This window comes from Heloderma suspectum, chromosome 12 (genome assembly GCF_057233095.1).
Source record: "Heloderma suspectum isolate Gila_16-S chromosome 12, 16-S_ref, whole genome shotgun sequence".
In the NCBI taxonomy this organism is placed as follows: domain Eukaryota; kingdom Metazoa; phylum Chordata; class Lepidosauria; order Squamata; family Helodermatidae; genus Heloderma; species Heloderma suspectum.
This window is the reverse complement of record NC_139469.1, coordinates 31,905,447-31,977,535: the sequence shown is the minus strand read 5'-3', so window position 1 is coordinate 31,977,535 and position 72,089 is coordinate 31,905,447. Positions and strand designations below refer to the sequence as shown.

The 72,089-nt window shown below is 47.5% G+C and overlaps 1 protein-coding gene across 1 annotated transcript; it reads left to right on the top strand.

The window, feature by feature from the left end:
- Positions 1-42,118: 42,118 nt before the first annotated feature.
- SSTR5 (somatostatin receptor 5) lies at positions 42,119-53,830 on the top strand. Its single transcript, XM_084819224.1, has 2 exons — positions 42,119-42,330; positions 51,074-53,830. Exon 2 carries the CDS (start codon positions 51,136-51,138, stop codon positions 52,246-52,248), a length of 1,113 nt encoding a protein of 370 aa, XP_084675350.1. The 5' UTR covers positions 42,119-42,330; positions 51,074-51,135; the 3' UTR covers positions 52,249-53,830.
- Positions 53,831-72,089: the final 18,259 nt, after the last annotated feature.

Here is a 72,089-nt window from a genome sequence, read left to right as displayed (position 1 = left end):
TGGAGCTTATCAGAGAAAAACTGGATTTCCTGACACTGCTTAAAGTCCAGTTCTTTTCCTCAAGTCAGGTTCTCCCCAGTATAGCTGCTGTGTGCCCCAACCCCCACACTGACCTCGGGCATGCTGGCCCTGCCCAGGGGTGTGCCTTTCACCAGGACCCCCGTCAAGGGGTGTTTCCTGTTTCCCATCCCTGTGTTTTCCCAGTCTACCCAGAATTAACACCCATTGTGTTCAATGAGGCTTGGGGCTCATTGGGAGGTTTTTCTTTCATAGAATAATAGAATAGTAGGGTTGGAAGGGGCCTACAAGGCCATCGAGTCCAACCCCCTCTTTCACCCCTCTGCAATCAAGCACAGCAACGGGCTACAAAGGGGTTTGTTGGGAGGCTTGTCTTACAAATGTGCACAAGGGGAAGTAACTACTTTGCACTTTCCTTACAGAGCCTGGAGTGGCGGAAGCCTCTCGTATTGGTTGAGCAGCCTCTGCCACTCAGATGACATTCATAGAGGACAGGTGAAGTGCCAGATGACTGGAGGAGGGCTAATGTTGTCCCTATCTTCAAAAAGGGTAAAAAGGAGGAACCTGGGGACTACAGACCAGTCAGTCTGACATCAATCCCTGGGAAAATTCTGGAGCAGATGATAAAACAATCCATCTGTGAGCACCTTGAAAACACTGCAGTGATTACTCGAAGCCAACATGGATTTGTCAAGAACAAATCCTGCCAGACGATTCTGATCTCATTTTTTGATCAGGTAACCTCCTTGTGGACTGTGGGAATGCTGTAGACATAATATACCTTGACTTCAGCAAAGCTTTTGACAAAGTGCCCCATGATCTCCTGATGAGCAAACTAGCTCAAAGTGGGCTAGATGAAACAATGATCCGGTGGATCCACAGTTGGCTACAGAATCGGACTCAAAGAGTGCTTATCAATGGGATCTTCTCCAATTGGGGAGAGGTAACGAGCAGGGTACTCCAGGGCTCAGTCCTGGGCCCAGTGCTCTTCAACATTTTGATTAATGACTTGGAGGAGGAGGTGCAGGGAATGCTGATCAGATTTGCAGATGACACAAAATTGGACAGGATAGCGAATACCTTAGAAGACAGAAACAAAATTCAAAGAGATCTGGATAGACTGGAGTGCTGGGCAGAAAACAACAGAATGACATTTCATAGGGATAAATGCAAGTTCTTTGCCTAGGAAAAAGAAACCAAATGCACAGTTACAAGATGGGCTATACATGGCTCAACAACACTACAAGCGAGAAGGATCTTGGAATTGTTGTCAATCACAAGCTGAATATGAGCCAACAATGTGATGTGGCTGCAAAAAAGGCAAATGCTCTTTTGGGCTGCATTAATAGAAGCATAGCTTCCAAATCCCAGGAAGTATTAGTTCCCTTCTTCTCAGCACTGGTTAGGCCTCATCTGGAGTACTGTGTCCAGTTCTGGGCACCACACTTTAAGAAGGATGCAGACAAACTGGAGAGGGTTCAGAGGAGGGCAGCAAAGATGATCAGGGGACTGGAAACAAAGCCCTGTGAAGAGAGACTGAAAGAACTGGGCCTGTTTAGCCTCAGGAAGAGAAGACTGAGGGGAGATATGATAGTGCTCTTCAAGGACTTGAAAGGTTGTCACAGAGAGGAAGGCCAGGATCTCTTCTCGATCATCCCAGAGTGCAGAACACGGAATAATGGGCTCAATTGACAGGAAGCCAGATTGTGGCTGAACATCAGGAAAAATGTCCTGACTGTTAGAGCAAGATGACAATGGAACCAATTGTCTGGGGAGGCGGTGGGCTCTCCCACACTGGAGGCATTGAAGATGAGGCTGGACAGCCACCTGTCAGGGATGCTCTGACTTGGATTCCTGCATTGAGCAGGAGGTTGGACTCGATGGCCTTGTAGGCCCCTTCCAAGCCTACTGTTCTATGATTTCTATGTGATGATGGCCATTAGCACAGAAGTCTTCATTAATGGATTAGACCATTCTTCTGCAACCTGGCGCCCTCCAGATGTTTTGGACTACAACTCCCAGCATTCCTGACCACTGGCCATGCTGGTTGCTAGACATGCAAACAGGTCTGAGATGAGCTCTCTGTCTTGGCTGCTGCTGTCATATGGCCACTGATGGCTCCTTCAAGCAGCGATAGTTCCCAATGCATTCCTAGGAGGATGGGGCACTTGGGAGGGTCTCTCTGAAAGGATGTTGGCTACTCAAACACAATCTATCATAGCAGGGGCCAACAGTTTTGTCCTATGGGCACATCTGGCAATTTGAGAAAACAGTCCTGGGCACCACCACAAAGTGGCTGCCACTGGAGGCATGGCTAGTCACAAAGGGCAAGTATCCTTCCACAAAGGCAGAGTACAAAGCAAAGGTGGGATCTGAGCCCCAACGCACCAAGCAACTCCTTGATTCACTCCAACCCCCACCCCCACCCTCCTGGAAGTAAGTTATGTGAAGCCACCTAGAATGGTGCAATGTACACCCTCGCGAAGCCCTGCCCAGACCAAAAGCGGAGCCCTGCTCCTACAAAAATGCGGCTGAGCCACTCCTCCCTTCTCCTTCCGTTGTCATGGAAACAGGGCCTGTAAGTTGTCTTCATCCTGAACAGGAAGCGGATTTTGAACACATTGGGCCAACGAAATATCTGTGTGCGTGCGCGCATCATTGAGATTTCATCTCTCCCTCTTTTTCCTGTCATTGGTGCTTTTGCTCCTTTTGGTTCCTCCTGAAAGCGTGTGGCCCATGCCTGCCGTAGTCTCAAAAGCTAGAGACGTAGGGATGGGAGAATCAGCAAAGCTCAAACCCATTGACATTCTCTGAGGTCCAGCTTGAAGCTCTGTCTACCTCATTCCCATTCCCAAATGCAAGCTTTTGTTGCTCGGCCAGGACAAGTGTGCACTTAGGTGCACTTCTGTAAAAAGGTGCACCCAGATGTGTATTTTCCCCCACTGACTAACGTGTGAAAATGAGTCTTCCCCTATATATACTAGGGCTGTGCCCCCCCCATATGACTCAGAGGCTGCTTTGGGGCTTCCGAGGCAGGCCCAATTCACTCTGGGCTGATTCGTGGGGGCCACGACCTGCTTTGGCCTCTGGAGCAAGCAGTATTCAGGTGGCCGAATCCCACTTCCCACCCCACCCTGCTGCACCATGCAAGCTCCCAGGTCCTTACCTGGGCCCTCAGGATGCGTGCTGGCAGCTGTCTTCCTGTTCCAGGCAGTCACCATTTGTGCAGGATCTATTCCAGGAAATACAGGGAGTCGCCATTTAAAACAGGAAGATGGCTGCCGGTGCACATCCTGAGGACCCAGGTAAGGAGCTGGGGGATGGGTGGTGGCAGTGGTGGCAGCACAGCTGGGCTTCTGGATCTCTCCGAAGTGCCATGGAAGCACTTCAGAGCGACCCAACCCACTTCGTGCTGCTTCATGCCCCCTCCACCTCACCTTGGAAGAAGCATGAAACGGCCCCAAAATGCCTGCTTCAGCTTTGGAATGTGGTCTTTGGGGCAAAGTGGTGCAGAGCCCTAAGTTATACCCAGCCAACCTTTAAGGTCTTCAGATGAGGCCTTGCTGGTTGTTCCGCGACTAACAGAATGTCGCCACATGACATCTTGGAAGCGGGGCCTTCTCAGTAGTGGCACCTGCCTTCAGGAAAACCCTTCCCCGTGTGGTTTGGCAGGCAGAAAATGCTGTATGTTTTAAACTAGGGCTGTGCACTGCTTCAGCCCGAGGCCTGAACCCTGAGTTGAAGCGGGCCGCTTTGGGCCATTTGAGGCCCGTTCCGAGGCGAAGCAGAAGGGGCACAAAGCAACCCAAAGCAGGTCAGGGGCTCTCTGAAGCACTTGGTGCACTTTGGAGCTTTGGCACCCTGGCCCAGCCACGCCGGCACCTCCAGCTCCATACCTGAGGTGGCTCACAGGAGTTGCTGCCTCCATCACTGCCATCACCACTGCCGCCTCCGTTGCCATCGCTGCCGCCATCACCGCTATCACTGCTGCCGCCGCCGTCATCGCTGCCCGCCACCACCAGCTCCTGAGCCCTGGACGTGCGCTCGCTCCTTCTGGAGGGAGTTACCGTTTTTAAAATGGCAGCCCCCTGCAACAAGAGCCGCCGCGTCCAGGGCTCAGGAGCTGGCGGTGGTGGGCGGCGATGATGGCGGTGGCAGTGAGAGTGGCGACGGTGGCGGCAGCAGAAGAGGAGATGGCAGTGGAGGAGGAGGAGGAAGAGGAAGTGGCGGTGGCTCAGGTAAGGAGCTGGGGGTTTGCGCAGGGGTGTCAGGGGGACCCGAAGCAGGATTCAGATGGCCAAATCCTGGTTCAGGATGAGGGTCAAGTTGGGTCGGGGGCCACGCCTCCCGCTCTGCACTGGATGATCATAAGCCTCCAAGTTCAGAAGCTTTCAGTCCTTGAGGGCAGAAGTAACAGGATCACACCCTGTGAGATGTTATTGTATTAAGCAGGATATAAGTATTATAAATAATGGATAAATGTGTGTGGTGCTTTCCCCGCAAAATGCACAAAATGTGCATGTTTCTAACAAATGAATTTTGTGAACATGGTCACAAACTCAGGAATATGTGGTTCCCTCCTCCCCACCCAAAATGTGCTTGCATTTGCATTCAGGGGCGCCAACGGGGGAAGTTCTGAGGTGAAATGAACGGAGACGAAATTCTCACACATCCCTACAGAGATGTGAATGAAGAAAATGAGTAGTGCTCAGCAGGTGGGCCTTTCAGTGCCTTGCGTGGAATAAATGGCTATACAAAAATAAGAAAAAGAATATCCAAATGTGATTGATTTGCATAATTTATACAGGTGGGGGGAAACAATCTTTTCTTGGGCTGTATTTCATTCATTCATTCATTCATTCATTCATTCATTCTAAACTTTTCTATACTGCCCTCCATTCAGTGGAGGCTGGTGGCTCCAATTTCGGTGGGGCTGTAAATCTATTCTGGGTTTCAGCCAGAACCAGACAGAACTCTAAAGCAGCTGCCCAATGTGCTGAACCTATTGGGGGATAGGGTTCAGCACCTTGGGTAGCTCCTTTAAAGTTCTGGCTGGTTCTGACTGAAAACCCAGAATGGATTTAAAGCCCCACCAAAATCAGAGCCGCCGGCCTCCACTGCCTCCATCAGATGAGATTTCAAGGCTGTGCACAATAAAAATATTAAGTTATTTGGAAGACTGAAACAGTGCAATAAAATTATTATCCATTTTTACAGCATAGAATTTTGATTTTTTTTTTAAAGCACAAGTTCACACAGTCCCAGGCATAGGTGAGAAACAGTGGCCATTGGTGTCCCAGATTTGGCCTGTGTGGTGCTGCCAATTCCTTAATGAGCCTCAATGCCACGATCTCCTGCAGAGGCTGAACATGGGACAGGTGTGGCACAGAGACGTGGCAGCTCACTTGTGCCGTCTTCATCATGTTCGCTCTCCCAGAGAAGAGTGAACTGAACCTCCCGCCCAAACACACTTTTGTCTGACTGTGAAACTGAGGGCAGGCTGGGTGGGATCTGTGGGAAGAAGACGCAGAGGGTCTGTGGGCAGCAAGATCAGAACAGAGCACACCCCTGACGTATATGGATCAGGAGGTATCACCTGACTAACTGTGGCCTATTGCAGCACAGTTCCCTTCTTTGCCCAGAAATGGCTGGGAAGTGTCACACAACCGGGAGCAATGCTTGATAGACCCACCTTGGGCTCAGATTTAGCATGGTCCGGACGGCGAACCAAAGCTGAGAAAGAATGACTTACCTATGGCAGCACAAAGAGCCCATGGTATGATTGCCCTGATTCAAATCCAATTTGAATCTACGCCAAGACATACGGAAACACCCCAGGTACCATGTGAATCTGTGATCTTTTTTTTCTTTCTTGCATTTATATCCCAACTTTCTACCAAGGAGCTCAAAGCAGTGTCCATTGTTCTCCCCCTCCCAGTTTACCCTCACGACAGCCCTGTGAGGTAGCTTTAGGCTGAGAGATAGTGACTGGTCTGAGGTCACCCAGTGAACTTCATTGGCTGGGTGGGGATTTGAATCCAGGTTTCCCTAGTCATATTGGATGTCTTTAAAAGGGGATTGGACAAATTCCTGGAGGAAGAGGCTATCAATGGCTACTAGTCCTGAGGGCTCTGTGCTACCTCCAGTACCAGAGGCAGTGAGCCTATGTGCACCAGTTGCTGTGGAACATGGGCGGGAGGGTGCTGTTGCACTTACGTCCTGCTTGTGGGTTTCCCATGGGCAGCAGGTTGGCCACTGTGTGAACAGAATGCTGGACTAGATGGACCCTTGGTCTGATCCAGCAGGGCTCTTCCTATGGTCTTATGTTCTTATATGTTATCCATTCCCTGGTTCTAATTTTATGGTACATTTATTCCAGAGGTGCAGAACTTTGGCTTAGGTGCATTTTACAATGTAGATGAGGAAGGAAATACGACCGCCTGTCAAGGGCTCCTTGGAGGCCTCTCTCAGTCTAATCCAGTAGCCAAGTCCAGACACAGACAAATGGATTCTTTTCAAAGCTTTATTCCTCTTTTACAACTTAACAACTCTACTGTTAGCAACTAGATATTAGCAGCAGAGTACCTATGCCCTACGTTGGAACAGTTGGTCCCCATTTGAAAGGGAATTACTGGCAGACGCCTGAACTTAAGGACTAGGGAGAGTTCCTCCCCTTTTCCCTTGGATCCTCTGGGCTCAGCCTTTGTTTGCGCGCCAACCGGGCACTACACCTCCTTTCTGCGCCCTCCATTTGGCGCTGCTCTCTGCGTTGGCGTTGCGCATCCATCAAGTCTGCTTCCCACACTCTGTCGCTCCCAGGACCACTATCTAAGCTAGGAATGCCGGTGGGAGGAATCTCCGTCAGCTGTTGGCCCTGGGAAAGAGGAGCGTGCTCCTCTCCCAGGAGCGTCTCCTCTTCCTCAGAATTAGAACTACTCTGGGATTCTATGGGCTCAGTGTCCACCCTGACACCGCCACTGATTTCCCCAAGCACAAATTTACTAATATCATCCAATTAGTTTAAGTATTTCCTAAATTATTTGGGTACTTCCGAAGACCCCTTCATGGATCACTGCCTTGTTGTGGCGAAGGGGCTTGAGTAACTCAGTGAAGCCATAAGCTATGCCGTGCAGGGCCACCCAAGACGGACAGGTCATGGCAGAGAGTTCTGACAAAATGTGGTCCACTGGAGAAGGAAATGGCCACCCACTCCAGTATTCTTGCCAAGAAAACCCCATGGAACGTATCACAAGGCTAAAAGATATGACGCCGGAAGATGAGCCCCTCAGGTCGGAAGGTGTCTAATATGCTACTGGGGAAGAGCAGAGGGTATTTCCAAGTAGCGCCAGAAAGAGTGAAGCGGCTGGGCCAAAGCCGAAAGGACACTCAGCTGTGGATGTGTCTGGTGGTGAAAAGAAAATCCGATGCTGTAAAGAACAATATTGTTTAGGAATCTGGAATGTCAGATCAATGAATCAAGGTAAGCTGGAGGTGGTCAAACATGAGATGGCAAGATTGAACATCGACATCTTGGGAATCAGCAAACTAAAATGGACAGGCATGGGCGAATTTAATTCAGGTGACCATCATATCTACTATTGTGGGCAAGAATCCCTTAGAAGAAATGGAGTAGCACTCATAGTCAACAAAAGGGTGGGAAAAGCAGTACTGGGGTACAATCTTAAAAATGATAGAATGATCTCAGTACGAATCCAAGGCAAACCATTCAACATCACAGTAATTCCAGTCTTTGCCCCAACCACTGAGGCCGAAGAAGCTGAGGTTGATCGGTTCTATGAAGACCTACAACACCTTCTAGAACTAACACCAAAAAAAGATGTCCTCTTCATCATAGGGGATTGGAATGCTAAAGTAGGAAATCAAGAAATCACCGGAATAACAGGCAGGCATGGCCTTGGTGTACAAAATGAAGCAGGACAAAGGCTAATAGAGTTTTGCCAAGAGAACATGCTGATCATAGCAAACACTCTTTTCCAACAGCACAAGAGGCGACTCTACACATGGACGTCACCAGATGGTCAATATCGAAATCAGATTGATTATGTCCTTTGCAGCCAAAGATGGAGAAGCTCCATAAAGTCAGTAAAAACAAGACCTGGAGCTGACTGTGGCTCAGATCACGAGCTGCTTCTTGCAAAATTTTGGCTTAAATTGAAGAACATCGGGAAAACCACTAAACCGTTCAGGTATGACCTAAATCATATCCCTGATGAATATACAGTGGAGGTGAGGAATAGATTTCAGGGATTAGACCTGATAGACACAGTGCCTGAGGAACTATGGACGGAGGTCCGTAACATTGTTCAGGAGGCAGCAACTCAATCCATCCCAAAGAAAAAGAAATGCAAGAAAGCCAAGTGGCTGTGTGATGAGGCTTTACAAGTAGCTCACGAAAGAAGGGAAGCGAAAAGCAAGGGAGAAAGAGGAAGATATATCCAACTGAATGCAGAGTTCCAGAGAATAGCAAGGAGAGACAAGAAGGCCTTCTTAAGTGAACAATGCAAAGAAATCGAGGAAAACAACAGAATGGGAAAGACTAGAGATCTCTTCAAGAAAATTGGAGATCTCAAGGGAACGTTTTGTGCAAAGATGGGCATGATAAAGGACAAAGAAGGCAGGGACCTAACAGAAGCAGATGAGATTAAGAAGAGGTGGCAAGAATACACAGAAGAACTATACAGGAAAGATCTGAATGTCCCTGATAGCCATGATAGTGCGGTCACTGAACTTGAGCCGGACATCCTAGAGAGTGAAGTCAAGTGGGCCTTAGGAAGCATTAGTAACAACAAAGCTAGCGGAGATGACAGTATTCCAGCCGAGCTATTTAAAATCCTAAAAGATGATGCTGTTAAAGTGCTGCATTCAATATGCCAACAAATCTGGAACACTCAACAGTGGCCACAAGACTTGAAAAGGTCAGTTTACATTCCAATTCCAAAGAAGGGCAACGCCAAAGAGTGTGCAAACTACCGCACAATTGCGCTCATTTCACATGCCAGCAAGGTAATGCTCAAAATCCTACAAGCTAGGCTTCAGCAGTATGCGAACCGAGAACTACCGGAAGTACAAGCTGGGTTTCGAAGAGGCAGAGGAACTAGAGATCAAATCGCCAACATTCGCTGCATCATGGAGAAAACAAGAGAATTCCAGAAAAACATCTATTTCTGCTTCATTGACTACGCTAAAGTCTTTGATTGTGTGGATCACAACAAACTGTGGCAAATTCTTAAAGTGATGGGAGTACCAGACCACCTTACCTGTCTCCTGAGAAACCTGTACGAGGGTCAAGAAGCAACAGTAAGAACCAGACATGGAACAACCGATTGGTTCAAAATTGGGAAAGGAGTACGACAAGGCTGCATATTGTCACCCTGCTTATTTAACTTATATGCAGAGTACATCATGAGAAATGCCGGGTTGGATGAATCACAGGTCGGAATTAAGATTGCTGGGAGAATTCTCAACAACCTCCGATATGCAGACGATACCACCCTAATGGCAGAAAGCGAAGAGGATCTCAAGAGCCTCTTGTTGAGGGTGAAAGAGGAGAGTGCAAAAGCTGGTTTGAAACTCAACATTAAAAAAACGAAGATCATGGCATCTGGCCCCATCACTTCCTGGCATATAGAAGGGGAAGAAATGGAAGCAGTGACAGATTTTACTTTCTTGGGCTCCAAGATCACCGCAGACGGTGACTGTAGCCATGAAATTAAAAGACGCTTGCTCCTTGGGAGGAAAGCTATGGCCAACCTAGACAGCATAGTAAGAAGCAGAGACACAAAGGTCCGTCTAATCCAAGCTATGGTTTTCCCAGTAGTAACGTATGGCTGTGAGAGCTGGACTATAAGGAAGGCTGAGCGCCGAAGAATTGATGCTTTCGAACTGTGGTGCTGGAGAAGACTCTTATGAGTCCCCTGGACTGCAAGGAGGTCAAATCAGTCCATCCTAAAGGAAATCAACCCTGAGTGCTCATTGGAAGGACAGATAATGAAGCTGAAGCTCCAATATTTTGGCCACCTAATGCGAAGAGAAAACTCCCTGGAAAAGACCCTGATGCTGGGAAAGACTGAAGGCAAAAGGAGAAGGGGACGGCAGAGGATGAGATGGCTAGATAGCATCACGGATGCAATGAATATGAACTTGAGCACGCTCCGGGAGAGAGCGCAGGACAGGAAGGCCTGGCGTGCTATGGTCCATGGGGTCACGAAGAGTCGGACACGACTGAACGACTGAACAACAACTTCCGAAGACCGTTTTGCGGAACACACAACATGGAAATAGTTTTCACCATGTCGTCTCCTTTTTGCAATCATTTTTCTATTCATGAAAATTATGACCCAATTTCTGGGGGATGTGGATAAGAGGTTCGGTGACTGCTTGTCTCCGCAGCTGCATGGAAGCGATGACTGCAGAAGAACCTCTTGAGAGAGCTTATAAATAAGTTCAGTACCATGGATAGAAGACCCAAAAGCCGGAGGGGCTTGAGATGCAGACAACCAGAGGCTGCAAGCATTCCTAGCATTTCTCCAAACGGAACAGATGGGTAATATCTTCATGAGTACTAGCTAAAATGTCATAAGGTGGTTGCAAGCTTTCAAGTTCCCCCAAATACGTATTCAGGCTATCTGTTTAAAAAAGAAGAGAAAAAGTAGAAAGGGAAATCCTTGTTACATGCACTGGTGAAGAGGCACCACTGCACCAGAGACAGTCATCCCAAGAGATACATATCCATTGCTCTTCATCAGTTTCTTCCTGGGGTTAATAGATTTCTACTTCACAGAGTGTAAACCATTCTTATATAGAGAATGATTCCAGAAGAATAAGCATTTTTGTATAGCGTGGGCTCATGCAGTCAAAGCTCACACCTAGGGATGTATGGACTGTGTCAAATCCACTCCGTCTGTGTTTCATGGATTGTCAGGTGCCTTTTTGTTCCATCGACCCCTCACAGATGGATGAGATTTCTTTTCGTCATGCGGAAAAATACGCAAATCATTACATAAGAGGTTTCGTAACAATTTACACCATTTACTTTAGTACGTAACGTTTAGCACTCCCCGTTCCACTCAACTTTTCCTCAGCAGAAACTTGCATATTTCCCTACAAATAAATATGGATAAATTTCAGGAAAGAAAAAGAAAACATCCGAAAGGCCACGGACTCCATGCAGCCGGGGGGTGGGGCGGTGTCACTCCACAGCGGATTCCGCAGGTCACATTCTTAGAAATCCAAGCTCATTCTAGTCTGTCCTGAATTTCTCCAGCATCCCTGCTCACACCACAGTATGTCTGTCTGTCTGTCAAAGGTGCCACAAGACTCTTGGTCATTTTTTGCTACAGGCTAATGTCGCTACTGCTTCGTATCAGGCATTGTCCTTCAGGGATAACAGCTGCAATCTTATGCCCACTTACTGGGGACTCAGACTTGTAAAAGATTGCACTTTATAAAACTAAAGAATATAGCCATTTCCCTAAGTGTCCAAAGCATTTCACATACTTTATTTCAGCAACCCACACAACAATGTAGGTCTGTATTATTATCCCCACCAAGGCTGAGAGAACAATGCCTTGCTTAGTGAGTTTATTGCAAAGGTGAGCTTTCATCCAAAGGCTAAGTGGTTTACACTCTACATTTGCCACTACATTTTGGCTGCTCCCTATAGGATAGCCTTCTCCAATGTGGTGCCCTCCGATGTTCTGGACTACAAACTCTCATCATCCCTAACCATGCTGGCTGTAGGCACACCATTGACCCTGCCATTAGTGATTCACCCACCAGTAATTCTCATGCTCTCCTCCAATTAGCAGAATTTGTGTTGAAACGAAGATGGATTAATCAAAGTACCAGTAACATCTTCATTCATGAAGCTTCGTTTATTGGCTGTAGCTCATACATACATACATTTCCTTTCAACTTCTCTTCAAAGGAGGAAGAATATTTTCCCATCCTTCCAAGACCCACTTGACTTCTATCCATTCCGTTGTGCTTAAAAAAAAAAAAACGGGGGGAAAAACAGCAACACAGCTACTAGGCATTCAAGATGAGGCTGGACAGCCATCTGTCAGGGATGCTCTGACATGGATTCCTGCATTGAGCAGGGGGTTGGACTCAATGGTCTTAGAGGCACCTTCCAACCCTACCGTTCTATGATCTATGATTTCTATGGTGTCAGTGTTACAACTACCCTTTTATGTTTAAACTGATCTTTAAAGGAGAAAGTGGGGGGCGAAAGAGAGGGGAGAAAGAGATGGGGGAGAAACCAAGAATAGGAGAAAGATAGGAGGGCAAAATTCTCAGTGTGTTAAGCTGGATGTGTTTAGAATCTTTGTTCAGACCAGCCCTATGCAGCTGTTTGCCTACACCTATGTAGACCTAAAGTGGGAAAGGGGATGCACATGTACATTGAGACTGCCAATCAGACCTTTGTGTGTTTAGCATAAAAGCCTGAAGAAGGCTTCCTAAACGTGTTGGGATGAATGCGGTGGAGGCTGGTGGCTCTAATGTCAATGGGGCAGAAAAATCCACTCCAGGTTTTAGTCAGAACCAATCAGAACTCTAAAGGAGCTACCTGTAATGTACACAGATTATGCAAAATGGGCCATAATCTCTGTGGCCTGCAGAAATTTGCCTGTAATTTGTGCAAATTACACAAATGCTGTCATAATTTCCATGATTTGCAGAAATCTGGCCATAATTTGTGCAAATTACTCAAATTTGATCATAGTTTCCATGCTTTGCAGAAATTTAGCTGTAATTTGCACAAATAGCTAAGAAATTTGCACAAATTGCAGAACCTTAAGAAATGTGCAAAATTCCCAGAAAATCCACAAACTGGCCTGACTCATAGCAGATCAGGCACCACAGTGGAAACTGAAACAAGGTTTGTGGGGCTGAGCCTAGGGGAAACTCATCCAACTCCACCCCACCCACCCCTGCGCAAGGGATTTCTCTGACATTCCTATCATGGGCATCTGTTGGAATTTTCCGAGGGGGGGGGGCAAAGCTGCACAGCAGTTTGTGGTTGTAATAAGTGCACTTTGCACGCACCGCTAGACGCCTGTGCACTTTCCTTGTGTGAGCTCTTTGTTCCTTAGCATCACATTCTATGATAATTAGAAGCCTACAGAGAGTAGTAAAGGTTCCTGTGAAGTGAAATGCAGAAGAGCGTTATATTCAAGATGCATCATGAACTCCAACAAAAGCTAATTTGGAATGAGGGATTAAACACACACACACACACACACACCTAGGAACAAAAGAACATCCCAACCCCAACGGCATGAAATAGTAGAGCTGTTTTAAGAATATCATATCATCTATATTATGGCATCACTGCCCTTATCTTAATATTGACAACTTCTCATGACTTGTCCTCCAATGATTTCCTTCATCTTGGAAACATTGGTGAACACTCTCTACAACAGTCTGCCCCAACCTGGTCCCCTCCAGATGCTTTGGACTGCAATCCCCAGCATTCCGGACCATTGGCCATGCTGGCTGGGGCTGATTGGAGTTGAAGTCCAAAACATCTGAAGGGGACCATGTTGGAGACAGCAGCTCTAGAGAGCCACAGTGGTGTTTGTGGGGAGCGTCTTTGGGAATGGGAGGAGAAATGAGTATGCTTGGTCAGGTATCAGGGTTCTAGAGGGGCCTGGGCGGCTGACTTGACTTCTTGCATTGTTATCAGACACTTTTTACATCAGCTAACAATACCACTTTTGCGTGGCTTGAAGTTTGAACCAGACCAGGGGGTTTTTTTGGAATTGCGTATTTTTCCTTGAACTGTACATTTTGGTCGCACATTTTTAAAAGGCCCTGACAGCATCAGAGAACAGGTCTGCCATTTCTGACAGATCTGACGACTAAGCAGTGATAAGGCCTGGGCACCAGGTCTACCAAGATAGGTAGACCTGGCCTCTGAGGAATTTGTATACCAGGTCTATCTCTGTGTTGTTTCTCAGTGGGCAGACTTGGTGTCCAGACAATGTCTTTCCACCCACAGCTGGAACCCTCAGTTCTTTCCATGACTCCCAAAGGCCATTACAGGGTTGAAGGGCATGGTTAATACTGGGGGGGGGGACGGGACACGACCTTCTCAGCTTGCAAGGTGTTGCTCTACAGGCAAGGCACAGTAGATTCAAGTACCTTCCCAAGAGGTTTCTTTATTTCTGCAGTACATGAGAAAACACCATGGAGCTGTGCGGCACATTGTCTCAGCTCTAAGGCTAAGAGAGGTTCCACCAGAGCACCCTGCAAGAGCTCAGAATGGCAGGCTCTCTTCAAGACATATATATCACAACAACCCATTCTAATCCTGAATAAATTGCACTGCTGCTACAGCCAATTTCACAGCCCCGTCTGCATTTCCCTAAAACACCAGCAACACCGGACTACACTGCAGAGTTGTCATACGCTACTCTAACACATACACCCTCTGCAGTGCAAAATAGGAATGAGAACCCTGGGCTACTTTGCAGGACACACCTCCTCAGCCACAGCCCTGCCTCCTGCAATATGGGTATAACAATGATGAACTTATCTGCTCACACTGTCAAGGTATTTTTAAAAATGTTTATGAACTCAGAAAACAAATATTAACAAGACCTGAGTTAGAAAGATCATGAACTCCCGTCTTTGCTGCCACCTTTTGTTTTTTGGTAGACACAGTACTGTCAAACCCAGCTATAGGAAACTCCTGGATTTCTAATATTGTGGGGCTGCTATTACCTCCTAACGGGGAAGACCCCAAAAAGGTTGAACACACCCAGAAGGGTGTGAACACACCCAGATAGTGGCAGTATTTACCAGTGATTTGACTTCATTCATTGTCTCAAAACACTAAAAGCTAGCTTCTCGCAAAACAGATGAACAGTGGCTGCACATCTTGCCTCATATCTCGGGTTCTTCAAGGGCTAGGGATGTGTGTGTGTGTGTGTGTGTGTGTGTGTTTAAATGAAAGCTGGGGATATGGAGACTATGGCTCACCCCCAGGGGGTCAATGTCCCCTCTTTACCCCTTCCTGTGGATGCCCGTGAGCATGGATGAAATTTGGGATGATTATCTTCATAATGGGACAGTCTGCCATCTCTCCCTTTCCCTTCTGTTCTCTTTCAGCCTTTGGGGGAGAAAGCATAGGGTTTTATGGTGATTTCATATACCAACATTTTGCCTCATGTCTTGAGTTCTATGCATGTTTACTGGGGGGTGTTAAACCATAAAAAGCCAGTGTACATAAGGAGTGCATTTTCCCTTGTCATTCTGGGACTGGTAGGGATTGTCCTTACAAGCCACAGCCTCCCCCCCCACACACACACACACTTCCCAGATGGGCGGTGTTCCTGTGTTCTTACCCACCTCACCTCCCTGGGCTGGAAATCAAGTCATTGGTTCACTTTAAATTGAAGTGAGCTCAGCCGGGGCCCTTGCCAGGTGGAACAGCTTGGGAAGTCAGGGAGCAGGGGGTTGGACTTGATGGTCTCGTAGGCCCCTTCCGACCCTATGATTCTAAGTGTGAATAGAATTGATTTCCATAGTCACAGTCAGGGAGAGATGCTTTACAAGGCAGGTGCTCCTGCAGGCTACTAAACCAAAAGCCAAACAGGCCGCCCGCAACACTGCCTGGCCGGGCCCGCCAGAAAGCTGGCCTCACCACCCCTTCCGGGTCCACGTTCTGCCATTTCCATTGCAGCTGCTCTGAGCTGGGCTCAGTGGAATCCCACGCACCCAGCCAGCCAGCCCCGGGTGTAATCTACTGGCCTCCGCTGGGTGGGCCTCGCCCGCCCGTGTTGCGGGGAACTGGAGAGTGGAGATGATGGATCATGAGGGGCTGTTGCCGCGCTCAGAGTAGAGCTTCTTTGGTGTGGAGGTGCCTGGTCATGCTGCTGACTGCCACTACTTCTTTGCCTTATGAGGAGGCGCTCCGTGGTGCCGGTTAAACTGGAAGCCCCCCACCCACCCACCCCTTGTTTAATGTACTGGCCTTCTGTCCTATCCTGAGCCTATGTGGCTGGAAGCTGAAATTAGAGACAGACGGGGCAGGCACTGCAGCTTCTGTTACTGCTCTCAGAATGATGTCATGACTGCAATCTGGGGGGGGGCAGTTGCAGCCCCTCGCCCCTACGAGCGGATGCCCATGATTCCTATGTCAGAGTTACAGCGATGGTGGCATGGGTGAGCAGAACCCGTGCTGTGCCTGCAGTACAAGAACCGCCCTGCTGCCCCCCGCTTGGAGGCCTTGACGCTGAACCTTGACGCTGGGTTCGAGCCATGCAAAGACTGCCACTTTCTGAGAATGCCAGAGGGGAACTTTGGAATGAAGAGGATCTGGCACCATCTCCCTCCAGAATGTTGGCTGGATCGAGTCCTATTCCTTTGTATCAGGACCAGTCTATATAATCAACAGAAGCCAGTGTGGAAACATTTCCTGAATTATACCACTCCCATTTATGAGACAGGAGGACCTTCCCTGCATATCGAAATCTAGGAGAGCATTCAGCATAGCTGTCTCCCTGTCATGCTAGCTTTTTACATGCAGGGAAAACTATCCCCCGCCCCCCTTGAGGGACAAGATTCAGACAGGCAGCCTTTCCGCGCCATCCACTGCTGCTTGAAGTCTGTGAAGAGCTTTGCCAGTCAGTCTCTCTCTTACACACAGGACCCACCCCTCCACATTTTGCAGAGATCATGAAGTCAAGCAAACAATCCAGTGAGAAGAGCTGCATTTGTGACGTTCATAGAAAAATCAATGCTGCCTTCAAATGGGTTGACAACGCTCTGTGGGAAACGCAAGGCCATGAATTGACTGTGATGCATACTGGGTCTCCATCTGAAACCATAAAGCAAGGACTGGCCTGTAATGGTAGGCAGCAGAGAGAGGCCAAAATTTAGGCTTTCTTCACACGGAGCCTTTATCCTGCGATTGAGATTGCTCCCTCATGGAAGTTTGCGAGCTCTTTACATGATGCTGTGAACCTCCAGGATGTCTCCTGCACTAAATGCCCTTTGTTTCGTTTTTAAATAGATCGCAGATAATGAGCTATCAAATTATCCCGCTGTGTTCTGCTTGAGCTCCCTCCGTGAAAAGAGGGAAAGCAGCAAGAAGAGGAGCAGATCAATGAAAGGTAATGGAAGACTCAGATACGGGAGAGAAGGAGGGGGAAAGGGGAGGGGAAAAGGAAGCACGTGAAAAAGGGAGTCGTTGTGACCCTGCATTTAACATGGAAGCAGGAAGCCCCGCCTTAAATGCCGGATTTAAGTTTGATGTAGAGATGCCCCTAGACACTGCAAGAGAGTCTGGGTGTCTGCTCTCCTGTGTTTAGTCCTGATGCCTTGAGACTCCCTCCCAAAGTGCTGGGTTGCAGCCACCTCTTTTTCTATTCCTTCAACTATCTCCTCTAGAGATGCAGCTGAAACACGAAATAAGATTGGTCATAAGTTGAATCTTGTATGATTGTAATTCACAAATGTTTAACTAGGCCTGTTGTGATGCACAGGGCAGAAGTATTATATTACACACACCAAATTACCTAGGGAGGTGGTGGGCTCTCCCACCCTGGAGGCATTCAAGATGAAGCTGGACAGCCACCTGTCAGGGATGCTCTGACTTGGATTCCTGCTCTGAGCAGGGGGTTGGATTCAATGGTCTTATAGGCCCCATCCAACCCTACTATTCTACAATTCTATGCATTCCCCGAGATGCACTTTGCTGTCTTTACATACCCCAAAATTCAAAGATAGTTCAAAATCCCATTATTATAACTGGACTTTTGTCCAAATTTATACCATTGGATTCATAACTCAGCAAGCAAATGAGAAATTATGACGGGGTCAGATTGGCCATCTCTTCTCAACATGGGGCAGGGACCTTTCTCTTTAGTCTTTTATTTTCACATTGTAAAGCAGGGCTGGGCAACTTGGTTCTCCAGATGTTTTGGCCTACAACTCCCATCAGTCTGAGTCAGCATAGCCAAAAGTGAGGGATGATGGTAGTTGTAGGCCAAAAATCTGGAGGGCCACAAGTTGCCCACTCCTGCAAGAAAGAAGCTATGTTGCTATGACTGCTAGTGGCAAGAAACAGGAGAAACTGTTAGAGAATTTCTCTTCCCCATGGAGAAATTTGGTGAAATTGAGCCCCCAGTTTCTCTGCTCAGCACATAGGGTTGAGAATTTCAAGAAACCATTTGCACACAGCTCTACTTTCCATCCAATAATAATACCAGATCAGTGGGCAGTCACTGCCCAGTGACAGTGGGCAGCTTTTCTGGAATGGCAGCTTGTTTGCAATCATCCATCTCAGCCTGCAATGTGGAGCTGCAGGGGATTATGAGCCCGTGAATCCCCTTCAGTGTTGTTGGGCTCTATGGCAGAAGCTCTGGAGTTCATCATGGAGCTAATTGATATGGAGAGGTTTCCCTGAAGGTAGAAATTTTGCATGCTGCTCTTATAGAATAAGGTTTGATCTACTGAAAGCAAAAAAAAGTAACAACAGATTAACACCATCAGTGAAAGCTGTTGATCTTTTTGATTGTTTATGCATCTGGCACTATGTGAATTTTTTTTTTTATTAAATTTTTTGATCGCCCATCTGGCCGGTCACCCAGCCACTCTGGGCGATGTACAGTAATACAATTTTAAAATAATAAAATTCTACTTTAAAACATAATATTTCTAAAAATACCCTAACCCACCCCAAATGCCTGCCTGAACAATCATGTTTTTAATGCACGACGGAAGCTCATTAAAGAGGGGGCATGGTGGAGTTCCCTAGGGAGGGAGTTCCACAGAGTGGGGGCCACCACAGAGAAGGCCCTCTCCCTCGTCCTCACCAGCCTAGCTGTCCTGGCTGATGGGACAGAGAGAAGGCCATCAGAGGCTGATCTTGTTAAGCCGTCTGTCTGGTGTTGCTGGAGGCGCTCCTTGAGATAGGCTGGGCTGGAACCATATAGGGTTATAAAGGTGAAGACCAACACCTTGAATTTGGCCCGGAAAACAACTGGTAACCAGTGCAACTCCTTCAGCACCGGAGTGATGTGATCATGCCAGCGGCTGCCTTTAATCAGGCGAGCCGCCGCGTTCTGCACCAGCTGCAGCTTCCGAACCGTCTTCAAGGGTAACCCCACGTAGAGCGCGTTACAGTAGTATAGGCGAGAGGAAACCAGGGCATGTACTACTGATGGTAGCAGATGGTCGGGAAGGTAGGGGCGCAGCCACTGTATCAGATGGAGTTGGTACAGCGCTGTCCGGCTCACAGCTGACACCTGAGCCTCCATGGACAGCTGGGAGTCCAAAATGACCCCCAGGCTGCGGACCTGGTCTTTCAAGGGTAGCCGTACCCCATTCAACACCAGGTCAACATCCCCCAGCCTCCTCTTGTCTCCCACCAAAAGTACCTCGGTCTTGTCAGGGTTCAGCTTCAGCTTATTCCTCCCCATCCAGCCACTCACCGTCTCCAGACATTTGGGCAGGGATTCTATGGCCAACCCTGGTGAAGATCTGAACGAGAGGTAGAGCTGCGTGTCATCCGCATATTGATGACACCGCACCCCAAACCTCCTGATGATAGCCCCCAGCGGCTTCACATAGATGCTAAATAGCATCGGGGAGAGGATGGAACCCTGTGGCACCCCAAACGTGAGCGGCCATGGCTCCGACACCTCCTCTCCCAGTGCTACCCTCTGGCATCTGCCGGAGAGGAAGGACCGGAACAGGTGGCGACAGTCAGCAGCAGCTGGCTCAGTACCTGGGGGCCTGGTCCTTCAGGGAGTGGCGGCGGCAGCAGAAAGCAGCAGGCAGGCCCTCTTCCCTGGGTGGTGGCTTCTCCTGCAGATCCTGGCTCTGGAAAGGTCCTCAGGTAAGCAAGGAACGCATCCCCATGCCCCATTATCAGTAAGGATGGGAAATAGGGTGGAAACCTTTTCTTTCAGTGATGTCTGGGAGAGAGAAAAGGTCTCATTGTCACAGGAGATATTAAGACATACAATATAGAGTCTTCTTCACTTCCTTTTTCATCATGAGACTATTGAAGGAGCACCTAGTTGCTCTTGCTGAAGGGTACTGCACTAGAAAGAGTTTTCTAGTCCTCTGGGTTGAAAACACCATGCATTTAGAAAACTTGCAGAATACGGAGAAAGGTTCTATTTGAGTCTTCTCCCTAGCATGCTAGTTTTCTGTGTGGGTGAGGGGGTGAGGTGTGTGGTTTTTAATGTGGGAGAACATTCAAATATACATCCAACCCAACTGTGTTTGAAATGGTACATCCTCCACAGGACTGCACCAGTTGGTTCTTCTGAATGTGTACTTTAGCTCCCAGGTACCCTCTTGTGTTTTTTTTTTACTTGGGGGAACTGCCTGTCCTCAAAGGTGAGCTACGTCTACTTCTAGTTTGTTGTAAACCACCCACAGAGCTTTAGCTATTGGGCAGTATAGACATGTAATGAATGAATGAATGAATGAATGAATGAATGAGGGAGGCAGGAGTTCTCTCTGTGCCTTGGTTGGGGGCCCTTCTCAAAATCTTCCATCTAACATTTCATCGGCGATCTGACCCACTTCAGAAGCCAGACTTTGCCAAGGTGCAGACTTTGCTAAACATTTCTCCTTGGCATTCTAAGCACATTATATTTATTAGAAAAGATGCAACATCACCACCCCCCACTCCTCCTTCCAAATTGCATACATATGGATATTAAATTTTATGTGCAAGGAGTTTGTTCATATAGATGTACCCCTTCCCACCTGCAGCCTGAAGTGCAGAAAAGGCTTTACCCCTTGATGGGTAACTGACCACCCCATCCACCAGCCACGGAGCTGCTGCCTTAGCACAGAAATAATCCAGCATATTCCTTTCCCTTTCCCTTTCCCTTTTTCTTTTTTTTTCTTTTTGCTTGTTGTTCTGCATTCAAGCTATATAAGCTGACAGATGCTATAAGCACTCGCTTCGTACCCATTACCCAACTCTTTGATGCATGTCATTTTCTTTAAGTCTCCTGAAGGGTTTGTTAGAAATGTTTTTACAGGATCCAAAGATGGTACGTAGCACCCCCACCAAAAAAAAAACCAAATAAAAAATTAATTGAAGTCCATTAACATGAAAGGGGGGTGGCTGGCGAAAGCGTTCTGCCACTCTTTCAGCATAGGCTGTATGTAATCTTTTGCCTCTGCTGATTTTAAATACAAAAATAAAAACTAGGCCCTCCTCTCTGGAGCTTATTACAAATGGAAATTTTGCTCACTTGGTTACTCTCCTGCCTGTTATGCCAGCAATCGTTGCAGGTTATAATTTCAGCTGCAGGGATTTGGCAAGAGTTTGCAAATGATCTTTCTTGTTCCCGATTGTCAATTGTTGTTTTTCAATCATTCCCCCACTATCCAGCAATGTTTTTTTTTTTTTTTATGGTCATAGGAGATCATGTGGCAAAAGACCAGCCCATCCATTTCAGATGTAGAACAAGCACGCATTCTGGGGTATGCCACTTTGCATGGACCATACATGGGGTTACAGAACAGGGTAACCATCTGTTAAGCACAAATCCATTCTTCTCACATGCCCCAATGCTCAAACACATTCACTGTGATACAGAGATCCATCCACTCAGATATCAATTCCACTCACATGAAATATTTATACTGGTAAATTCAGTTTGGATGGAAAACTGAGTTGAAACTAACAAAATGAAATTCAATAGAGATAAATGTAACATTCTGCATTGGGGAGGGGGAAATGCACAGGTATAGATGGGGATATCTGGCTTGGCAGCAGTGCATATGCAAAGGATCTCAGGGTTGTAGTTGGTCATAAGCTAAACACGAGTCAGCAGTGTGGTGAAGCTGCAAAAAAGACTAATGTGATTTAAAACTATGTCAATAGAGCTATAGGTTCAGATCATACAAAGTAATAGTTCCACTTACTCTGCACGAGTTCAACATCATCTGGAACACTGTGTCCATTTCTGGATGCCACATTACAAGGAGGATGTAGACAAACTGGAAGGGATTCAGTGGAGGCCAATGAATATGGTCAGGGATATGGAAAGAAGTCCTATGAGGAAAGGTTGAAGCAACTGGGTGCGTTTAGCCTGGAGAAGAGCAGAGGTAGCAGGGGACATGATATTACTCTTCAAATACCTGAAGGGCTGTTACCCAGAAGAGGGCAAAGACTAGTTCCTTGTCATTCCAGAGGGCAGGAATAGGGTTCATGGGCTTAATTTACTGGAGGGTAGATTGTAGTTGAATATTAAGAGACACATATCGACAGTGTGAACAGTTCTGCAATAAAACCAGTTACCTAATGGCGGTGGGCTCTCCCTTGCTGGATGACTTCAAGCAGATCCTCTAATTCTAGATTTCCTTCATTGAGCAGGGGGGTGGGTTGGATGGGCAACAAGTCCACCTCCAACTCTATGACTGTATAATTCCCAGTGGTGTAGGGGTAAATTCTGAAGTGCAGGCGCTCACTGCCACACCCCTGAGCATAGTTCAAAGATTTAGGCCACTGTGTCAATCCGTTATCAACTAACCAGTTCTAGTAGTTTTTAGGGCTGTGCATTGCTTCGGTCCAAAGCCTGAATAACGAGGTGAAGTGGGCTGATTCAGAGGTGCATCGTCTTGCTACAAAGCAGATCAGAACAGTGTCGAGGCACCCCAAACTGAAGCGGGGCACCTACGGGGCACCTCGGTCTGCCTCGTATATTCGGAACTCTTCTTATACCTTCTGAGCAGCCCAAACAGGCTGTCTCCAAAATGTATCAACTTGTGAAAGATCACGTGGACTGGGAGGAGGAGGAGGGAGGGAGGGAAGGGGGAAGGCTAGTGGAGAGAGAGGCGCCAAATGTATCATTTGGAGAGAGATCCGGCCACTGGGAGGGGAGGGGGAAGGGGAGAGGAGATGGAGGAGGAGGAGGAGGAGGGAGGGAGGGAGGGAGGGGGGAAGGCTAGTGGAGAGAGAGGCGCCAAATGTATCATTTGGAGAGAGATCCGGCCACTGGGAGAGGAAGAGCAAGGGGAGAGGAGAGGAGAGGAGAGGAGAGGAGAAGGAGGAGGGGGGAAGGCTAGTGGAGAGAGAGGCGCCAAATGTATCATTTGGAGAGAGATCCGGCCACTGGGAGGGGAGGGGGGGAGGAGGAGGAGGAGGGAGTGTGCTTTGCTGTGAGTCAGCCTCTGTTTGCTCCTTGTGAGAGAGGTGGTGTTACTGGAGAGCAGAGGACTAGAAGCTAGAGCAGTGGTCTCCAAAGTGGTGTGCACACACCCCAGGAGGAGCACAAGACAATCCATCGGGATGCACGGGCCACCTGATCATTGAGCAGCCTCCCACTGCCCTGACGAGCTGCCACTGTGTGCAATGATGGTGGCGGCGGCGGCAGGATGGGACGGGAGCTGAGAGGGAAGCTCTGTGGCATTTCTCTCTCGGCTCCAGTCCTATCCTGCCTCTGCTGTGGCCACCGAGAGCAACTGCGCCAGTATCTGCCAGGCACGGCAGAGGAAGCCTTACCCTTCCCACTCTCCTTTGGCGGAACGAAGCTGGAAGAAAGTGCGCGCTATGACAGCTGTGTTAGTGTCTCCACCCCACCCCACCCCACCCCACCCTTCTGTAATAGGTTTAGCATCATTCTTCTTGTTTGTTCATTTAAAAATCTAGAAAAATCCGCTGTAGTTGCTTATGTCCCCCCCACACACACACCTTTTCAATTCTATCTCAACCATTAGTTTGCCCTTACTTTGATTCTGTCTATATCTATCTATCTATCTATCTATCTATCTATCTATCTATCTATCTATCGTCTGTCTGTCCGTCTGGCCATCTATCTATCTATCTATCTTGCCTTTTGCTGTTCTTGGCTCCAGGAATGCTGGATTTTGTAGTCCTAAATGTATGGAAGGCACCAGGCTGGGGAAGTCTCATCTAAACCTTTATGGCCTCAGAAGCACATGCTAAACACCACATCTTGTGCTCCTGCACTTGCGTCCTGCTTGGGGGATTGCCACAGGCAGCTGGTTGGCCACTGTGTGAACAGAATGCTGGACTAGATGGACCCTTGGTCTGACCCAGCAGGGCTCTAATGCTCCTGGGGCAGTGAATTCCACAGGATTTTGTGTGTGAATAAGTATGCCCTTCATTGTCTCCTGAACCTGCTGCCGATCGTTTCTACTGGATGACCGTGCATTCAAATCTACTCCGCTCAAGCGGGAGTCCTGCAACACCAGAGGTTTTCAGCTTAGCCTTGACTTCATGAGGGCCTTCATGATGAATGCTGAATCTCCTCTGTTGGACAAGGAGCACTATGTCGTCTTCACACCAGATAGAGCTGCTCAGCTAGAAGTTGCCGGTACTTGCCTGGGGACTGGAGTGGGAGGAGGGGAGGACAGTGCCTGGAACTGGCAGATGGTGGAGTGAAGTTTTGCTCTTCAAGCGGTAGGGGGAAATTAAGAACATTATCCCAGAAGAACATGTTATCATTTCATTTGCTGCCACCTTAGGAAAAGCGAAACGAGGTCTGCCTTCTGACAGAGGATCTCATCCTTAGGATGGAATCCATACACAAATCAATCATCATCAGGCAAACCCGCCGTCCCCTTTTTCTTAATTTGCTCCCTCAGCAATTGCACGGTGGCACAAACTTGCACTGCCAGCTATGAGACAGACAGAAATGGACTTGGGCATGCACCAAGGTATGCCTTCTATAGAGTCACCTATATGTAATGATATACCAACCTTCCCCAGTCTGGTGGCTTCCAGATGTCTTGGACTTCAACTCCCAGCTGCCCTAGCCAGCATAACCAATGGTCAGGGCTCCTGGGAATTGTAGTCTGGAGGGCACCAGGTTGGGGGAGGCTGTTATATACACAGTTAGGTCTGCTAGGGAAGCCTCTTGCCCAGAACAAGAAGTGAGATCAAGTATTATTTATTTACTACCCAAATGCCCATCAATTTGGGGGTTGGGGTGGAGAAAAGACCCACATATTACTGAGGCAATAAAATGTAACCCTTTCTCCTCCCACATCATGAGGTCTTCCCTCCACTGGAGGCTGGGCTATCCAACATTGGAGGTCAGGGAAACGCTTGGCCCCCACCAAAACTGTAGCGACGGATACTGCTGCTTTCTCTATTCCTTCAGAAAGATGAGAAGCTATTGACTTACGGGGGTGGGGGAGAGTAAAGGAGGTGTCCTCAGGGACACCATCAGGAGGTGCTGCTAAACCTGCCTCTGATGACCCTATTTTCCTTGGGGGCAGCAGATTTTGTCTTTCCCTAGCAATCGTATTGATGGGGGCCCATTCACCTTACCCCATAGCACTTGATGGGAGCTGTTGGGAATTAAGATGATTCCTCTCTTCAGCTTTCCCCAACCTGGTGGCCCCCACCTGGTGTTGGACTGCTAGCTAGGATTTAGGGCTGTGCATGGCCCCCTCGATCTGACTCGGAGGCCACTTTGAGGCTTCCGAGGCAGGCCCGATTTGGCTCGGGCGGATTCAGGGGGGCTATGAAGCCAAAGAGGGATTCAGACATCCGAATCCCGCTTTGGGCCCCCAACACACCACCCCGCACCAGCTCCTTACCAGGACCCTTGTTCCATGGTGGGGGGCTGCCACCACCAGGGGAGCCGCCACTGGGGGAGCTGCCTCTGCCCCTGGCTGAGAGCTTTCTCTAGCTTGTTTTAAAACTCTAGAACCTATTTAAAGCCTCAGCAGTTCCTCGATCATGCCGCCTTAAACCTCCTTTTGGAATAATTCGAGTCCTACAGCTATTTAGGAGAAATTAAAGTGGAGGGGGAGAAAGAAGTTTGTGGAGGCTAACTGGATCCTGTGCTGTACTGAAGCTACTAAACTTCTGCTGAAGCCAAAGGTTCCAGTTTGGGGCAGTGAAATCAGATGCGGTGTGAAATATCAGTATTTCACATGGAGCTCTTTCTTCCCTTCCATCTTCCTCTTCAAAATGTAATTGTAAACAAGCTCCCAACAGTGGGCATGTAAGAGCAGAAAAGTAGGGGGAGAGAGGTTTTTTTGCACCTCAGAAAACACCTACACCAGAGATTAGGGATAGTGACCTCTTCATGGTCACCTTAAACACCTTCTGACTAGGATCTCTAATTCCCTGGGTGACTTGACAGTTTTTACTTTTTGTTTTAGTCTTTGAAAAAAGGAAACTTTATGCATGGCTAGCACAAAAGCCACTGGGCCTAACTGTCTGAAATCTGGCAGAGTCGGTCAGCTCTATAGGGGCTGCCAGGTCCCCAAACTCCATACACTCATGTGGAAGAACAAAAAAAGTATAGCTCTTTGCTTAGACAGATTTTCTTGAAAATAGCAAATGTTACCTGTGGCTAGCACAAAAACCACTGGACATAACTGCCTGATATTTGGCAGATCCAATCAGCTCAATGTGGGCTACCAGATCTCCAAATTCCATATATTTATCCTACAAATTGAAAAGGTTATGGCCATTTCTATTTTCCAATGCAAGTCAATGGGAAAATGTAAAAAAATAGCAATTAGGACAGCTCAAAAGCTCCGGGGCCCATGCCCAGGTGGGCCCATTCTAACGGCACTACGAGGAAGCAAAAATAAAGAAAACTGGATTCACTTTTTCATCTGAAGTGAATGATGTTTTCCCCATCTTGTCCAGGCATAGACAGACAGACAGATGGAGCTTGAGTTCTGTCTCTGTCCTACTCTTGCAGGACCAAGATATCAAACCCAGAGTGGGACTAAGCCAGATGTGTGCCCTCCAGATGCATTGGACTGTGACACCCATAATTCCTGGTAGGTCTGTGCACTGCTTCGGCCCGAAGCCTGAGCTCTGAGTCGAAGCAGGGTGCTTCGTGCTGCTTTGTGCTGCCTCCGAGGTGAGGCATTGGGGGCACGAAGCAGCACAAAGCAAAATGGGTCACTCTGAATCGCTCCGGTGAATTGCTCTTCGATGCAATTTGGAAGCCCATCTGCCACACTGTCGCCACTGCTGCCACCCAGCCCCCGGCTCCTTACCTTCCTCCTATGGATGCATGCTGGCAGCCATCTTGTTGTTCTGGGGGGCAGGGACCATTTTTAAAATGGCTCCCCCATCCCCTGGAACGACCAGACAACTGCTGGCACACGTACAGAGGGCCTAGGAGTGGGCGGCAGTGGCGGAAATTCTCTCTATCCCCCCCCCCCGCCACACACACATTTACAATCATCATTCTTCTTTTCTTCTACCCTCCCCTATCTTGTTCTTTCTTTCTCTTCTTTATTCTACCCAGGGCATATCTTGGAGAATTCTGAAAGAGAATTCTCTTCCATGGGCAAGAGAAGTTCTGAACTGTATTTGACTTTATTCAAGCAGACAAGAGGGTTTGGTTTTCTCCTCACTCAAGTCACATGGTTGAAGAGAAACAAATCTGGGGCTGTTTTGTTTGCCAGTATCCAGCAATAGGAAGGGCTGTCGCTCAGTGGCAGAGCACATGCTTGGCCTGCAGAAAGTCCCAGGTTCAATCCCCAACATCTCCAGGTGGGGCTAGGAAAGAATCCTGCCTGAAACCCTGGAGAGTCGCTGCTGCCAGTCAGTGTCAACAATACTAGGCTAGATGGACCCAGTGTCTGACTCAGTACAAGGCAGCTTCCTATGTTCCTCTGAACAGAAAGATTTAATTTTAAAAATAGGAGTTTTTGGTTTGTTTTTTAAGTGGAGAGGAGACACATATTGCTAATTTATGCAATCCTATGTATGCCTACTGACAAGTCCCATTATGTTTAATGAGGCTTACCCTCAGGAAGGTGTGCATAGGATTCCAGCACAAGTTACTTTTGCAGGGGGGTTTGCACCTTGGTGTTCTGCATGTTTACTCAGAAATAAGTCCTGAGTTGTGCAAGCTTAATTCAGTGCCTACCCAATTCCATCTAATGAATTGACTACCCTTTCAGCTCAGTCCTATACATGTTTTTTTTTTGGGGGGGGGGCATGAACTCTAGCTTAAGTGGTGGTGAGGGAAAGGCCTTTAGTACATGCTCAGAGTTTCTCCATAACTTAGCCCTAGTTTTGAAAACAGACTCATTGGCTGAATCTTGGTGAGTCTTGGTACAAATGAAGTTATGGTGAGGAAGATACAATGAGAGCTTGTGCATAACAAGGAGGAGGTAGAGGAGAGCTGCAGAAAACAAAACATCTGTTTTTATGAAGAGTTGCTGGAGGATGGTAGAATGAGGAGGGATGGTTGCATGGAGGGGAATAGAACTGGTAGGGGGAGAATGTAAGTGCTCAGTGGTGAAAGAAGAACATTCTGCACATGCTCAGAGGCACTCTCTATTTAAGAACATAAGAAGAGCCATGCTGCATCAGACCAAGGTCCATCTAGTCCAGCATTCTGTTCACACAGTGGCCAACCAGATGCCCACAGGAAACCTACAAGCAGGACATGAGTGCAATAGCACCTTCCCACCCCTATTCCCCTGCTGCTAACATTGGTGAAATGTAAATAAATTCTAGTCATTATACATTTGCAGGCATGTATATCCTTCAGAAACTTTGCAGGTTTCTTGCCTGGGAGACACCTCTAATGACCCATGCATTTTCATACAAATCTACCCAAAAACTATTGGGGAGGGGGTAAAGGGAAGGGAAAGCAAATTGCTCCCTCCTCCAAATTGGAGAACTCCCCTTCCACATGAACTGCTGCACTTATCCTTCTGAAACTTTTCTAGTTTCTTACTTAGGGACACCTCTAGGCTGTCTGTAATTTTCAGAACAATGGTCTACAAGGAACATTGAGAGAGAAATATGTCCTGTTTTGAAGACCTCAAAATGTCAAGGCCACCCTTGCTATCCCCTTGTGGCTATCATTCTGAAATTTGGGAGGCATCATCTCCTCTGATGAGGCAATGAATCCTGAAATTTTTATCCAACTCTTCCAAGGAATAACAAAGTTATGGGCAGTTCCCTTTAAAAGAAAATCAAAATACGAACCCTGCACTTATTTTTTCTGGCATTGGGCAGGTGCAATGCCCTTCTAGGGGTCTACTGTGCGTGAAATTACCATCCAGTTCTGATCAAGAGAAAAAAGTTAGTTTTTTTTCCTCATTTCCCATGGTAGTCAACAGGAAGCATAAAGATTCATTTTTCCAAACCTTGACTCAGGCTTGGTGCTGAGCTGAAGTGGACCGACTACAAACTGGCCTGAGCAGAAGCGGGATGTTTTCCAAAATGCTGAATCGGGGTCTGAGTTGAAGTGGGGTGGGGGGTCAGTGCACACTTCTTATGTATGTATGTATGTACTCTATGCACACACGTAAGCACACCACATGCACACCACACACACACACACATCCACTTAGACTTGGAGCCTCGCATGGCGCAGAGTGGTAGGCGGCAGTAATGCAACTGAAACTCTCCCCATGACCTGAGTTCGATTCCAGCGGAAGCCGGGTCTCAGGTAGCCGGCTCAGGTCGACTCAGCCCTCCATCCTCCCGAGGTCGGTAAAATGAGTACCCAGGTTGCTGGGGAAAGGTAGTCACGACTGGGGAAGGCACTGGCAAACCACCCCGCTACAGTCTGCCAGGAAAACGCCAGCGCAAGCGGCGTCTGTCTAGGGGTCAGCAATGACCCGGTGCTTGCACAGAAGGAACCTTTCCTTTCCTTCCTAGACTTGGAGAGTAGATAGATGGATGGATAGATGGATGGATGGATGGATGGATGGATGGATATGCACGTGCAAATTTGTGCTATGGGCCAGCGCCCCAGATCTTTTAAGAACCTAGCAACACCACTGCTCCACCCTAAGTCTTGTGGATCAGGCCTGCCAACCAAGCAACACAATCTCTGTCAGCAAAATCAGTAGGACTGAAACGTACTTCGCTTAAGTTGGGCCAGGCGACCATGGCTCCTACTGTTGAAGCAGCCAGAAGGGCCATCGGTGTAGGTTTCCAGCAAACTGCAATTCTGAGATGATCCAGCCGACATGTCCGACCTGCATCTGGAATTATGGCAAGTCGGCTTCTTCCAGAGCATAAAAGATGCCTCCCAAACGACTGGCGCTTACAGTTCCCCGCTGCAGACTATTTCTGCCGCCGGGTGCCCCTGTGCTTATATTTCATGCTAACTGCTGCCATTGCAATAAGTACCATCCATCAAGGCTGCATGCCAAAGAGTGCCGCTCATCGTTCATATCATGACACTAATTCTCTGTTTTCAAGAAGTCATGGCAAAAGAGCTGGGTGGCTCAGAGATTTATATTCATATTGTATTTTCCCATCCTCCCAGCTCAAACAGCTTGATTTGTCTGTTCTGTTCTTTTCTTTTTGTCTGAACCAAAGCAGCTCTGACAAGAAGGATGCACAGGGCTCCTCTAAGAAATTCAATACCCATCTTGCCTCAGTGAGGCTGGGGGGGGGGGGTCACACAGAGGAGGTGGGCTCACATGGAAGAAGATAATCCTTCAAGCCTTTCAACAGGGTCGGATGTACTGTGACTCTGCAGGAATCAGGAAACGCGCACGTCCTTTGGAGTGTCTAGCCCAGGGGTGCAAAACCTGGCTGGTATACCAACTACGCCCGTATCTGGACAGAGATAGCCTGTCTACAGTTATCCATGCTCTGATAACCTCTTGTCTGGATTACTGCAATGCGTTATACGTGGGGCTGCCTTTGAAAACGGTCCGGAAACTTCAGCTGGTCCAAAATAGGGCAGCAATTTTGTTACCAGGGGCTGGCCAACGAGATCCCATTACACCAGTACTTTTCCAACTGCTCTGGCTGACAGTCCATTCCAGGACCTGATTCAAAGTGCTGGCATTGACATTCAAAGCTCTTAATGGCTTGGGGCCAGGATACCTGGAGGATCGCCTCCTCCCCTATGTGCCTACCTAGATCCTAAGATCATCCTCAGCGGTCCTTCTCCATGAGCCATTTATCTTCCTAGTCTTTTAGCTTTGGTGTCTTACATCTGTATTTTAAATCTCTGCATTGCTGCTAGGTTTTATTCTGGTTGTACTGTTATATTGTGGTTTTAAGCTTTCATATTTTATATTGTTTTATGCTGCGCTTTGTGGTTTTAATTTTTGTGAACCGCCCAGAGAGCTTCAGCTACTAGGTGGTACAGAAATGAAAAAAAACGAACAAACAAACCTCTTTCAGACTGAGGGATGGATTCCATTTCAGAGACACTCTTGCAGGGAAAGGCATTCCAGTGGTGAGCAGGGCTGAAGGCAGAAAGGGGTGGGTGCAAAAATACCAGCATATTTTAGCTTGCCTTTTACCAGCAAAAATACCAGCATATTTTAGCTTGCCTTTTGGAATGAGGGTAAGAAACTGCACAAAAACTGGGAAACCCTCAAGCAGTTGCTGGTTGGGGAAAGGGAGGGAGGTCAGGGGACGAGGCCATGGCCTTCTGGAGGACTCTAGGGGATGGATTTGGCCACCAAGCCCTGATGCTCTGCACTCCTCATCCAGCTCTTGCGGCTGTGAAAACATGCTTGGGGGCATGTGGAAAATGCCTGCCAAAGAACTCCGAAGCCCAGTGGTGTGTGTTCCCTGCACTAAACACATGTTCATTCTCTGCCTCCTACGTGATCCAACTCTGCACCAGGAAAAACTGGCTTCTTTTATCCAAATAAATTATGCAACTTGTGCACATTAGGTTACACAACCTATTCTGCAAAGCTTACTATTTTGCATATTTATTGTGCTAACAGTGAGGAAGGATTTTTAAAAAACTGTGCAGGGTACTAAACCCAACCCCTTCCATTAGATATTTTATGAAGCTGGTCCTTTGAGTACTGAGATTTCAGCAGCTTTTGCCCACACTTCCTCGGACATTGCTTCAGAGCCTTAAGGACTAGAAACTTGTATTTTTTTAAATCTGAAAGCCAAGGTTCTTGGGAAGTTGGCCTGCACATTTTGTGCCTTTTCTGTGCACCTGTGGCATATGTTCAAAGGCGGCAATTGAAACACCTGGCTCCTGTTTGCTCATTCACCTGATGTTCTTTTTGTTTTATGTGATCCTTGATTCTATTCACCGGGGAATGCAAAACATGAACTAAATGTACAGCCATAAATTCTATTTTGGGATGGACATCTGTCAATGTTGGTTTCTTTCGGTTCCTAATTTTTCAAATTTGGTTCACCTCAAACTTTGAGAATTTCTCCAATTTTAAGATCTGTTCATTCCAAATTTGATATTTTTTAAAAAAACATTTGCATGAAAACTTGTAAACATTTCACATTTCTCTGAATACATGCATTTTTGCAAGCAATTTTTCTAATATAGTATATTTTTAATGTTATTTTCCCTAATATACACATTTCTGTACACTTTTTTTTGTCGGACAACTCCATTGCAAAATTTGGAGAAGTGTAAGCTTCAAAGATTTACTGAAGTTCAGGTCGCATAGTGGTTTGAAAGTGTGAATTTAGGTAAGTTTGCATTATAATGCATTAAAATGCCAAATGAATGAATTTCTCCCCCATCCCTAATTTCATTAGAAAATAACCAGCCGTGGGCAGACACTTCTGCATGTATATCTTGGAGACCTCACATAAACACACACATGCATGACCCAATTATAGGGCTTTAATTGCAACTCCAGGGCAGTAAATTAACCTCATACAAGTCATTACAAAGTACAACACATGGCACATCTTGATTGATCGAAGACAGAGCAGAGCAGAGCAAATACAGTATATAGAGCATGAGAGCGTTTCTCTCTCTCCAGTCACAATCATACATGTCAGGAGCGCCCTGGCAGCCTCTTTCAGTAGACTCCAATAGCCAACTCAAGACACTGACAAAAGGATTCTTTTCAAGGCTTTAATCCTTTTACAACTTAATGACTCTTTCAGATGCTAATCACCAGTGACTAAGCAAGGAACAGCGGAGTAGCCTATGCTCCGGGTAGGCAGTTGGTCCCCGTTTGAAGGATAATCACTTTCAGACCCTGAACTTATGGGCTAGGGAGAGATCCTCCCTCTTTCCCTTGGGTCCACGGGAGCTGGCCGTTGCTCGTGCGCCAAACGGGCGCTACGCCTCCTTTCCACGCCCTCCATCGTTCATCACTCCCTGCGTCTGCATCGGGCGTCTAGCAAGCCCCCCTCCAGCACTCTCTCGCTGCTCGGGTCACTATCTATCTCAGGAATGCCGGCAGGAGGAATCTCTGCCAGCTGCTGTGCCTGTGAGGGATGAGCGGATTGCTGATCCTCCTCAGAATCAGAACTGCTCTGGGGTTCTATCGGCTCAGTTTCTACCCTGACAATAGAGTGGCCATGTGTCTTCTTTTGCAGAAGGTCTGCCATAGGACTGTCCTCTGTTCTCAAGGCGTCCTCTCTCTGAAGGGCTATCCAGTCCAAATCTGGGTTAAAGATAAAGAACCATCAGAAGGACAAGTTGGGCCTTAAAGTTGCCATCTGCAGCACTTGGATGGCAGATGGAGCAAGGCACGCAGGACAACTGGCCTCTGTCTTTCATGCTATGATGAGAAGTACTGTATTTCTATTTCAATTATCATAAGCATTTCTAACCATGTATTGCCAAGAATAAATTAGCATATGCAAATTTTATGCAAATTTGAGCCTTCTTTGTTCCTCTTTTTTGGGTGATGCATTTCCTCTTTTGGGGCCATTCAAAGGTGGCCGCCTTAGAGCCATGTAAAACCTTCTGTGGCTTTTCAGCATGAGGAGACATTTGCGCCACCGCACAGGAAATGGTCATGTGCAGGCAGACAGTTTAAAGAGCCTCCAGAGTTTGCTCATGGAAGGGAGAAGCCGCGCTGGAGGCTGAGCATAAAAATAATGCTCTTGCATTCCGTCTCAGCAATAGAGGCTGGTGGCGCCGATGCCAGTGGGGTGGTGAATCCGCTCCAGGTTTCAGCCAGAACCAGTCAGAACTCTAAAGGAGCTAGCCAAAGCACCTTGGATAGCTCCTTTAGAGTTCTGACTGGTTCTGGCTGAAGCCCGGAGTGGATTCACCACCCCACTGGCATCGGCGCCACCAGCCTCCACTGCTTGTTGGTCTCTATGCTGTAGATCTACCCATTTCTCCTTTAGCTCTGCCCATGCAAGAGCACAAATCTCACTAGTGGCCATAAATGCACCTTATCATTCGTAGGAAGCTGCCTTATCCTGAGTCAGGCCGCTGGTCCACCTAGCCCAGGGTTTCGGGCAGGGATCTTTCCCAACCTTGCCTGGAGATCCCAGGGACTGAACCTGAGACCTTCAGTAAGCAAAGCAGGTGCTCTGCCACTGAGCTCAGGACCAGCCCTACCATTAGGTAGAGGGAGACAATCATCTCAAGTGGCCAAGGCAGCTTCCTCCTGAAGTCCCTGGCTCTTCCCATCTGTGGGTGGACAGAGCAGCTGTGTGCGACAGAGCCTGTCCTGAGCCCCCTAAATTAGCCTGCTGGCTCAGGTATGGGGAAGGACATGGTCTCATTGCCAATGTCGAAGTAAGATTCACCTGCCAGTCCAGCTGGCTTCTGTGTGCGGGAAGGGGACAAGGCACCATCTTGCCTTTCACTGCAGCCAGCAAAATTTTATTCATTCATTCCATTTCATTTCTACACCGCCCAATAGCCGAAGCTCTCTGGGCAGCTTCATTGCCAATGTCTTCTTGGGCCAGCCTTGACTGAGCTACAGAAAAGCTGTACCTTCTGAAATTCACTCTTCTGGGCAACCATAAAGGGCGCAAGCAACAAAGAGTCTTGGCAGCACCATAAAGACCCATGCATTTATTATGGTTGAAGCTTTCATGGACCAGAGTCCACATCATCAGATGCATGAGTGTTGCCCAAAGCTGGCAGGCATACACATGGCTGCCCCTGCATTCCTAGGCACGTTTCAAAGTCCTGGTATTGATCTTTAGTGCCCTAAGCCAGGGGTGAGCAATGTGTGGCCCTCTAGATGTTTTAACCTACAACTCCCACCATCCCTCACCATCGGCTATGCAGGCTAGGGCTGATGGGAATTGTAGGCCAACACATGTGGAATAGGGTGGCCATTTATGAATTGCCAAATAAGAGGAAACGCATCACCAAAAAAGAGGACGGTGATTTGCATAACACTCGCACATACCAATTTATGGGTGTAGATGCAAATTTAGAAATAATCATTACAATTTAAATAGAAATGCATCTACTTAAATTATGATAATGGTGTAGAAGGCTGTGACCAGGTGAGTGGTGTGCGTGCCTGTTCATTCTGCTCTCCAGGTTCTAATTGCTGACAAGCAATAGTTCTTGAGGTTCTTTATCTTCAAACTAGAGTTGGACAGGATGCTCTTCCAAATAGAAGACACCCTCAAATAGAGGATGGTCCTCTGGCAACCCTCCAAGTGGAGGACTATCCCCTGTAAAGAGGACACCTGGCCACTCTACTGGGCCACAAGTTGCCAACCCTTGACTTAAACAGTTTGGGTCCAGGTAACTGAAGATCCACCTTCACCCATTCCAACCTGCACACTCATTGAGATCAGCACTGGAGCCCCCTGTAAGAGCAGTTAGGTTGAGAGGCATGCGGGATAAGGCCTTCTCACTAGGGGCCCCCTGCTTGTGGAACTCTGATGGAAGTAATGTCTATTGGGCCCCATCATGACTTACCTGTTTAACTTGGCCTGTCACTGAGTGCAGACTTTCTTGGGTGCTGCTGTGTACATGATGCTATCTGGTTTAGGGTACAATCCTATGCATATTTAGACACAAAACAGCCCTGCAGCTCCAAGCATTCCCCACCTCCCCAGCCAGCCAAGCTGGCTGGGGAATGCTGGGAGCTGTAGGACTTTTTTCTGCCTAGACATGCCTAGCATTGTGCCTTTAAATTGTTAATTTTGATCTTTTATCCTTATCGTTGTTTTGATCACTGTTCAATTGCATTTTGTGGTCTTAAACTTTGTTGGGTTTTAAACACTTGGGGGGGGGGAATCCTAAAAGGGAGTATATAAATCTTTTTAAAAAATAAATAAAAATGTTTGTGGGGCAGTGGTGGTGGTGGGGAGTGAGGTCAGAGGGAAATGAAATGCAAAGAAATGCAGAATGTGACCATTACACAAAACCTTAAATGTATGCGAAATTGTTACAGGGACCCAAAGCAGTACTGATGACAACACAAAATATCATGGCATTGGTAAGCTAATTAGCACTCCACCAAAAAAGAACGAACCCTGTATCTTGATTCAACCCACAGGCGATAGAGCTGAATTTCTTAATAAGTTGTATTTGCAGCAGTTTCATGCTGGGGTTTCCTTTTGAAGTTTCTTTGTTCAAGAATAACTACTTTAAGGTCAGCAGTTGAGTATCATTTCCCCCAGGTCTGATCCCTACCACCACCACAAGAATATATATATATATATATATATATATATATATATATGCCCGGCTTCTTTAGCTAACACTTCATACATCTGACAAAGTGGACTGTAGTCCACAGATGCTTACGTCAGAATAAATGTGTTGATCTTTAAGGTGCCAAAAGACTAATTGTTTTCCTGCAACAGACTAACACAGATACCCTAATGGAAACGGTTGCTCTCCAGATGTTTTTGACTTCAACTCCCATCAGCCCTGCCAGCATGGCCCATGGCCAGGATGCTGGGAGTTGCAGTTGTGGATCCAGATTTGTTAAAAACATCTGGGCTGGATCCAGATTTAGTCATACTTAGAGTGGACCCACTGAAATCATAGAATCCTAGATCATAGAACAGTAGGGTTGGAAGGGGCCTTTAAGACCATCAAGTCCAATCCCCTGCTCAATGCAGGAATCCAAGTCAGAGCATCCCTGACAGATGGCTGTCCAGCTTCATCTTGAATGCCTCCAGTGTGGGAGAGCCCAGCACCTCCCTAGGGAATTGGTTCCATTGTCGTATTGCTCTGACAGTCAGGAAGTTTCTCCTGATGTTCAGCCAGAATCCGGCTTCCTGTAACTTGAGCCCAGTATTCCATGTCCTGCACTCTGGGATGATGGAGAAGAGATCCTGGCCTTCCTCTCTGTGACAACCTGTCAAGGCAATGGGGGTTGTTAGTTGTGACTAACTAAAACCCCATTGCTTTCAATGGGTCTGCTCTACATAAACCAAATCTGGATCTACCCCTAGAGTGCACCATGTTGGGGAAAGCCAGCAAAATGGGAAAAGGAGGTCTGTAGTCCTTCTTTGCACCTGATCAGCCTAAGAAGAACTTGTGGAACCTTCGAAATATGCAGCACAACCCTATTCATGTTTACTTGGAAGAAAGTCTCACTGTATTCAATGAGACTCTAGGCTCTTTTTCTTTGTAAATCAGGAACTCCCAGAGTTGTCATTGTAATAACAGCATCGCATAACTGGCATTAGTATGTGAGGGACCGTTTTATATCCTCGATCAGATGTTCAGAATTCAAGGAAACTAGAATTCAAGAATCCTAGAACATAGTAGGGTGGGGCACAGGGGTTACCAGCTGAAGGTGCTCCGTATGTGTAGGCCTTTTTCTGTCTAAACATGCATAGGATTGCGCCCTAAATGACTGCATGTGGACAATAATAGCTTCTCTGCCCCATCATTGCCTTGTATTGCAGTTTCTGTTGAACCTATACTTCCAGGACCACATAAAAGTTAAAATTAATCTCCAGCTTTGCTACTATGTATTTATTTTTCTTATTTATTCTGAAGGTGTATGTCCCACCTTTCAGGGAAATGATTCTCGGGGTTGAAACAGGGTGTATTAAGACAAAGAAAACCCAAAACTCTCCCTCTCCCTCTTTCTGTCTCTGTCTCTGTCTCTCTCTCACACATACACACACACCAACAGCAGCCCTCAGTCTGCTGGCTGATGGATGGAACCAGAGCATCCTTTGCTTCTGCTCTGCAGTCCCAGGGCAGCTAGCAGATGAAGCCAGGTAGTCTTTCTAGCAGACAGGAAGATGCAAACTCCCTGCAGTTGCTTCTTTCCTGACTGATGGATGGAGCCAAGCTGGTCTCCTCCTTGCCGTGATGTTCTGCTGGGAGGAAGGAGGAAGGGTGCCGCCTCCAAGGGGGTCATGGTCCCCCTGGCTGATGGATGGGCTTCCCTTCTGCCAGAAGGGCTTTTCTACAGCTCTGCAGTCCCAAGGGCAACTGGCTCTTGGAGCTGAGTGCTCTTTCTGGCAGGGAGGGGGAAGCAATCTCCCCACAGCTGCTCCTTCTCTGGCCAGTGGATGGGGCCACATTGATCTTCCTTTGATCTTTCTTTCTGGGACACTGGAGGGAGGTGCAGCAGCCTTGGGTCCCCTAGCCATAGTGCTTTCTGTCTGCTCTGCAGTCCCAAGGCAACTAACTATAATACAAAGCAGGGATCTCCAACATGGTGCTCACAGGTGCCATGACATCCGCGGGGCCTCCAACAGGGCCCATGAAGCTCTCCACGCCCTACCCCCTTCAAAAAATTATTTTAAATAAAAATATTGAAAAGCATTAGGGCGCCAGGTTTCCCTTCCTCTTCCTGCACCTGCTGAAGATCAGCTGTTGGTGGGCAGAGAAGGAAAGAGTTGCTTCCTGGCCCGGCCCAGTCTTCTTCTGCCCACACAGACCTTTCCCCTTTGGTCTCTCTCTCCTCACTCTCAGTCTCAAGCCTCACTATTTCTCTCCCCACATCCCCTTTCCTCACTATTTCTCTCCCTTCCTCAGCCCTAGCCTTCTTTCTCTCCCTCTCTAGCCTATAGCCTCACTCTTTCTCTCCTCTGTCCCTTTGCCTTGCTATTTCCCCCTCCCTCCCTCCCAGCCTCAACCTTTGCCTTGCTATTTCCCCCTCCCTTCCAGCCTATTTCTCTGCCCCCCCCCCACGCTACCTCTTTGGACTAGCCAGGCCCCCACAGCAGCCGTTATGTGACTAGCTACATCCTCCGTGGGAGTCATTTTGTGGTGGTGCCCACAGCAGTTTCTCAAATTCCCAAATGTGTCCACAGGTCCAAAAAAGTTGGGGACCCCTGATATAAAGAGTAGCCTTTTCCTCCCCTCCTCCTTTTCTTCACTTTAAGGGTGAATCAAGCAAGGTCAACAACAACAACAACAACAACAACCCTATTACCACGATCTACTAGCAATAACAATGCCACATCTCAACTACAGCCAATCACAGATTCTGGTAACCCATTGAAACCTTCATCCAATCGCCTACACTGAACCCCGTAGAGTTTTAGACAGAAAAACAGATGTTTTACTTTACTTATAATTCCTGCCTTATAAAGACCAGTCTGTTCTGTTTGGCCCTAGAGGCCATTCCAGTTCTGAATTACTGCTGACTGTTTAGAACAGCCATGTTTCTTTGTCCTGGCATCCCTCAGTGGAACCTGAGATCTGTTTTGTACTCAGCAGACCTGATCACGTCTGTATTAAAAGCAGTGCTTGCACTCCAGATCAGCACCGTTGCACACTGCAGACTTTGGAGGCTTTTTTTATTTATTTAGTCAATTTCTAAGTCACCCTTCAGTAATAAGACTCTCAGGGTAGGATACATTTGAAAATGGATACAGTAAAAACTTACAAGAAAAAATAGCTAATAAAATCACAGAAGCTTCAGCAAAGGGGGAAAACTCCGCTAAGATCCAACAAGGTTATAAAACTGGGACCCCAAAGTGGCACCCATGGGACCAATGGGCCTCTGAATATTTCCCTTGGCACCGGCCAGGAGCTCTCTGGGCTTCTGGATTTTTTAAAATGTGATCATGCTGGGAGTTGAAGGCATTTTTTTTTTCCTGTCTGAACAAGCATAGGATTGTGCCTTTAGTATCTGTAACTAAGCTTTAGGAGAGGCATTTCAGCCTTTTAGAATGGAGAAAATGGCACAAAAGTCAGGAAACCATCAGTGCAATGGTTGGGAGAAAGGTGGGGGACATAAGAACAAAAGAACTTCAGGAGTGCCCTGCTAGATGAGACCAAGGGTCCTTCTTAGCATTCTGTTCACACAGTAGTCAACCAGCTCCCCCAGTGGGAAGCCCACAGGACATGAATGCAACAGCACCTCCTGCCCATGTTCCCATCAGCTGGTGTACCTAGGTTCACTGCCTCTGGTACTGGAGGCAGGTAGGGATGGCAGAGAAATCCGCCACGGACTCCAATGAGGCCAGAGTCTTTGGAATCCGGCACCCCAGAGTCCATGGTGGAACAGACTAACCCCCCCTGCCACCCTCCGAAATTCTCCCCCGGGACGGAACCTACCTGGTGGCAGCTGGTCCGGGTCGCCGTCTTCATCCGCTGCTGGGCTGCAGAACAAAATGGCGTCCGGCGTAGCAGATGCCATTTGCGTCCCTGCCGTTGGCCGTGATTGGCTATGTAAACATTTATGTAGCCTATCACGGCAAAGAACAGGGACCCAAATGGCGTAGCGGACGCTATTTTCATCCGTGCCATTAGCCGTGATTGGCTACATAAATATTTATAGAGAGGCAGTGTGGTGTAGTGGCTAGAGAGTGTTGGACTAGGAGTCGGGAGACCCGGGTTCTAGTCCCCACTCGGCCATGGAAGCTCACTGGGTGACTTTGGGCCAGTCACTGACTCTCAGCCCAACCCACCTCACAGGGTTGTTGTTGTGAGGATAAAATGGAGGAGGAGGATTGTGTAAGCCGCCTTGGGTTCCTTAAGGAGGAAAAAAGGCGGGGTATAAATGTAAATAAATAAATAAATAAATAAATATTTATATAGCCTATCACGGCCAACAGCAGGGACGCAAATGGCATCCGCAACACCAGATGCCATTTGCGTCCGAAGACCAGCCGTGGCCAGCGGCTCCGCGGACTCCCTACAGAGCAGAGCCAGCCGGGGAGGATTCCGGGGGGAGGGACGGATCGCCTCCCCGCCCCCAGCGGATGCCCCGGAATGGAACCAGGTAAGTGATCCGCCCACCCCTAGAGGCGGGACACAGCCATCAGGACTAGTAGCCATTGATAGCCTTTCCCTCCAGGAATTTGCCCAACCCCCTTTTAAAGCCATCCAAGTTGGTGGCCATCACTACATCCTGTGGCTGCAAATGCCATAGTTTGACTCTGCGCTGTGTAAAGAAGCTCTTCCTTTGATCTGTCCTGAATCTCCCACCAATCATCTTCTTGGGATGACCCCATTGGGTTCTAGCATTATGAGGGAGGAAGCATAGCCATTTCCAGGACCCCAGAGGGCCAGATTTGGGCCCCAGGCCTGAGTTTTCCTAGTCCTGCTGTAAGCAGCAATGCAGCCAAGTCATTTTAGACCCTGGACTTCATGGTCTCATAGGGGCCCCTTTAGACAGCCATGTATAAGCACACAACTAACATTTCTCTTTCCCGCCCCTCCAACTGCCATTCCATGCTTCAAAACTATGTCTACATTCCTGGTAGGTGAGAGCAACATTTTGCCAATTCTTTGCCAGCCATGATAAATTTAACAACAACAACTGATATGGTGCAGTTTTCCCCTTTTTTGAGCATGTGCACTTTTGCATTTTTAATTCACTTAAATCATACCACCATAACGACTACTTTCTGGGTGTTCATTTGGGAGGCCCCTGGGCTGCCTGTTGGTGTTCAGTAGTTTAGGGATGGGTGGGTGGCAGAGAAGATTGCCTGATGAAGTGTTCTGTGTAACTCTGTAAGCTTGCAGGTGTTGGCATGAATTAAAGTTGGTGTATTAGAAAATTATCACTCTAGCAATTATATTTAGGTAAGATTGAACAGATACAAATCCCTTGGGGTTTTCATTTGCAGCACAAGGGGCTGATGGCATCATGTGTCACACATACACACAGACATTTGCAGAGCGTGACAGATTGCCTTTTAAAAAATATTCTTTTGGAAGCCACTGCAACCTTTCCCGGTGATGGGGCTCCGCTTCTGCTTTAGACAGCAACGCAAGCGACGCCCCCACCTGCTGTTGCACGAATTGAGCTTCGCCGTAGTTGGTGCTCTCGCCGCCTTCTCCTTCTCCCCCCATCCCACCCCCGTCACGGTGCCAAAGATCAGAGGCGGAGTTACTTACTCTCCCGGGGAAAGGGGGAGGGGGCTTAGAGAAAGGAGGGGGCTGGTTACCCTGAGATACCAAGCAAAGTGTGTGCCGGGGGGGGGGGCAAACATCTGCAGTGTGCGTGTGTGGAAACTCCAAGCAAACGGACCCCTTAAATCGGAGTCTTTGGGACTAAATCTTATGAACGACGGAGCACGGCAGTCCCTGCCTAGACACTTTCAGGGATTCTCTTTAAAACGCGGCCGGGATTGGGGTGCAAGGCCACGAGACACGGGGTGTCAGTGCCCCAACCCCCGGGCCGGCTCCATCCTTTCCTTCCTTCCTTGACGCATCCACGGGATAAACGAGAATTCCCACGGAGAATGGCACGGCTGCAATCGACCAGAAGAGACGTGAAACTGACCAGGTAAGGCTTCTCGCCTTGAAACTGACCAGGTAAGGCTTCTCGCCTTGACACTGACATTTCAAGGCGAGCTTGGAAGAGAAAGTGACCCAAAGAGATTTGGACCTTGGACCGGGGAAATGTGCTTCTGTGTGCTCTGCCGTTGATATTTTCCGAGCGATGCCCCCACGATTTTAGACTTCCCCGTGGAAGCGGAAAGGGCAGGAACAAAAATTGTTGTTGTTGTTGTTAATATCCCGCCTTTCCCCCGATCCCGGGACTCATTACAACAACAACAACAGAAACAATTATAATTATAATTATAATTATAACAACAGTGGAGGCTGGGCTCCGATTTCGGTTGCGCTGTGAATACATTCTGGGTTTTAGCCAGAGTCAGCCAGAACCCATAGGGTTCAGCACTTTGGATAGCTCCTTTTGAGTTCTGGCTGGTTCTGACTAAAACCCAGAATGGATTCACAGCCCCACCAAAACCAGAGCCACCAGCCTCCACTGCATGTAGATTGTAACATCAGCGGGGCAAGCGTCAACTTCCGCTAGGTGTGGAAGCTGAAACCCTCTCAGTATCTGGTACAGCCTAATTTGAATGTCTCCAGCCCTCTCCCACTCTCCATGTTCAGACTAGAAGCAAATGCGGGCGTGAACATCATGCACTGATTTTTTCCTCCCCCACCCCCATCTCGCCTGACGGAGAGTTCTGCAGAACTCGAAAGCTCGCTCGGCATTTTGTGACCGTTGAGTAAAGGTATTAGGCTAATATGCAGTGCGGGCTGGTGACTCCGATTCAGTGGGGCTATCAATCCGCTCTGGATTTCAGTCAGAACTCTAAAGGAGCTATCTAAGGTGCTGAGGCCTGGCCCCAAAGGGTGTTCAGCACCTTGGACAGCTCATTTAGAGTTCTGACTGGCTCTGACTGAAACCCAGAGCGGATTCACAGCCCCACTGATATCGGAGCCACCAGCCACCACTGCTAATACGGATTGTAGCATTTCTCTTTCTTTCTTTGGGAATTGTTCTTTTTGGCTACCCCGGCTGCCTTCCATTCTTGTAAAGCGCTTCTTTTCCTTGGGTAAAATCCAACACGAGTCCTACTTAGAGTGGAATGGGTCTCCTGAGAGAAGACCCATTCATTTCAATGGCTCTACTCTAAGTTGGACTGGACGTTAGATTTCGCCGCTTGGATCCTGATCGTAGCCACAAGTTGCTCTGCGTTCGGATCCGTGGGGCTGGCCGTTGCCTTTGGCAGGACGTGCCTGCGGCAGCTTTTTTTTGCTCCAGAGCCGAAGAAACGCCTCCCACCTGCAGCCCCCTTCAAGTTAAAAAAAGAAGAAGAAGAAAAGAAAAAGAAAAAGAAAAACTTCCTGGGGCTACCGGGGTAGGTGGCCCACCTCGCTCTCCTCCTGCTAGTCAGACACATGGGCTGTAGGTGGTACTGCGAACCACTGATCAAGGGCAAGGGGCTCGCCCGGTCCCGCATTCTTAGCTCCTTTCCCCGTCCGTCTCCAGTTTTAGAAGGTTCTGCCTGGATATCTCTTTAGGGACCCGGTCCGGAAGGGATAGAAATCGGCTTTCAAGTTCAGGGTTCTCCTGCCAGCCAGGAAGGAGCCTTGGATTTGGGGAGGGGGGGGATTAAGAAGGAGGGTGCCGTTCATATCAGGATCTTCTGGCCAAAGGGAGCAGGAAAATCCCAGGCGTAGACGCCCCGCAGGAGAAGCGGTTTCGCTCGCCCTCGATCCCGGAGGCAGCTGCGGGAGGTGAGCGCGGGGCAACACGGACCCCTGGAAGCCTCAGGAAGAAGACCGGCGAACTTCACGCCTGGATCCTTCTGGTGACGCGGAAAGGGGGAGAGACCGGCGCCATCCAGGTAAACAGAGGGTGGCATTTCTGGATTGAGAAAGTCAAGAACGCGTAGGGCAAACCAATAGACTAGTGGCGGCGGCACCTTAAAGCAGCCTTCCCCAACCTGGCGCCCTTCAGACTGTTGGACTACAACTCCCATCACCCCAGGCTGGGGTGATGGGAGCTGTAGTCCAACATGTCTGGAAGGCGCCAGGTTGAGGACGTCTGCCTTAAAGACTAGCAAATGTATTGTGGAAGAAACTGGGCTGGGGGTGGGGGGCTAACCTAGAGACTAACCTAGGGCGGGTGGAAGGAGCCGACGCTTGGAGCGATCGCAAATGCTTTTGGACTCCTCGGGTTGGCTTCCTTGATGCAAGAGGATATTTCTGACATGGACGTTGTTTTTTATCTGGCCGTCATCGGAACATAGATAAAAAGCCTTATCCTGCGTCAGACCACCTAGCCCAGTATTGTCGATGCTGAGTGGTAGCAGCTGTCCATGGTTTCAGCCAGGGGGTTACCCTGCCCCACCTGGAGATGATGGGGACCAAACTGGGACCGTCTGCATGCACACCAGGTGCTCTGCCACTGAGCTATGACCCCTGCCACATTTGACCATGCACATTTGACATCAGCAGCAGCAGCAGCATTGTTAGGTTGGATCCGGATTTATGCTGGATCAATTCTGTCTATGGAAGTGGACTTCCCGCTCCCTCCTTCCCACAGCAGCCCTCAGCCCTCTGAAAATGTCCCACAGAGTAGGGAGACCCTGATAAAGAGGGAGAGCTGTAGTGTGGGGGGAGGGGTTATCCCCAAAATCAGGTAGAGGGACCTTTCACGGTGAAGCCTTTCCTCTCATGGAAGTCAGATCCTGGCTCAACCTGTTAGGATTTTGATGATCGGTCCATGTGCATACACCAAGATGTTATAGCTGGTGGCTTCCCACTGCACTTACCCTCGGCAGCATCGATGTGAGTGTTTGTCCTCCACACATTAGGTCCATGCTGTTTCCCTTACACAGACAGGACTTCCGTGTGGGAATAAGCAAATGTGGCCTTGATCTGCACACGCACGTCCATCACTTGATTGCTGTGCACTCGGTGACCGGCGATTAACGCCGGGACCGAAGTGGTCTGAGTGCGCTGTATGTAGTGCCTGATCTGTGACGGCACATTCCACACATGCAGGTCAGCGCTTGACCCTGCCAGCTTCAAGCGGTGAACACGCCTGCATGAAATGGTCCTCTCTGTACAGCAGCACACACAGAACAGCAACTGAATGCGGAACTGATTCTGTTCGGGTGTATTTGCATTGATAGTGATGCGAAAGTTCTGTTTGGGGTTCGATCTGTGATCCGCCCCATTCATGCCTGCAAGTCCCTTCTCGGTGCTGCTGTCACAGACATATGAGAGACAGAGATGGAGATAACAGGATCATTTATAGGCTCCCTTTCCATGCACTGATGTTTGTGAATCAATCAACCCCATGAGATGCAACAGACATGTGTACTTAGTGCCAATTAATCTGCAGCAAGCATCACCTCCATGTTCTGTGTTCACAATCCCTAGTGCAACATCGCAATTCCTACTTCATCCGCAAGCATACATTGAAAGGATGAAAAAGCTCGGCCCTTTATCCACCAGAGATTGTGACTCAGCATGGCAGGATGGTTGAAGAGCATGAAGGGGTATTAGCTAATCCCTGTTAAGCGTTCTTGACTGCACTTTCAGGCTGTGATCCTACCCTTGGAGAAATCAGAGCTGACTTCCAAATAAGGAGATTAGAAGTGAGTTGCTTTCTGTTTCCTTGGAAAGGATCCCTTCAACAGCAGTGTGACTGCAAGGGAAATGCATACATTTATTCAATGTCTTGGGTGGGTGGAGCTAAAAAATATCACAGAGGCATTTAAAAGTGGGAGAGGATGGTGCAGATCCACAGCCTTCTGAAGTTCGGGTGGGAATGAGAAGCCTATCTCTATGCTGACCCTCATTCAGTGGAATTCCCTCCCCAGGAAAGCTAACCAGACCACCAACCCCTTGCTTTTATCCTCCAGAAGACTAGATAAGACCTTTAAAAAATCCTGAAGGTTTTTAGCTGAGCTGGTGAGTTAGATCTTTTTTTCTTCTTTTTTTTCCCCCTCCTGGCTTTAGTGTTTGGTTTTTAGTGATTATTATTTTCCCCCACTGCTGTTTTAAATGAACTTTATTTTTCATTTTAGACTTGTCTTATGTCTGACATCATGTTGGTAAACTGCTTTATTGATTTATACCCTGCCTTGCTCAAGGTGGCTTGAAGATTTTTGTTAAGAACTGAAAGGTGGAATAATTAAATTAATTAAATAAGTACAGGCTGAAGAGGTGTTATGCTACTAACATCTACCTACCAGCACCACACCCACCCCAAGTTTGGTATAGATGGCTGTCTATGGATTGATCTCCAGAAAGCAAGGGATACAAAAAGGGAAAATATATATTTGGCCCAATATTTCATCTTGAAAGGGCATGGAATCTTTTGAGTAGCACAGAACACGTCAACAGGCAGAACAGAAAGCAACTTATTCTCAGCTAGAGAATTAAACCAAGGCTATTTCTTAATGCAGTCTTTTTCTTTCTTATTGTGTTTGTTTTTGTTTGTTCTGTAGGGTAAATCATAAACAAGTTTTAGAATTTCAAAGATAAATGGATCATTGGGGGTTTACAGATTGTTTTACACTGCAATCTCATACATGCATGTCTACTCAGAAAGTAAGTCCTATCGTTAATGTCCCAGTTAATCCATTGATTGTGGTGTAAGCATTCCTAGGCAACAGCCTGCTTCATCAGATGTACTTAGTGAACTTGGAAGGTGACAGGTGGGGGTGGATATATTCATGAGCTGATAGACACTGGTGGATTAATTGTTATCTGCAGCAAAATATACTAATAGCAAACTTATTCTTTGAATACCTGTCCTTATGCAGTCAAAACAGCACGACCCATGCACAAGAGGGAGATATAAGCATATTTGGGGAAACTTCCAGGTTTGCAGAAGTATATAAAATCTGTAGGGGGGGTGAAACTATGGGGCAGAAAACCCCAATATATCCCCAGTGGGGACTGACCATGTTCATTGGCCAAGGAAACCTAACTAACTGTTGGGGGATGGAAATAGAAAGAACAGATTTTCCTTGAAAAAGATGTGGCTGATTGGCTGGAACACTGAAATTTTGTTGCAGGTCCCACTTATCATCACCGTTCCATTTATTTCTGGCATTCAGGTAGTGAGTGCCATTGAAAACATTTAGAATGTGACAGTGATCATGGGGGAAGAAGTCAGCATCCAGAGAATCTTAGTCATTTGAAAAAGCAAGTTTCTAGCCCTTAGGGTTATGAAGAGATGCTTAAACGTGTATGTGAGCAAGGTCTGATCAACAGGAGGGAAGGGGGTTACAATTATCCAAGTGTGTGCAGCTTCTGTGCTCTGTGCAGATCATTAGCTTTCCCCCCACAACTAGGAAAATCAGAATAAAGTATGCAGAACACTCACACACACAATCCAGGATTGTACAAAGGTGAGCAGTTAGGCAAATTTGCTTGATTTGCATGCAAGTTGCAGAAGCCGGCCTTTCTAGTCACAACATTTGATATACCCTGCAGCAGAATTTTTATGTTGCTTTTTATAGGACACACTATACAAAGCTCTAGCTATGGATTGTTTCTTCCATAGTTTTTTGTCCTCACCTGTAGCTGGAGCTCAACTATTGACCCCAGAACAGACACTTCATCAGCGCATCTCCTACTTTGAATTTGGTCAATCTGGGCAACATGTTTCCAATCGTCATTATAAGAAAAAATATATTCTGTTCCATTTTATGTATGAAGGTCAGCAGAGGACTAGGTTTTAAGAAGGGGTGGTCCCTGCTGTCCTTAAGGAGGCAGTAGTGTGGCCATTCCCGAAGAAGCCCACCCTGGACCCAACAGTATTAGACAACTACTGCCCAGTCGCAAATACCCCTTTTCTAGGGAAGGTACTTGAAAGGGTCGTGGGCCTGGCAGACCAACTCCAGGCACTCTTGGAGGATACTGATTATCTAGACCCATTTCAGTCTGGGTTTTGTCCTGGTTACAGGACTGAATCAGCCTTGGTCACCCTGATGGATTACCTTTATTGAGAGAGGGACAGGGGGAGTGCAACCCTGTTAATGCTGCTCGATCTCTCATCGGCTTTTGATACCATCAACCATGGTATCCTCCTGGATCCACTCCGTGGGATGGGTATTGGAGGCACTGTGTTATAGTGGTTCTGGTCCTACCTACAGGGCCGATTTCAGGCAGTAACACTGGGTGACTATCCTTGGCCCCTTGGCAACTGAGCTATGGGGTGCCACAGGGTACCATCTTGTCCCCAATGTTGTTTAACATCTATATGAAGCCGCTGGGAGCAGTCATTAGGGGATTTGGAGCTAAATGCCATCAGTTTGCTAATGATACGCAGCTAGGGATGTTGGAGAATTCTGCCACGGACCCCAATGAGGCTGGATTCCAAGAATCTAGCCCCTCTGGGGCCCATGGCGGAATGGACCACTCACCTCCACCTCCCATGGAATCCATCTGGGTTGGCTCCCTCCACGCATTGACCCTGCGGAGCTGGCCACTGGGTCTGCATTGCTGGCGATACAGCCGGCCGCCATTGCCATGCCATATCGCTTCGCTGGGCTAACTAACTCCGGGCGCAAATGGTGTCCACTACGCCATTTGCAGCCGTAAAGCTGTTAGGTTAACCTAAATGCAGCCATTTACAGCTGTATTTAGGTTAATCTACCAGCTTTACGGCAGCAAATGGCATAGTGGACACCATTTGTGTCCCTTATATTTTTGCGATAGGCTATGCAAATATTTGTGTAGCGTCTTCTGAAGATGTTATTTCAAGAGGCCGTCCTTGCATGACCAGCCATGGTTTGTTAAATTCCACTTTGTTGGGGTTTGTCTTTTTAAAAAAATGTTTTAACTCTTTTAACCTGCTGTTTTATTCTTTTACCATGTTGTTCACCGCTCCGAAATCTTCTGATACGGAGTGGCATATAAATATTGTAAATAAATAAATATCCTCATGGTAAAATGCATGTTCTTCTTTCAGCCTTTGCCTTCTGAATCCAGGTGCCTTTCCAGGTAGCTCCTTGCCAATACCAGGGACAGTCTCTATATAAGAATGTAAAAAGAGCTGTGCTGGATCAGGCCAAAAAGGGTCCATCTAGTCCTGGATCCAATGTGGTGCCCATAGGCATCAACATGCTCACAGACACATCTCTCGGTGCCCAGCAGGCTCTGGCCCATCCTGATTTATTTTTCTTTGAAGATGTTTTTCATTATTATTTTTTTTAAGTGGGAGGCTGCCATGCTGTCAAATGAGGTTCTGCCCTCCAGTGCCCTCTTTATTTACCTCCAAAAGAATGGGTTTGGAGCTCAGACCCGACCTCTGACTTATACTTAGGCTCTTTGGACAAGTGACTTTTCTTTTCATCTCTCCAGTTAGCCTTCTGGGAAATGTGTGTTTTTTGTGACTGGCCAAGCCCTCCATGGCAGCCATGTTGTGACAGCATCCACAACTCTCTCCAAATATGCCCACCGAACCAAAAAGTTAGGGGACTCTCTGGCATAGAGATTTACATCAAGGCTTTAGGATACTGGAGATTTTATTTTGAATCCCTTTCCTAATAATTTCCTAGCATTAAGTTTGACTTTTTGCATTGCGATTGCACATAGAGCCGACATTTCTTTCCTGGGTTTCACAGCCAGCCCAGAGAGGGGTATAAACTCTGTTATAAAGACATCACCCATACAGAACATGACATCCAGCTCTTTAAGATGTAGTTGAGCCTATACACCCTCTCCTATCTATCTATCTATCTATCTATCTATCTATCTGAAAGATTTCTATACCACCCTTCAGCTGAGCTTCCAGGGCAATTTACAAAAATTCAAAGTGCCCATTAATGCAGAGTTTCTGAACATGCTACTAAGGAAGACACCCTATATACACATGCCAAAGAGTAAGTCCCACTGAATTCAATAGGTCATACTTCTGTACAGGGGCTTACAACACATAGGATTGCACTGTTAGTGTCTCTGAATTCTGCATCCTTCCTTCAGTGGCCTAGCACAGGTAGGGATGTTCAAGGATTTTGTTCAGTCTACATTATTAAGAATCCCAACCTGATTCAGAGCCTGGACAGTATAGAAATGAAATAAATAAGTTCACATTTCCTGAACTAATTGGACTGCAGTTACCCTTCAGTTTTCACATGTCTGTAAATGTCGTGACATGGTTCTAGGATCAGGAAAACAGACCAAAATGCATCTAAATTGTGTATTTTAGGTTAAAATGCATGCAAAAGTACATATTTTAGCATAAAAATGCATACCAAAATAAATACATTTTAAAAATAATGTAATTTTCATTAAAAAAAAAAAAACACTATAGATCTAGATCTCAGTTTGATGTGGAAATGGGATGGAACAGACCTATGAATGAACTCATGTGAAACTGACATGGAAATAGACTGATCTTTCTCTCCTTACCCAAAAGTACCTCCTGAGAGTGATCCAGAAACCTTCATGACTATTGAGATGAGCTGTTTTATTCATGCCATCCATTTTCCTTATTTATTTATTTATTTATTAGATTTATTAATCGCCCATCTGGCCGCTCATCCAGCCACTCATTTGTAGGAGAAGATTGCTGGGTGAAAACAAAACCGCTGCTTAATGCATAAATAATTACCAGAGTTGCTAATTATTTTGAAGCATCACAGCACAGCACAAAGCAGCTGCTTAATGCATTAAGAAGATTTCTGGATATGGCCAGCCAATAACATATTTTAATAAATAAATACATAATCTTTTAATTCATTTGTCTTTCTCCCCTCCAGTAAGAAGATGTTCAGGGATAGAAGCTGTCATTATTTTTGAAAGCCATATTGGGACAAGGAACATGGATCCTTTGTGCTTTTCCACCACTCTTGGCCAAGAAGCCATTTCTCCAGATGTTAATTTCTCCCTTCAGGCAAATGAAACGAGTAACGAGACCCTCCCCAAATGCCCCCCTTCCTCTGACATCCGCTCCGTCTTCATTCCAATCATTTACCTCTTGGTTTGTGCCATTGGACTGAGCGGGAACACCTTGGTCATTTATGTGGTTTTGCGCTACGCCAAGATGAAGACTGTTACCAACATTTATATTTTAAATTTAGCCATTGCCGATGTACTCTTCATGTTTGGCTTACCATTCCTGGCTACCCAGAACGCCATCTCCTACTGGCCCTTTGGCACTTTCATGTGTAGGTTAGTTACAGCGTTTGATGGCATTAACCAATTCACCAGCATTTTTTGCCTGACTGTCATGAGCCTAGATCGGTATCTTGCTGTCGTCCACCCCATCAAGTCTACCAAGTGGCGTCGGCCAAGAGTAGCCAAACTGATCAGCATGGCAGTTTGGACTCTCTCCTTTTTGGTGGTACTGCCGATTATTATATTTGCTGATGTCCAGGAAGATTTGCATACCTGCAACATGAGCTGGCCTGACCCCATCGAGATATGGTCTGCGGTGTTCATCATTTACACGTCCGTGTTGGGGTTCTTTGGACCTCTGCTGGTGATCTGTCTTTGCTATTTGCTGATCATAATTAAAGTCAAGTCATCTGGCATCCGGGTTGGCTCTACAAGGCGCCGGCGGTCAGAGAGGAAAGTGACCAGGATGGTGGTCATCATCGTGGTCGTTTTTGTCTTCTGTTGGCTCCCCTTCTACATTGTGAACATCGTCAACTTGGTATTCATCTTGCCAGAGGAGCCTGCGCTGGTGGGTGTTTTCTCCTTTGTGGTGGTGCTGTCTTATGCCAACAGCTGCGCCAACCCCATACTGTACGGATTTCTTTCCGACAACTTCAAGCAAAGCTTTCAGAAGGTCTTGTGCCTCCATAAAGGCAATGGCATTGAAGACGGCGATCCGACTGAGCACCGGCAAGAGAAGAGCAGCCGCATGCAGGATGCAATGCTGCCTCAGAGAAGTGTCGAATCCAATGGGCATATGCAGACTAGTAAGGTGTAAAGAGCCCATCCGCTTGGAAAGAACTGTACCTTGATTTAAACCCATTATGATCACAAACACAGCAGGTGGACCAGTGACGAAAAGGATATCGCCACATCCTCAGTCTCGATGTACAGAGATTTGCTTTCTTTCCCCCTCCTGGTTAGAAATATTATAACTTGAGCATCCTTTCCAGAGGGTATGCATATTAGTCTCTTGTAGCAAAACCAACAAAGAGTCTTGTGGCACCTTAAAGGCGTTTATTCTGGCATAAGCTTCAGTGGACTACGGTCCACTTCATCAGATGCACAGACTGTTATAGAGAGTTTCAGGTTATGTACTGTATAGAAAACCTGAAACGCTCCATAACACTCCATGCATCTGATGAAGTGGCTTATAGTCCGTGAAAGCTTATGCCAGAATGAATCTCTTAGGCTTGAAGGTGCCCCAGTCTCTGTGACTTTTTTATCATTCTTGGTGTCGTGGAAAGCTTCAGAAGGGTGAACCAAAAAGAAAGCATTGCACAGAACATTCCTCTTGCTCTCTTTGGACGTATCTATATAAACTGAGCTCAAACATTCCATGCAGGTGTGACCAAGAAAACAGATCCAGGGTGGGGCTATGCAGATGAAGGGGAGGGGCACGCAGAGGGGAGCAGGCTTAATTCTCATCAGTTCCCATTGAGTTCCAGGGATTGGGGTGGGGGAAGTATGGCTCCACCAAAGTCAGCGGCTCCTCAGTGGATGGGAAGGGGAGGCAGACCTTTCCATCTCCCCTCTGCCCATCAAATATGGTGATTCCTTAAGGGCAGGAGCAGACATGATTTTCAGTGACTGGGCTCACTGACAGAGAGCATGAAAGCCATGGCAAGTGTGTATAAAATGGATGTCAGCTTGCAGGATAGATGGGTTCCTCTTAGGATGCATTGTAAACCTCCCCAGCCTTGTTGCATGCTTGTCACCACCGTGCTGGTATTCAGTGGAGGCTACTGACTCCGATGTCAGTGAGGCAGTGATGACATCAGAGCCACCAGCCTCCACCACTGGTATTGCTAAAACTCACCTTGGCAAATAGAAGCCTCCCAGCACCTTGCTGACATGTTCCCAGTGGTCTCTGGCTACTTCCAGCAAGGCACAACCCAGAAGAGCAATGAACTGGGAGGGGAGGGGAGGGGAGGGGAGGGGAGGGGAGGGGAAAGGTTACCAAATGTTCTATTATGAGTCACTTTGTGCTCTCTGCTTGCCCAAGGGGTTAGAAACATAGGAAGCTAGCCATTGGTCCATCTAGCCAATTATTGTCGACACCAACTGGCAGCTCTCCAGGGTTTCAGGCAGGATTTCTTCTGTGCCCTACCTGGAGATGACCAGGATTGAACCTGGGATCTTCTGCAAAGGCAGGGGCTTTACCACTGAGCCATGGCCCTTCTCCAGAAATGGTAGGGCTGGATTGTGTCCTACCATTTCCCCTAAATCTAGCAGCATCCATCATTAGAACTACTATAAATCCACTTGAATTAGGGAGTATGGATGTAAGCTTTGCTAGCCAATTCAAGCCAGGAGAGTTTTGCTTGAGATTTTGGGAGAGGAGTAAATTCATTTCAACCATTCCGCAGTCTGTAGTCCTGTGATTAACAGTGAATGCAGAGAATACAAATCAACCTGCCTAGACAGGTTTTTGAGGGTGATGATTTCAGGCTTGTGTGATGCGTGACCCCCTCTCCCTGATACATGGATACCTCCCAGAAGGTGTGATCCAGCAAAGCTGAGCACCATTCACTTCACTAGGAAAGCTCAGCCTGTGCTGAAATCTCCCCCATTCAAATCAATTGTGCTTTTCGCCCGTGTCCCAGAGCACTTGGATTTGTTTTTGTTTTTTAAACCATAATGTTAAGATTGAGCAAAACATTTTAAAACCAAGAGATGAAACAAACTCAGCCCCCACTAAACTAGTTGTTGGGTACAAAGTGGAAATGGAATATCTAAACAGGAAGCAGTAGTACGATTTCACCATACCGATGCAAAAAACCACACCCACGCACCCACCCCGCTTGTTTCTGGGATGCCCTGAAATTCACATGATTCACCACCACTAGATAGGGCCCAGGGCAATTAAAAAGAGTGGTGAAAGACTAATGCTATTGCCCCATTCCCAGTCCTCTAGGTGAGGCAGGGGAGCAGGTCAGCAAAGCCACCAAGCTTCTGTGAAGAACTGACCAGTAGGGTAGCCCTCCCAAATTTGGCACCCTCTGGATTTGTTGGACTACACTTCCTATCATTCCCAACCAGGCTGCACCATATGGAAGCTGTATTCCAACACATCAGGTGGGCACCAGCTTGGGGAAGGCTGAGGTTGAGGATTCACCAACACCAGAGTTGTCCAGTAGTGTCAGCAAGGTTAACACAGAGACCCGGTTCGCATGATTGCAGGGTGGTTAACAAGCCACCCTGTGCAGGCCAGTCACATGCCGATGCTGGGGGCAGCAGAGACTGGAGACTCTGATTTAGATGGGGCTGTAAATCCATTCTGGGGTTTTGTCAGAACCAGACAGAACTCTAAAGGAGCTATTGAAGATGCTGAACCTATTTTGGGATGTGGTACAGCACCTTGGATAGCTCCTTTGGAGTTCTGGCTGGTCCCGACTGAAACCTGGAATGGATGGTTCAGCACCTTGGATAGTTCCTTTGGAGTACTGGCTTGTTCTGATGGAAACCCAGAATGGATTGACAGCCCCACCACAGTCAGAGCCACCACCCTCCACTGGCTGGGGGGATTAGCACAATTACTCTCAGCACTGCAGCTTGATGTGTCATGTGAACCTGGTCAGGGTGGCTTGTAACAAGCCATGGGTAACAAGCCACCCAGCACCCATGGACTGTTGTAGGGTTCTGTGGTAGGGTTCTGGGTGGCTTGTTTCCTACAGCAATAAGTCACCCTGGCCAGGTTTGCACGACATGGCAAGCCACGCTGTCGAGGGTAATTATGCTAATCCCACCCCCATCATGTGATCAGCACACATGGTGGGGGAAATAAGCCACCGTGGCTTATTTCCCCCACTGCAATTGTCCAAACACTCCCAGAGTTCGAAGGCCTAGCGCTCAGCAACAGGGAGCTGTCCAGCAAGCAGCCAAGGCTAGGAGCTGGTTTGCAGAGCTGTTGCACCAGCAGCTCCAACCACGGCAGGAACTGAGGATTTGCTTTTTAAAGAATCAGGGGCCATTGATTCAAAGACAAAAAATCAACCAGAGTCTTCACTGGGGGCTGGACAGCTTGGCCCAGTCTGCGCTTCCAAAGGCACCCTTCCTCCATCAGGAGGCTGCCTCCGCCGAGCAAAGTTTTGAAAACAGGAATCGGGCGATCTGGCAGCTGAGCTCAGCCAATGTGCACTTTTAAAGCCAGATGAAATTCAGCCTGGTGACTGCTGTGGCTCCAGAGATGGGAGTGAGTCCAGTTGGGGCATGTTAAGTCGCCCAATTCTTCAGGTTTCCTGGCCGGTGTATGTCTTGGAGTATAATCTCAAGGCTTCCTTCAGGCTGCCCAGCCTTCCTCTTGTACTGGTTCATGCCGGGGACATTGTGGAGTCCTCTGATGATGATGTTCCACCTGGTTCTGGCCCTGGCCCCCCAAAGCCATCAGGAAGTACAGGAGCAGAGAGCAGGTCTGGTAATGCGGCATATTGCTCTCTCTTCCTGATGATGCTGTCTCTGCCGGTGGTGGCACTGATTTCGGTGGGGCCGCAATTCCATTCTAGGTTTCAGTCGGAACCAGCCAGAACTCTAAAGGAGCTATCCAAGGTGCTGAGCCTATTTTGGGGGTGGGGATGAGCACCTTGGATAGCTCCTTTAGAATTCTGGCTGGTCCCGACTGAAACCCAGGGTGGGTGGTTCAGCACCTTGGATAGTTCCTTTGGAGTTCTGGCTCATTCTGATGGAAACCCAAATGGATACACAGCCCCGTCTAAATCGGTGCCACCAGCATCCACTGGTATCTGCTCACCTCTTCCCTTAACGCCTTGGTGCTTAAAAACACTTTCCCCCCTTTTAGATCATATCCAAAGTCCACAGCCAGACATGGACCAATATAATCTCAGCTTATTCCTAAGAGAGAGTTTTTTAAATGCACACATAGAAAACATTCCTTCTGAAGTGTGATTTTGCAAAGACCTGTTATCTCACAGCACTTGCTTCTTTTGCTCCCTAAGTGTGTTCGATGTCTTTTGAAATGTCAGGAACCAGATTTTCTGTAATTAAGGGTCAGCATGTAGCATTCCAATGGCCTTCGAAATACTTTAAAAATAAACACGAGGTAGGTCCACATGAGATGTAACTGGTTGGTGGCTGTGCTACCAACCCACATCTCTGATCGACGTCTCCCTGGTAACACCTAGAGAAAGAAGCCTCAAGATGTGTGATGCTCATCACTTTGGATCTTTCCCTGCCTCCACTTCACTTCATTGACTATGGCTTGGGAAGGGAGGAGAAATGTTGAGCATCCTGGGGACACATTACACATCATCCTTTTGTCAGGGAGATACAGGGAAGAGACAGGCATCCGTTGCGGCCGCATGTCCCCATAATAACTAGGGCTGCAACATTTAGTGGAACCCTTGGTTAGGCTCATCGATTAAAATTAGAGCTGTGCACAAATGGCTTCTTCAAATTCTCCACTCTATTTGTCTGCAGAGAAACTGGGGGGGGGGAGATTTCACCAAATTCCTCCAGTGGGAGGAGAAATTCTCCAACAGTTTCTCACAGGTAGGGCTCACCATTGGCAGGGGTTGTAGCACAGCCTCTTTCTTTTTGCGTAAGAGTGTTTGGGTTTTTTTTAGTGCTGCAACAGCATCATCTGTACTGGCAGGCTGACCTCTGTTTTGCATCCACCACAATGCAGGTGTGACAGGGGCAGTGTTGTGTCCAGCTCCAGGGAAGAGATGGAACTAGGATTGTGCCAAAATCTGTCCTCTAATTTCCTGAAAATTCTCATCCCCCATGAAAGAGGCTTCCATTTTTCTGCCTCATTCTCAGGGCGTGGTATAATTTATTTTTGTGCTTACCAAATCATTGCAAGGTGGCTGAGGGTGCTGAGTGGTGTGCTTTCTTTCTATTACACCTCTCTCCTTTGCTCTGCAGCCTCCCAGGCTTCCTGCATGTCCTGATCTGAAAAAGCCCTATGGGAGGAATTACCACATGATGTCTTCCCCTGGGTGTTAATTGAAATGTGGGCAGCCAAGGAGGCTACAGGTGCTGGAGAAATTATTGTACAATGAGAAAAAAAGACGTTTGCACATATTCCTTAGCCATCAGTAAGGTAAGCACAAGAAATCCAAACCCAACCCATGAGAATTTCTCTGAAATTTTCTTCTCCACTGAATTTCTTTTTGAAAGCAATTTCTTTTCTATCAAATTGAATGAGAATGGTCAAAAAATATGTGGGAGAAATTTTCGGCCCAGAACTAATGAAAATAAAAACCTTTCAATCTACTCAAAAGGTGACCCCAAGTAATCATGAAACAGATTATATGCTAATTCTTTTTTTTTTTTAATATGAGAAATTAGTAATGCAGACTTCCCCAAGCTTCCACTCCAGATGTGTTGGACTACAACTCCCATAATCCCACAGCTGGGGATAGTGGGAGTTGTAGTCTAATATATCTGCAGGGCACCAGGACAAGAAGGCTGTGCATACAGTACTGTGCAAAAGTCTTAGGCCACCACCAGCTTTGTTGTTTTAGTAAAGTTTTAATGACCATCCATAATTATTTTTTGGTTCTGTATTAAGATACAAACAGAAAATACAGGAAATATGTACAGGCAGAAGTCAGTATTTTGTGTGACCTCCCTTGGCTCTAAGCACATCTTGAACTCTTTTGGGGAGACTGTCCTGATGTTTTCTGAAGTAATCTTCTGGTATATTATACCAGGCTTCTTTCAGCACTTCCCAGAGTTCTTCTTTAGATGTAGATTGTCTTTTATTTCTTTCTCTGTCCAGGTGATCCCATACTGCCTCTATAATATTCAGGTCTGGACTCTGTGGAGGCCAGTCCATGACTGTCAGTGTTTTATCAGCTGTTTTCCTTGCTAAATATGATTTCACTGCATTAGCAGTGTACCTGGGATCGTTATCATGCTGAAAAATGAAACCATTCCCAATCAGGCGCTTTCCAGAAGGAATGGCATGATGAATTAAAACCTGTCTGTACTTTTCAGCATTCATCATCCCATCAATACAGACAAGATCGCCAACACCACTGGCAGAAATGCAGCCCCGAACCAGGACAGACCCTCCACCATGTTTCACTGAAGGCCGCAAGCACTAATTCCTCCATCTCTCTCCAACTCTTCTTCTCACATATTGTTGACGATTGGACCCCAAAATTTCAAAGTTGGATTCATCACGCCATAATACTCTTTTCCACTGATCCTCATTCCAATCTTTGTGAGCTTTAGCATATCTTAGCCTTTTCACCCTGTTCCCCTTCCGCAAAAGTGGTTTCTTGGCTGCTACCCTTCCACGAAGACCATTCCTGGCCAGGTGCCTGCTGTTACTCTAGCGTAAGGGGAGGTCACACTAAATACTTGCCACATTAGCCTTTGGAAGCTTTTTTTCTGATTTTTTTTTTTCCTATTGTTGAATACTGCATACAAAATTCCTGTATTTTCTGGTTGTATTCTCATGAAGAGACTGAGAAATAATTATATATGGTCATTATACCATTGCTAAAACAACAGATCTAATGGTGGCCTAAGGCTTTTGCACAGTACTGTATATGAGAGAGGACTGCCTCTTCTAAGACAGTGCTTGCTTTGACACATGTAGGCATCATCTAAAACTCAAGATATGCCTCCCTCTCAGTTCAGCAGTACCATTTGTATTCATATAAAACTTTATACATACCAAAGCAGGTCTAGAGAGCCAGTGTGGTGTAGCAGTTAGAATGTTTGGCTGAGACTCAGGAGATCTGGGTTCTAGTCCCCACTGAGCCATGAAGCTCACTGGGTAACTTTGGGCCTGACTCACAGCCTAACCTACCTCACAGTGTTGTAAGGATAAAATTTAGAGGAGGAGGAGGAAGAGAACCATGTAAGCCGCATTGGGGTCCTTGTAAGAAGAAAAAATGCAGGATAGATGAAGACGACGAAGATGAAGACAAAGACGACAAAGAAGAAGAAGATGAAGGAGAGCAGTGGATTAATCAATCAGCCAGCTAGGACTCATAAGATCAGTTGACTAAGATGTCTTTAATCAGCTGCCCACTCTAATGAGGTCTAGTCAGTCCAGTTCACAGTAGGCAATTACATGGTGGTGCTCCCCACATAGTGTGTTGTTGTTGTCCATGTGCATAAGAAGCACAGCTGCATAGGAACATCCCATAGACCAAATGAGGCCCGTGGTCCACCAGTATTGTCAACACTGACTGGCAGCAGGGTTTGGGGGTTTCTGACAGGAGTTTTTCCAGCCCTACCTGGAGATGCCAGCGATCGAACCTGGGACTTTTGCATGCAAAGCATTAGGTTTAATGTTCTACACACCTCATGCACGGACCTCTTGTGGTGGTTAAAACCAGACTGCACACAACCCTTTTCTATGTTATTGGGTCAATTAACTGTCTTGTCCAGTTTAGGCCTCATGCAGCACCTTCAGGTTCTATTAAGGGTGGCAGAGTGGCAGCCAGACCTTGAAAGAAAGAGGGGGGGTTAAAATTGGGGCATTTCTCAATTGAGAGATCATAAAAGAAGCCAAAACAGCTTCAAAACGACTGGCGACATGTCAGAAGGTGAAGGGGTCTTTCCTCACATCCCTTGGTCGTCTTCAGATTTTGACATGTCAGAAGGTGAAGGGGTCTTTCCTCACATCCCTTGGTCATCTTCAGATTTTGACATGTCAGAAGGTGAAGGGGTCTTTCCTCACATCCCTTGGTCGTCTTCAGATTTTGACATGTCAGAAGGTGAAGGGGTCTTTCCTCACATCCCTTGGTCGTCTTCAGATTTTGACATGTCAGAAGGTGAAGGGGTCTTTCCTCACATCCCTTGGTCGTCTTCAGATTTTGACATGTCAGAAGGTGAAGGGGTCTTTCCTCACATCCCTTGGTCGTCTTCAGATTTTGACATGTCAGAAGGTGAAGGGGTCTTTCCTCACATCCCTTGGTCGTCTTCAGATTTTGACATGTCAGAAGGTGAAGGGGTCTTTCCTCACATCCCTTGGTCAACTTCAGATTTTGTCTACAGTTGAATTTGAAGCAAACGTGTAGGTTCCCCCTCAGGTTAAAAGATCTGAGAAAATCTGAGGGAAGCTCCAAAGAGTGATGATGAGGCTAGGGAAATTTCTCGGGGGTCAGGGGGAGATAATCATACCAATTATTGATAATGAATCAATAATTAAGGCACTTCCTTAATCTGGCCAGTACAAAATGACTGTGCCTGCAGGTGAATTCATGTGTGTGTGGCAGGGGTGCTGGTGCTATTCGGACTCTCCGACTCGGGCATCCAAATATTGTGGCCTGATGTACACAATTACACATGGATCATTCAACACTCAGAGCAACCTCCGTGGGGCCTGGACACTGAGGGCTTCCCACGTAGGCTTGTTTATGAGCCTCAGGCCTCACGCAGGGGCCATAGCTCACTGGTAGAGCCCCTGCTTAGCATGCAGAAGGTGTCAAGGGCTCCTTGGAGGGCTCTCAGTCTAATCCAGTAGCCAAGTCCAGACACAGACAAAGGGATTCTTTTCAAAGCTTTATTCTTCTTTTACAACTTAACAGCTCTACAGGTAGCAACTAGATCTGAGCAGCAGCATCCCTATGCCCTAAGTTAGAACAGTTGGTCCCCGTTTGAAGGGCAATTACTGGCAGACCCCTGAATATAAGGACTAGGGAGAATCCCTCCCCTTTTCCCTTGGATCCTCTGGGCGCAACCGTTCTTTGAGCGGGAACCATTTGGCGCCGCTCTCTGCGTCTGCGCCGCGCATCCCCCCCAGTCTGCTATCTGTGCTGAGTCGTTCCCTGGACTGCTTTCTAAACTAGGAATGTGGGTGGGAGGAAGCTCCGTCAGCTGTTGGTCCTGGGAAAAAAGGAGGGCACTCCTCTCCCGAAGGAGCGACTGCTCTTCCTCAGCATCAGAACTACTCTGGGATTCCATGGGCTCAGTGTCCACCCTGACAAAAGGTTCCAGGTTTGATCCCCGGCATCTCCAGGTAGGGCTAGGAAAGAATCCTGCCTGAAACGCTGGAGAGCTGCTGCTGCCAGTCAGTGTTGACAATACTGGGCTAGATGGACCCAGTGTCTGACTCAGTACAAGGCAGCTTCCTATGTTCCTAAAAGCAACTTGAAAAGGGAGCTGGACTTTTCTTTCACTACATATATTCACATTGCTTGCGAAGCTCTTTACTGAATGTAATCTCACTGTATTTTTACATATGGCAATGGCTGTGTTGTCTTGGCAAGATGTTGTATGTTCATGTATCCGTTTGCAGTCCAAAGTATGAATCAGAATTTAAATCCTATTTTCAGAAATTAAAATGTTAGTTGGACGCTGTTTTTTGGAAAGCTCTTCCAGATTCCCCGCTCCCCTCCTACCCTTGTTTCAGTCCCAGGTATCTAATTCTCAGTAAAATGCAGAACCAACCCTATCGGAGAGGAAGCTGATGTAGCTGGGCTTGTTATCCCACAGGGGAGGGAGAGGCAATAAGGTCATACGGGGTATTCAAGGGGAACATGGCAGTGGAGGCTGGTGGCTCAGATGTTAGTGGGGCAGTGAATCCACTCTGGGTTTCAGTCAGAACTCTAAAGGAGCTATCCAAGGTGCTTTCACCTTTAGCGTTCTGACTGATTCTGACTGAAACCCGGAGCAGATTCACCACTCCACTGCCATCGGAGCCACCAGCCTCCACTGGAGAATGGTTTAGTAGTTCTATTTTTGTTATTGATTCGTTTTACTTATTTGTTAGAATTATATAAATTTCATTACTGATTTAGAACTAGTTCTTTATTTATTTGATTTATATCCCGCCTTTCTACCAAAAAATGGCACTCAGGGCGGTTCACCCATTTCTGCAGCTCCCGTTCATTTTTGTTTCCATTTGGTTTCCATGGAGGACCCAGCCAGTCCCCCGCTGTCTGTGAGTTTGGTGTTTTCTATCCTACCGGCATGAATTTTTAGGCCTCCCTCTCGGCATCGGAACTGCCACCTTTCAAACAGATAGGACAAAGGTTCCCCATTTTATAGGCAATTTACATCCTGCTCATTTCCCATTGTTACATCCTGCTCATTTCCCAGGTGCTCATCTTCTGCTTGTAACTTCCGTGTTTTCCATCCAACTGGAATAAAATGTTCAGGCTTTCTACTACTTGTCGGCCAAACTTAGGTAGGGGAAGGTATCCACATTTTATAGACAACTTGAAAAGGCGTAGAGTGAGAGTTGTACGCTCTCTCACTTGCCCCGTCTCTGTAACTTTTCTGTGACCTGTGCAGGATGCTCCAACCAACTGAATTGAGTCATAAATGAACAAGAAACAAATGGATTTTCATTTAGAACTCATTTGTTTGAATTCCCATTCATTGTTATAACTAAAATGAATGAAATTCATTGCAGAAAAGGGCAACTCAAATAATCCAGGGGCTGGAGCAACTCCCCCCTATGAGGAGTTGTTTAGCCTGGAGAAAAGGTGAGTGAGGGGAGACATGACAGAGGTGTACAAAATTACACATGGTGCAGAGAATGTGGGTAGGGAGATATTTTTCTCCCTTTGTCATAATGCTAGAACCCAGCAGGGTCATCCCATGAAGCTGATTGGTGGGAGATTCAGGACAGATCAAAGGAAGGACCTCTTCACACAGCACACAGTCAAACTATGGAATTTGCTACCACAAGATGTAGTGATGGCCACCAAGTTGGATGGCTTTAAAAGGGGGTTGGACAAATTCCTGGAGGGAAAGGCTATCAATGGCTACTAGTCCTGATGGCTAGATGCTACCTCCAGTACCCGAGGCAGTATGCCTATGTACACCAGTTGCTGGGGAACATGGGCAGGAGGGTGCTGTTGTATTCATGCCCTGCTTGTGGGTTTCTCATGGGCAGCTGGCTCGCCACTATGTGAACAGAATGCTGGACTAGATGGACCCTTGGTCTGATCCAGCAGGGCTCTTCTGATGTTCTTAAATGAATGGAACTCACTTTAGAAACAATGGACACCTCTAGAAGGCTATGTCTTCAGTAATGCGAACAGGGCAAGACTTTGGGGGAGAGGACCAAGGCCCCACTCAGCAGAATGAGTAGGAAGTCTTACCACAATGTAGCTTCCAGTCCTGCTCGCAAATGGCCAGGATTTTAAGGGCATGCTCTGCTTAAAGTAAGATACAGCCCATCCTCCTCTTCCACTGTTTTTCATCCCAACTCATTTGGGGAAGAAAAACCATATACCAGTCTGTTTCTGAACATTTGCTCCCTAGGACTTCTGTGGCCCCATCTAGGGTTTTCTGTAATTTCTTTGAGAAAACCTAATTAAGAGAGCAATCCTATGGCTCTGAGACAGCATCTGGAGGGTCCATAGGATAGTCCAGATTCCCGGATCCACGGTCAGAGACAGCACTCCAACCTTGGATTGAGGGATCTGAGCTCCCCTCCTCCTCCTCACCACAGCTGGCATGGAGAGAACCGCGTCAACTGTCTCTCCGAGCTTGTGAAAGAGACCTCGGAGAGGAGGGAAAGGGGGCAGTTCTGTGGGCAAGGAGGGGAGGGAACTGGGGATACACACTATCCTTAGCCCGCCCCAGCCTCCTTCCCTCCCCTGAACCCTAGCTAGATGGGTAAAAATGCCCGTCCTGCAAAAATGCAGAGCGGGTGAGGCGTGGAGGTGAAGATGGCCTCTGCACTCCTCCCACTCTGCATGGGATGCAGTTCAGAGGCTGACAGGCATCCAGATAGGACTGTGCCCTTAGTCCTTATTCAACAAATAAATGTCAGTGTGGAATTTGTATCATATAGGTAGGAATGGGGGAGAAATTCATCTAGTTTACATTTTCCTGTCAACACACATAATTTCATACCTCCGAACCCATATAGGAACCAAAACTCAGTTGTTCTTCAAAAATGCCACCTCTCTGAATTTTGCAATGGAGTTCTCCAATCAAAACATGCATACACAGATGTAAATATGAAGGACAGGAGAAATTAAGGGTGGGGGAAATAACATTCAGAAAGACATTATGTTAGGAAAATTGCTTGGAAAAGTATGCATATTAATTTCTTTAAAAATCTTTTTATTTGTGCATATTAGGGAAAAATGCATACAGAAATGCATGTATTCGGAGAAGTATGCACAACAACACTTCTGAATTTTCATGTTAATTTTTTTTTTTAAAAAAATCAGCATTTCAGATGAACTGAACTTAAGACTGGAGAAATACTCAAAGTTCAAAACCAGCTGAACTTAAGATTGGAAAAATGAGAAATGGCAAGAAGCCAGAATTGACAGATTCATCCACCCCTGCTTAGGACTGCCAGATAACTTGAATTTGCCTTTGAGCTTTGGCCCAATTTTTCCATCATTTGTTCTGCTGGACATCTTTCAGAGGGGGTGGGGTGGATGCAATTTGACCTTAGCGCATACATGCATGTAAAGGCATTTGCATGTACACAAACCCCAGAGCACTGCTTCCCTCCCACCCAACCCCACTAAGTGTTCATCCTCATTTTTAACAGACAGTAGCAAAAAGCCTTCAGCCATGTGCACACAGGTACATCAGGCATCAGGCCTTCTCTTCGCAGCTCTTCTGAGGGGAATGGAGGGCTCAGGCATTGTCAGCACCGTCAGTGGGGAAGAAAATAACTTTGCTTTTTGAGCAAATATAACAATGAAACAAACCCCTGCCTGTCTTTTTTTCCCCTGGTTGTTGACCACAGTCCCTTGTGGATGACAAGAGGTTAACCAGGTCAGTCAGGCAGACCATTGGGGGTGGCAGGCAGGCACAGAGAGTCAGACCAGCAAAGGTGGGCCAGAAGCAGCTCATTATGGGCTGCAGAGAGAGATTGGGTGAGGGGATCAGGGCGGTGGTGAATGCCTCCCTTGAGGAGGGAGTGATGCCATCAGCCCTTGAGGAAGCAGTGATAAGACTGCTCTTAAAGAAGCCCTCCTTGGATCCTCAAGTTCTGAACAACTTTTGCCCAGTCTTGAATCTGCCATTTTTGGGCAAGGTGATTGAGCGGGTGGTGGCGATGCAGTTGAAGGCACACTTGGAAGAAACCGATTATCTAAATCCATCTCAATTGGGCTTCAGGCCTGGGCATAGGACAGAAACAGCCTTGGTGGATGATATGACGAGGGCTTTGGATAGGGGTGAATGCTCCTTCTTGTTCTCCTCGACCTCAAATCTTCATCAGAGTTGGCCGTAGAATCCCTGTCCAAATATCTGGAGACGGTGAGTGGCTGGATGGGGAGGAGTAAACTGAAGCTGAACCCTGACAAGACCGAGGTACGTCTGGTGGGAGACAAGAGGAGGTTGGGAGATGTTGACCTGGTGCTGAATGGGTACGGCTACCCTTGAAAGACCAGGTCCGCAGCCTGGCGGTCAGTTTAGACTCCCAGCTGTCCATGGAGGCTCAGGTGTCAGCTGTGAGCCGGACTGCATTGTATCAACTCCATCTGATATGGTGGCTGTGCCCCTACCTTCCCGACCATCTGCTCCCATCAGTAGTACATGCCCTGGTCTCCTCTTGTCTAGACTACTGTAATGCGCTCTACGTGGGGTTACCCTTGAAGACTGTTTGGAAGCTGCAGCTGGTACAGAACACGGTGGCTCACCTGATTAAAGGCAGCCACCAGCGAGATCACATCACTCCAGTGCTGAAGGAGTTGCACTGGCTACCAGTTGTTTTCCGGGCCAAATTCAAGGTGTTGGTTTTGACCTTTAAAACCCTATATGGTTCCAGCCCAGCCTATCTCAAGGAGCGCCTCCAGCAACACCAGACAGGCTGCTTAACAAGATCAGCCTCGGATGGCCTTCTCTCTGTCCCATCAGCCAGAACAACTAGGCTGGTGGGGATGAGGGAGAGGGCCTTCTCTGTGGTGGCCCCCACTCTGTGGAACTCCCTCCCTAGGGAACTCCGCCATGCCGCCTCTTTAATGAGCTTCCACCATGCCCTGAAAACGTGGTTATTCAGGCAGGCATTTGGGGTGTGTTAGGGTAATTTTAAATAATGTTTTAATGTATAATGTTACTGTTTTAAATTGTACCATTGTACACCACCCAGAGTGGCTGGGTGACCGGCCAGATGGGCGATTAAGAAATTTAATTAATAAATAAATAAGCCTAAACCAGCAGCCCTGCCTCCATTAGGGCTTGAGCATGTGATACAAGACATACCTTGAGATTTGGTACGTGTGGACTCAGCGCAAACTGGGCTGCAGCTAGAACAGATGGAAGGTCTGCGACCCTAAAACTGAACCAGGCCAGAAAGATCTAAAAGAAAGATCTAAAAGATCTCCATCCTGAAGAACCCTTGCTTCCAGAACCTGTCAGGCCTCTTCAACTAGCTCCCAGCATCACATTTCCTTAGTCTGAACCTAGCTGTTGCAGGTCCAAGGGTTCCAAGGTTGTCAGCACAAACAGGGTTCAGGAAAAATACAAGGTCTCAGCAATGCAGGTCACAAGCAACAAGGTTCCAAGGCAACACCACAGACAAGGAGCAGGCGGATAAAGAGTCAGAGTTCAGTCCAGAAGTACTCACACCAGGGAAGCAGTCCAGGTCCAAGGGAACCTGGCCTGAATCTACACACAACAGTTATACCATTATCATACTGTTATCATAACTGTTGGTATACATGACACCAACAGGTATCAATAGTTGTGATAATGGTATAAATGCTACATGTAGATTCAGCCCTGGATGCGTGAAAATTTAGTCCACATTTCCAGCAACTCATGCAGCCCTACACTGCTGTTTTATACAGCAGCTGTCAGAGCCACACCCAAGCCTCAGCTGTGAGCTGTTAGTGACTGCAGCTTGAAAGGTCATCCCTGTGAGCAAGCCTCCTACACACAAGTAAACCTTTTATTTTATTATGTATTTATTTACAATCTTTATATACCGCTCCACATCAGAAGATTTCGGAGCAGTGAACAACATGATAAAAGAATAAAACAACAGGTTTTAAAAGTTTTAATTTTTTTTTTAAAAAAAAAAGACAAACCCCAACAAAGTGGAATTTAACAAACCACAGCTGGTCATGCAAGGAAGGCCTCTTGAAATAACAACATCTTCAGGAGGCGCCGGAAGGAACACAATGTTGGTGCCTGCCTGACCTCTAAAGGCAGGGAATTCCACAGGAAGGGGGCCACCACACTGAAGGCTCTTTTCCTCGTGGACTCCAACCAGGCCATGGGTCCATGTGGAACCACCAGGAACACGCCCTCTGATGACCTCAGTGACTGGGCTTCTCTCACAAGGAGGCCTTTGGCTCAGTCTAGCAGCCCTTCTGAGTTCCTGTCTTTCCTGGCAGCGTCTCTCCTGGGGGCTTGGGGGTTTCTCTGCCTACACTTCTGAGGCAGATACCTTGTCCTCCACTGGTGATACCCCCATGACAGTCACCTGTGAGGGCCTGGGCTCCTCCTGGGCTCCTGGCAGATCCTGGGCATTACTGGTGGTGGGTGGTTCCTGGTCTTCTAGCTCTTCCTCCAAGAAAGAGTCTTCCAGCAGGGGCATGAGTGACACCTGGCATGGCTCAGTGGTTGTTTGGGAGCTGTGAGAATCCAGACGCCATCTGAACTGGAAAGGGGCTGTAAGTGAATTTGATGTGGCACATTCAGGAATTCAGCCTTGGGCCTAAACCTATAGTGGTGACAGCTCTGCTTCTCTTGGCATCAAGCAATGGGTTTGTTCACAGAAAAGGCTTCCAGAATCAGGGCAGACTTAAGACATTTTGCTGCCTGGGGTGGAGCTGCAAATGGTGCCCCCTCCCCTCTAAGTAAAGGCAGAGTATCCAAGGCTGGCCAAGTCATTTTGGCACATGAAGTAGAAAAAAAAATATCGCAAGCACCTAGAATCATAGAACAGTAGGGTTGGAAGGGGCCTACAAGACCATCGAGTCCAACCCCCTGCTCAGTGCAGGAATCCAAGTCAGAGCATCCCTGACAGATGGGCGTCCAGCCTCATCTTGACTGCCTCCAGTGTGGGAGAGCCTACTGCCTCCCTAGGTCATTGGTTCCATTGTCATATTGCTCTAGCAGTCAGGAAGTTTCTCCTGATGTGCAGTTGGAATCTGGCTTCCTGTCACTTGAGCCCATTATTCCATGTCCTGCACTCTGGGATGATGGAGAAGAGATCCTGTAAGCACCTTGAAAATAATGCAGTGATTACTCGAGGCCAACATGGATTTGTCAAGAACAAATCCTGCCAGATGAATCTGATCTCATTTTTTGATCAAGTCACCTCCCTTGTGGGCTGTGGGAATGTTGTAGACATCATATGCCTCAACTTCAGCAAAGCTTTCGACAAAGTGCCCCATGATATCCTGATGAGCAAACTAGCTCAAAGTAGGCTAGATGAAACAACGATCCGGTGGATCCACATTTGGCTACAGAATTGGACTCAAAGAGTGCTTATCGATGGGATCTTCTCCTACTGGGGAGCGGTAATGAGCGGGGTACTGCCGGGCTCAGTCCTGGGCCCAGTGCTCTTCAACATGTTTATTAATGACCTGGATGAGGAGGTGCAGAGAATGCTGATCAGATTTGCAGATGACACAAAATTGGGCGGGATAGCTAATACTTTGGAAGACAGAAACAAAATTCAAAGTGATCTGGATAGACTGGAGTGCTAGGCTGAAAACAACAGAATGACATTTAATAGGGATAAATGCCAAGTTCTGCACCTAGGAAAAGGGAACCAATGCACAGTTACAAGATGGGGGATACGTGGCTCAACCACACTACAAGCGAGAAGGATCTTGGAATTGTTGTCGATCACAAGCTGAATATGAGCCAACAATGGGATGTGGCTGCAAAAAAGGCAAATGCTATTTTGGGCTGCATTCATAGAAGCATCGCTTCCAAATCCCAGGAAGTACTAGTTCCCCTCTACTCAGCACTGGTTAGGCCTCATCTGGAGTACTGTGTCCAGTTCTGGGCACCACACTTTAAGAAGGATGCAGACAAACTGGAGAGGGTTCGGAGGAAGGCAACAAAGATGATCAGGGGACTGGAAACAAAGCCCTATGAAGAGAGACTGAAAGAACTGGGCATGTTTAGCCTTGAGAAGAGAAGACTGAAGGGAGTTATGATAGCGCTCTTCAAGTCTTTGGAAGGTTGTCCCAGAGAGGAAGGCCAGGATCTCTTCTCGATCATCTCAGAGTGCAGGACACAGAATCATGGGCTCAAGTGACAGGAAGTCAGATTCCAGCTGCTCAAGTACTTGAAGAGAACACCTCTCCCCATCCATGCCAGCAAAATTACAATAACACCAGATTAAATAACTAACCATTTCCTACTACCCTTTCGTGACACCCAAAATCTGCTGCCTGAGGCAGCTACCTCATTCTGCCTCATGGTTGGGCCAGCCCAGTCCAGAATTATTTTAGAACATCCAAGGCAAGATCCCACCCCCTCAGTGTTTCATCACAGAAGCCAGGGCTGGCATCAATTGTAGGCATAGTTGGGTGACTGCCAAGGTCCCACACCTCAGCAGGGGCCCACTGACAAGAGTCCCCAGAGTTGCTCCTCCTCTTCACCAAGAGTCCCCGGAGTTGCTTCTTCTCTTCACCAAGAGTCCCTGGAGTTCCACACCTCAGCCGGGGCCCACTGACAAGAGTCCCCGGAGTTGCTTCTTCTCTTCACCAAGAGTCCCTGGAGTTCCACACCTCAGCCGGGGCCCACTGACAAGAGTCCCCAGAGTTGCTTCTTCTCTTCACCAAGAGTCCCTGGAGTTCCACAACTCAGCCAGGGCCCACTGACAAGAGTCCCCGGAGTTGTTTCTTCTCTTCACCAAGAGTCCCTGGAGTTCCACACCTCAGCCGGGGCCCACTGACAAGAGTCCCCAGAGTTGCTTCTTCTCTTCACCAAGAGTCCCTGGAGTTCCACACCTCAGCCGGGGCCCACTGACAAGAGTCCCCAGAGTTGCTTCTTCTCTTCACCAAGAGTCCCCGGAGTTCCACACCTCAGCTGGGGCCCACTGACGAGAGTCCCCAGAGTTGCTCCTCCTCTTCACCAAGAGTCCCCGGAGTTGCTTCTTCTCTTCACCAAGAGTCCCTGGAGTTCCACACCTCAGCCGGGGCCCACTGACAAGAGTCCCCGGAGTTGCTTCTTCTCTTCACCAAGAGTCCCTGGAGTTCCACAACTCAGCCGGGACCCACTGACAAGAGTCCCCAGAGTTGCTTCTTCTCTTCACCAAGAGTCCCCGGAGTTCCACACCTCAGCCGGGGCCCACTGACAAGAGTCCCCAGAGTTGCTTCTTCTCTTCACCAAGAGTCCCCGGAGTTCCACACCTCAGCTGGGGCCCACTGACAAGAGTCCCCAGAGTTGCTTCTTCTCTTCACCAAGAGTCCCTGGAGTTCCACACCTCAGCCGGGGCCCACTGACAAGAGTCCCCAGAGTTGCTCCTCCTCTTCACCAAGAGTCCCCGGAATTCCACACCTCAGCCGGGGCCCACTGACAAGAGTCCCCAGAGTTGCTCCTCCTCTTCACCAAGAGTCCCCGGAGTTGACCAAGAGTCAACTTGCTCCTCCTCTTCACCATTGCAACCTGTTCGTTTACCTGCCTCTTGGTCTGGCCCAGACCACACAAGTGGTAAGAAGGAGGAGCAGGAGATGCTCTGTCCACCTTGCTCCCTGGATCTCTGCCTGTCAAGCATGCAAGTGGTGGCAATGATGGGGGGAAAGATGAGGAGCAGAAGCAGATGGTGACAAGGATGGTGAGAAGGCAGACTCACTGCGGGAGGGGGCCCATGTAGAGTGTCTTACCCAAGGGCCCTCCAGAACCTGGACCGGCACTGGCGGGAGCCAATCAGTCCCCACATTGTGAGATCAGCCCGACTGCCACTACTTGATCAGCAGGCATTCCCCCACCAGCAGTTTAATTAAAAATGCAATTTACGTTGACAAATAAGCATGCAACGGAGCAATGCTAATAATTAATTGCCTAATAAAAGAACACCATGGGGTGAGCCAATGTTTGCAAACTGCATTGCAAATGTACCCGCAGAGCTACAGAATGAAACTGAAATAACAATGTTCCCCTAATATACAAAAGCACTTAAAACCAGCAAAAATGCTCATTGTCAGGAAGGGGGAAAGGAAGAAGAGGGTCTGTGTATGTGGGGTCACTTTGTGCACAGGTGACATGCATTTGTCATGTGACATCTCCCCCATTCCCAGCTCCTGCGTGGAGTCCTTCTAATAAGAGTGTTTGTATAATAACCAGCAGAAGCTGGTGGTTCTGATGTCAGTGGGGAGGTGAATCTACTCCGGGTTTCAGTCAGAACTCGAACTGCTTTGCACCTTGGAGAGCCCCTTTAGAGTTCTGATTGGTTCAGACTGAAACCCAGAGTGGATTCACTGCCCCACTGACATCGGAGCCCCCAGTCTCCATTGATAGGAACACTTAGATTGCTTAATGAACTTCACACGCATGGGCTGTTGTAATTAGTGCTGTACCAGAAGTTTCTCCCACATTTTTTTCGACTGTTCTCATTCCATTTGATAGAAAAGGAATGGCTTTCGAAAAGAAATTCAAAGGAGGAGAAATTTCGGAGACATTCTCATAGGCTGGGTTTGGGGTTCTTGTGCTTACCTTACTTGTGAGGTGGCTGAGGAGTGTGCATGAGTGTCCTGTCTCTCACTGTACAGTAACCTCTGTGGCAGCCTGCAGCCACCTTGGCTT

What these genes read in the sequence shown, in the direction of transcription:
- SSTR5 (XM_084819224.1), top strand. Translation starts at nt 51,136, where the DNA reads ATGGATCCTTTGTGCTTTTCCACCACTCTTGGCCAAGAAGCCATTTCT.